General features: G+C 44.0%; 2 protein-coding genes across 4 annotated transcripts; both read left to right on the top strand.

Moving 5' to 3' along the window:
• Window positions 1–12797: 12797 nt before the first annotated feature.
• LOC138786524 (uncharacterized) lies at window positions 12798–20130 on the top strand. Its single transcript, XM_069963504.1, has 5 exons — window positions 12798–12924; window positions 13297–13326; window positions 14638–14879; window positions 15544–15719; window positions 16757–20130. The coding sequence occupies exons 1-5, from the start codon at window positions 12798–12800 to the stop codon at window positions 18345–18347; spliced, it is 2166 nt and encodes a 721-aa protein (XP_069819605.1). The 3' UTR covers window positions 18348–20130.
• A 6959-nt stretch (window positions 20131–27089) lies between these two features.
• On the top strand, window positions 27090–57216 carry CHERP (calcium homeostasis endoplasmic reticulum protein). Of its 3 annotated transcripts, none has more exons than XM_069962277.1 (18): window positions 27090–27215; window positions 29354–29527; window positions 36701–36885; window positions 40145–40282; window positions 40419–40570; window positions 42043–42154; window positions 42287–42376; window positions 42469–42712; window positions 42821–42999; window positions 43267–43666; window positions 44136–44374; window positions 44535–44668; window positions 48261–48347; window positions 50102–50251; window positions 50352–50462; window positions 50643–50737; window positions 53684–53869; window positions 56706–57216. In XM_069962277.1, exons 1-18 carry the CDS (start codon window positions 27191–27193, stop codon window positions 56741–56743), a joined length of 2739 nt encoding a protein of 912 aa, XP_069818378.1. In that variant the 5' UTR covers window positions 27090–27190; the 3' UTR covers window positions 56744–57216. The 3 variants fall into 3 exon arrangements, with proteins under 3 accessions (XP_069818378.1, XP_069818377.1, XP_069818376.1); XM_069962276.1 differs by having other exon boundaries at window positions 43234–43666; window positions 50646–50737; XM_069962275.1 differs by having other exon boundaries at window positions 43234–43666.
• The last annotated feature ends 14873 nt before the right edge of the window (window positions 57217–72089 follow it).

Below are 72089 nucleotides of genomic sequence, written 5' to 3'. Positions count from 1 at the left end.
TCATCATGGCGGCCTTGCTGCGGGTCCCGCCCTGATGATTCACATAAGCCACTGCAGTGGCGTTGTCTGTCTGCACCCGAACGGGTAGACCGCGGAGCTGTGTCTGCCAGTGCAGAAGGGAGAGACGAATCGCCCGCAGCTCGAGGATGTTGATGGGGAGGCAAGCTTCCTTGGACGACCAGGTTCCCTGAACCGTCAGATCGTTCCAAACCCTCCCCAGCCCTGCAGGCTGGCATCGGTGGTCAAGATCTGCCAATGAATGGGAAGAAAGGAGCGACCCAGAGAGAGGCTCGGAGACCGCAGCCACCACTGAAGGTCTCGACGGAGGCGAGCCGGTAGTGTCACCTCCGATCTAGAGAGGGGAGTGACCTGTCCCACCGTGACAGCAGGAAGAGCTGCAGGGGACGGGAGTGAAACTGGGCAAAAGGGATCGCCTCCATAGACGCCACCATCTTCCCAGAACCCTCATACAGGAGCGTATGGACACAGGGCGGAGGCTGCAAAGAGCTCTGATGTCGACCTGAAGGGACTGCAACTTTTCCTCTGGAAGGAAAACGCAGGCCTGTACTGAGTCCAAACGCATTCCCAGAAAAACAATGGACTGGGCAGGGATCAGGGAGGACTTGGGGCGGTTGAGCAGCCAACCGAAGCGTGAGAGCGTATCAGGGTGATATGGAGGCTCTCTAAATTCTGGTCCTCGGATGGGGCTTTGACGAGTATGTCGTCCAAGTAAGGGGTTACTGAGACACCTCGAGCCCGAAGAAGAGCCATGACAGCCGCCATGGTCTTCGTGAAAACCCGCGGAGCCGAAGCCAGGCCGAACGGGAGAGCTACGAACTGATAATGCTCTTCCCCCTACTGCAAAACGCAGGAAATGTAGATGAGGAAGAAAAATCGGCACGTGAAGATACGCGTCCTGAATATCCACTGAAGAGAGAAACTCGCCCGGCTCCAGAGAAGCGATCACAGAGCGCAGGGACTCCATCCGGAAATGAGATAGTCGGACATGGCGATTCAGACGCTTGAGGTCTAGAATCGGACGTACCGAACCGTCCTTCTTCGGAACCACGAATAGGTTCGAATAGAACCCGCGGAACCGTTGAAGAGGAGGGACGCGAACAATCACTCCCTTTGAGAGGAGCGAAAGGATGGCCTGGAAAAAAACGGCCGCCAGGACAGGGGACCTGGGGGGACGAGAAAGGAAAAAACGATTGCGGGGAACGGAAACAAACTCTATCTTGTAACCTTGTGAGATCAGTTCTCGCACCCAGGCGTCCTGAACATGCGCAAGCCAGACCTCCTGGAACAACAGGAGGCGGCCGCCCACCTGAGGAGATCCGGGTGGGGGAGAACCTTCAGGAGGAGGAGGGCTTGGAGGTGCCAGGCTTAAAGGGGGGGCGGGAGGCGGCAGATCGCGCCTGCCAGGAAGAACGGTTCTTGGAGAAACCGGACCTTTTGTTCTGAGGGGCCGCAGTTTTCCCGGAGTGAGATGGTGGGAGCGACCGAAAGGAACGAAAGTAGCCTGGCTTGCGACGGGAATCCTGACGCTTGGGGCGCTGCTGGGGAAGATTGGTACTCTTCCCCCCCGTGGCATCGGAAATTATGTCATCCAGACGCTTCCCGAAGAGATGAGAGCCCACAAAAGGAAGACTGGTGAGAGAACGCTTGGAAGCGTTGTCAGCCCGCCACTCACGAAGCCACAAAGACCGGCGAATGGCCACAATATTGGCCGACGCAAAAGCCGAGCAGGCTGCAGCGTCCAGAGAAGCCGAGCAGAGGTACTGAGCCGCGTCCTGAATCTGTTGGGCGAGGTCGGCTAAGTCCTCGGCCGATACGCCAGAGGTAAGGCCGTCCCTCAGTTGCTTGGCCCACACTGAAATGGACTTAGACACCCAAGTGGAAGCAAGTGTGGGTAGGAGAGAGGAGCCGGAGGCCTCAAAAGCTGACTTAGCTAAGGACTCGGTGCGTCTGTCAGTGGAATCCTTAAGGGACGACTCATTGTCCAGCGGAAGGGTCGTGACCTTGGTCAACCGAGAGATCGGGGGATCCACTGAAGGTGGACCTGACCAGCGAGACACAAGGTCTTCAGGGAAAGGATAAAGAACCGACAAGTGTTTAGGCTTTGAGAAACGCTTGTCTGGGGTCTTCCAAAATTTGGAAAACAGGTCATCAAATTCCTTGTGACTGGGGAAAGAGCTGCGGACACGGTGGCCGCTTTTATGGAAAAAGACCTCATCAGAGGGCGATGGGTCCGGTGAATCCTTCAACTGGAAGGTATCGCGGACTGCGGCCACAAGGCTGTCCACAGTGGAAGCCGCAGGGGAAACATCCTCAGGATCAGAGTTGGAAGCAGACTCAGAATCCGACAGATCTCCAGGCGAATGAGATTGTCTGTTAGGAGAGAGATGCGTAGGGGCCAGGCTAGTTCCAGGGGAGCCAGAGGAAGAGCGAGAAGAGGCACGGCGAGGACGCTTGTGGGAGCGGGATTGGGCAGGCGCTGAAGAAGAAGCAGACAGGCGATCAAGGGCGGCTGCCACAGACTGAGAGAACTGAGCCATCTGCGACACTGACTGGCAGAGGGAGCGCGCCCAGGCCGGGGCAGACTCCTCAGACTCCGGTGGGGGGTCCTGAGCAGGGGACAGAGACGAACAGGACTGCATGGAACAAGCAGTGCAGATAGGCTGAGAGTGGCCAGAAGCAGATTTAGTGTTACAAGACGTACAGAAATAGTAGTTAACAGAGGAAGGAGGAGGATGCTGGCGGCGTGAGGATTCAGATATTGAATCAGACATAATGAAAAAACTAAAATATATATATATATATATATATATATATATATATATATATATATATATATTAGTAAGAAAAAACCAGCCAGCTAGTGTATTCCTTCAGGCAGTCAGCTGAGAAGTAACCAAACCTAACAGAATACACACAGTGAGAAACTCAGAACAGTAACCAGAAAACAGGCATATAGTCCCAGAGAGACCTTACCAGGAAAACAAATCCGGAAAATGGCAGAGGTCCGGTCAGAGCACAGAACGGCTGCTGAGGGCAGGATGGGCAGAAGAAACTGGCCAGGAAAAAGCAGGCTGGGGGTAGTAGTCCCACGGACTGAGGACTCTTGCCGACCGTGGAGCTGCGCAGTCTGCAGGCTGCCGTACCGACCGGGCTGCACAGAAGCCGCGTCACGTGCGTGGTGACGTCAGGCGTTGGCCCGCGCGGGAGAAGAAGACCGCGCGCGGGAAATTCAAAAAAGGACCAGGAGGAAAGGAAGGAGCGGCGCGCGCATGAGAAGAGGCCTCGAACCGGACGTCACGGACCGGATCCCGGAAGTTGCGGTCCGTAAGAAAAAGGAGGCCCCGCGCCCGGCACCTGAAAGACCGGTATCCCGGTACCCGACCCCCCGCATGCTGTGACGGCAGGAGGACCGGAACGCAGCAGGGGAAGAAAAAACTCGGGGAACCCGGGAGCTGGGAGGTGCATGGGGAAGGGGGGCGGGCGGAAGATAGACAGGCCGCAGGAGGGGACCGGGGACCCGAAAAGCCCATGGGAGGGGGAGAGAGAGAGAGCAGGGGAGGCATATACTTACCCCTGATGCTGACTCCCACGGATCTTCTGCCGGCACTGTGCCGCGCTGCCGCGCGCAACTTTGGGAGGCTGGGCGGGCAGGGGCTGGCAGAACAAGTCCGCATTAAGGAGCAAACAGACAGCAGGGCTAGTCTGTGTCCTGGGCGCTGGGTCCGGCCGGTGGCAACCTAGGGTAAACAGCCCCTTTCCAGTTAGGTTCTGTGCCCTGGTTGCATAAGGGGGGGATCAGGGCGAGTCTTTAGTGACCCACCGTGCCCCGACCTGTTAGGAAGAAAAAGTAAACAATTCAAAGAAAAAAACAAGCAGAAACTGGTCTGGAGTAACCAGACCTGCGTCTGCCTCCTACTGACACTAAGCTAAACTGAATTAGCTCAGTGCCAGTGGGCGGGTATAGCCTGCTGGGAGGGGCCGACTTAGTTTGTTTTTTCTTAGTGTCAGCCTCCTAGTGGCAGCAGCCTATACCCATGGTGTCTGTGTCCCCCAATAAGACGCACGAGAAAATATACATGACATAAAAACTTCAATATTGTAAAGAACAATGGAGTTCTTTTACCCACGTATCGTGGCAGGCGCCTTAAGTTCAGGAAAAAGATGCTGTATCAGAGTTTAATTATAAGATACATTGCTCTCTTTATTGAATATAATCCGACAATGCATTTTGTGGTAAAACCACTTCATCAGGTCAGGTGGATTGTGTTCCATCCATTGTGCACATGACCGCTCTGCTTATCTATGGCCGGAATAACTAGGAATGATTTATATGACCTAATAATTACCAGCCTGACAGAAGCATCAGGAACCAGACAGTGCTGGAAACTGGAGGGGAAGATTTTTAATTATGTATTTTATTAATTGCTGTCTGACATTTAGTTTTTAGAGCCAAAAGTCTGTTAAAAAAATCATCTTGAATGCCATAAGCTAATGATATTCTCTACCTAACATATATCATTTTTATAACAATGTATTCTTAGGAATCGGCACATCAGTATGACACACATATGTTGCAAACATTTGACACCTTACAAAGTGCCATGCAAGCAGTCAGTGACTATGAAGAAAATACAATATCAAACTTTGTTGTGTTGGAGAAAAAGAAAAACTTTGGGAATGAAGGTAAATTGTCACTGCATAAACATTTTTTTTTTTTTCCCCCTGTGGCATACCTGTTTCCCTTTGTTAAAGGCTAACTGAATTCAGTTCCCTGTTCTTTCAATTATTGTTGAGACATTCTCTCCATGTTGGGAGGTTGCTGTTGTTATGGACCTGAGTTATACCCAAAGGGTGTGAGTCTGATGCACAGCAACCGCTCAATGTGGAGAGAATGTCTCAACGTTGGGTGTAAGAACAGGGAGCTGTTGGAATAATAGCTAACCTTTAAGGGTTGTCACATGAAAACAAGTTATCCACTAGGCTGTATCTTTGTTATTGTGCGGGGTAGGACTGCTGGGACACCAATTGATCTCAGAATGGATTATCTAAGCTATTTGCTTGAACAAAGCAGTAAACACATGTGTGCACAGCCGCCGGAAATGGCCAAAGCAGTACTGTATTAAAAATGTTATGAATGGCTAATATGCCAATTGGTATGTTACCTTTTTTCCTCCTGGGACATATTCAATGTACTTCTCAAATTATACTATTTTGAAATTAAAAAAAAATATATTATATATTTTAACTCATTAAAGGTTAAAGGGGTAGTGCGGCGCTAAGAAATTATTCACAGAATAACACACATCGCAAAGTTATACAACTTTGTAATGTGTTATGTCTGTGAATCGCCCCCTCCCCGTGTCCCCCCCACCCCCGCATGTGTACCCGGAAGTGTGTGGTGCATTATACATTACCTGATCCGTGTCGCGCCGGCCGCCATCTTGTGCCGCAACGTCATCTTCGGCCGGCCGGCGAAGCTCTCCGATCTTACCGAGTGCCGGCCACCCTCAGCCACGTCATCTGATGCTCAGACACGATTGGCTGAGCATAAGTGTGCTCAGCCAATCGCGGCTGAGCTGCTGATGTCGCGGTCGCGTCATCAGCCGCGATTGGCTGAGCACAGTTATGCTCAGCCAATCGCGGCTGAGCATCAGATGATGCGGCAGAGGGCGGCCAGCATTCGGGAGAGTGGCAGCTGTCCGCCGGCCGCCCCGAAGAAGACGTCACAGACTCAAGATCGGAGACGGTGGTCGGCACGTGACAGGTGAGTATAGCGCACCACACTTCCGGGTACACGGGTGGGGGTGGTGGGACATGGGGAAAGGGGGCCATTCACAGACATAACATACATTACAAAGTTGTATAACTTTGTAATGTGTGTTATTCTGTGAATAATTCTTTACCGCCGCACTACCCCTTTAAGTACACAATGTGAAAACTATTTTCTATTCTTTGCACTTATGCTTGAAAACACTTTCTCAATAAAACATTTACCTATTGTGTAATTGCTTCCTTTATCTCTAAAGTCAGAACTAGTTTACTTCAGGAGAGAACATAGTCTGCTAACATTTAAATGACTCCTGACCATGAAAATTTGACATTTAATCTGTTTATAAATCTGGTTAGATGTTAGGTAAGTAAATTAGCTCTGACCTTAGAGATAAGAGAAGCTGCTTCTTTGTGACCATAGCATAGTCATCTGATGAAATATTGCATACTAAATATGAAGCCATAGTGTAATGCTGTTTCTAATTGCTTCTTATTCCTAAAGTCAGAGCTAGTTAACTTCAGGAGAGAATTCAGATAACTCATGGCCAGCTGAAAATTGTCATTTAATCTACTTATAAATTTAGGTTAGAAGTTATGCTGCGTTTACACAGACAGATTTAGCTGACAGATCTTTGAAGCCAAACCAGGAACAGACTATAAACAGGGATCAGGTCATAAAGGAAAGACTGGGATCTATCCTCTTTTCAAATCCATTCCTGGCTTGGCTTCCAAAATCTGTCTGATAAATCTTTGTGTAAACGCACCCTTATGCTGGGTTTACACGGAACGATTATCGGGCGAATTTTCGCGATAACAATCGCATTGAGCGATAATCGTTCTGTGTAAACCCAGGAAACGATCAAGTGATGAGTAAAAATTGTTCATTTTGATCTTTCAACATGTTCTTAAATCATCGTTCGTCGTTCGCTAAAATTCGCAGATTTTCAAAGATTCAAGATTTTTCCCTATGTAAAAGATGGGCTTAAGCGATCTTTAAAAAACTATCGCAATAACGAATTTTCTTACGAATCTTCTAACGATTTTCTGTGTCTAAAACGCTGATCGTTATAAAACCAAATCGTTGCTTCAAAATCGTTAATCGTTCGATTGGGCGAATTATCGTTCTGTGTAAACCCAGCATTAGTCTGTTAAGTAAAACTAGCTCTGACTTTGGGGTTAGAGAAGCAAATCTTAAGACTTGCTGCTTCTTTATATCATAAGTGCAAAGCAGGACTAGTATGCGTTTCATGTGTGTCAATAGCATATTAAATGTTGCATCCGGGGGCTAGGTTCACACTATGTAACTGTGCGGCTGTATTTTTATGCGGCTGTAAATGTGCGGATGAAACTCCGGCCGTGGGAAAAAATAGACATGCGGCTGAAAACATACGGTCATTACTTGGAAATCTGGTTCAACTAAAAATAACAAATAAAATCTTAAGAAAGTGATGCAAACACCTCTGGATGCATCTGGGAAAGCAGGGAAACAGTTTACATGAATCGCTATTACCGGGGTTTGCGATCCTCTGCAGTAATGCCGATGTCTCTCATGGTTAATCTATTAAAATAATAAAACACATTTTCGTTGTAATAGAGTCCCTTTCGTTGTTCAATAATTAAATTTAAACTAATCCATCATTTTGCAATTAAATATACTGTTAAAATAAATAGATATATAAATAAATGTATATTTATATATATATTTTTTTTTTTTGGACAGTATATTTAATTGCACAATGATGGATTCGTTAGAATTAAATTATTGACCAACGAAAGGGACTTTATTACAAAGAGAATGTGTTTTATTAATTTAATATATTAACTATTAGAGGCATCGGCATTCGGCATCATTGCTGGCTATTTTTGAAGTACTCCGTACCGACCAGCTCTGTCAATCCTCGGCCGCATGTCCAGCCGCAAACAATGGTCTTGTTCATTTTTTACGGGTCCGTTTACGATCGGGCCGTAGATTCATACATAGTGTGCACTGTGCAGCCGTATATACTATACTTACCAGCGTACGCATGAACCACCAAAATACCGCCGCACAATTACAGCCGCAAATACAGCCGCACAGTTACATAGTCTGAACCTGGCCTAAATATGAAATCATAGTGTAACACTTTTTTTTTTAAAACTTATTTTTATAGCATGTCCCGTAAACTCTGCATTCAAAATACATTGGTATGGACCAGTTGTAAATAACATATCTATCGTTGACTTTACTGGGGTCCCTTACACGATCGTAGGAAGAAAAGTCCTAAATTGTCACCTCGGTAAAGATTTAGCTACCCTCCCAAAAGAGCCGATATGCTGAAAAGCAAGCTATAACCCAGGTAAGTTTCTAGAATTGTTTTCATACCATGGTGTGTTGTTTATTTTTATTTATTTATTTTCATTTATTTATAATAAATTAGTGTGCATATAATTTAATATGTAAATTATGTATGTGACATTTTGTTATTAACTGTTTTTGTTTTGTTTTTTTTCTCTCTTCTTTTTTGCCTTCCCCTTTCCACCCACCATTATAAATCACCATTATTTCAATTTCTGGAAAAGGGTATTGTTTAAGTAATAAGTACCTTTAGTACAGCTGTCATTTAAAAACATTAAGGCTATGTTCACACAACATCTTTTCATCTGTTTAAAATTACGTCCGTCATTTTGAGGCTAAAATAACGGACGTTATTTAGCAGCCTGACCTCCCCTTAGTGCACTGACTGGTGTTTGTACATTATACTAGTTTGGAATTACTAATTGGACTTTGGCAGTGGCTTAATTGAAAAGTCCATTGAATTTAATAGTAAAAACGGTGACAAAAGGAAAACTGTGCATGAACTACAAATAAAAAACGTCCACTGTTTGCAAAAGACGTCCTAAAATAATGATCATGTTCATTATTTTGACGCCCGCTGCAAAAACGTCCGTTATTGAATACGCTGTGTGCGTTGGATGTCCGTCTTCCCATTGACTTCAATGCATTGCATTGCAGTCAGTTAAATCTTGTCAAAAACTGACGTTATTTTAAATATGAAAATCGGACGGCCTTTTTAATATTTTTGACGTGTGAACATAGCCTAAGGCTATATTCACACTCCTAATTTACGGCCGTAATTGGCCAAGTAATGGCCGTTTTATGGCTGAAAAGGCTCAAACTGCAGTTTTTGGCCTTTTTTTTGAGCCATTTTCGGCCATAACTTATGAGTGTTAATGCTGTCTTAGTCCTAAATCTATTATCAACAGATCTAAATTCAATGTAACTATGCCAATCATAATTTTGTATTATGCAAATGCTGTTCCAGCATTAATGGTTATAGAAATTAGAACCTGTCCTTTATTATGCTTGTTGAATGTTTCCTCTTCAGAAATTCTTACTACTTTTAACAGCAATTATTTCCAAGAATCAATCCAGTTCACATCTATTCCTTTCCTCATTGTGATTGTGCCTAAAAAATTGGCTGATTATTGGCATACACAATCATTCTGTTTAATTTTCTGGCCCTGCAATAAGACTTTCGAACAAGTAATTTTTATATGATCACATCTTTTAACGCCAACAGAATCATTGGTTGGCAGCAATTCCCATGTGTGAGTGGCTGCTCAAGTGATCCAGTGCTTGTTCCAGGGCCGTGGAAGTCTGTAAGCCACAACTCTTAACTTCTCTATTTTATCAGACACTTTAGTCCGACACCTCTATGTTAATGGGGGCACAGACTCCTGCTCCGACTTGTCTATGTTGTTCAGGTACAGACTCCTCCCACTTCTATACAATCCTGACTTCACTATTTTATCCGACTCCAACTCTGACACCTCTATTTTATCAAACACCGAATTCTTTTTTTTTTTTGTCAGGTACTGACTTTGTCAGCCACCAACTCCTTTATTTTTCTATTAGAGTCCAACAGCTCTATATTATCAGACACCAACTACTCTATTTTATCAGGCACTGACTCCGACTTTATTTTGTCAGGCACCAACTCCTCTCTTTTTATGAGCCAGCGACTACAACTCCCTCCCCTATTTTCTCACGCTCTGACTCCTCTATTTTCTCAGGCACAGATGGCTTCATATAAGTAATCAGAGAACTTAGAGCATAAAACATCACTTTTATTACTGTACTCCATGACTTATATTTCACAACACTGGTTTGTTCCTTTTGCAGTGAAGAATGATCTGCTCTAATGCAAGTGCTGATCAACTTATAGATAAATGCACCTTAAATCACTATTTGTAAACCATAGAAGTGGATTTTGAGCATCAGTAGAGGGGGTAGGGAGAGAGCATTACAATATCAGCTGTCTGGTCCGGATGGTTGCTACCAACGTGATCATGTCTCTAATTGGTGCATTGGAAACTTTAATTTTATTACATTGCTGGTCCTGATCTTTTTCCCACTCACCTCCCTTCTCGTGTAGTTTCCTTTCCTCCCCCCTGCACTGTTCTTTACCATAACACCCCTACAACAGATTCTAATAAAACTTGGGAAGCACATCCACACATGAACTGAAGGCCACACATGAACTGAAGGCCACACATGAAACTGAAGGCCACACATGAAACTGAAGGCCACACATGAACTGAAGGCCACACATGAACTGAAGGCCACACTATGAACTGAAGGCACCTTTTATGGATTTGAAAGGTAATACATATTTTTTTTTCCTGTCAAGCTACATAAATTAAGTATGTTTTAGGCTATAAGGCAATTTTCATTCAGCAGTTTAGTTACATATTACCTCATTTGACTTGTAGCCTAATGGTGCGTTTACAGACATTTATCTGACAGATCTTTGAAGCCAAAGCTAGAAATGGATTTGAAAAGAGGAGACATCAGTCTTTATTTTATGAACTGTTTCCTGTTTATAGTCTGTTCCTGGCTTTGGCTTCAAAGATCTGTCAGATAAATCTGTCTGTAAACACAGCATAAGGCAGTTGTATGCATAGCTATAGCATTTATTTAAAAGGTTTTGCGCAAGAGTTTTGGATTTTTAAATATTGATAAAATATTTATTTATATCAATGTCTAATAATCAAATTGTAGTTTATAACTTTATTTGTTCTATAGTTAATGGCTTTCTTTCATGTCCTTACATTCTGTCTTGCTACATGGCCAGCCTTTTAGCAGGAGTAAACGCTTATATATTTTAGTGTATCTTGTTTGTGTAGTAAATATATTTACTTTCTTATAATTTAAGACTGAAGATCATCATTTTGTCAGACACAGACAACTTTACCAGTGTACAAAAAAGATGGACTGCGCCAGCAAAATTTATATTTATCATTTTCTTACTTTTCCGGATTTTCAGGTTTGTACGCATCCTTGTCTCCTTTTTAGTAGTAGTCATACTTTAAACAATAGAATAATTTCTAATGTTTAAATTTAAGGTCAAAGTTTGCATATTAAAGGGGTTTTCTAAAGGCCAGTTTTTGTGTGTAAATGTTCATTAATGTAGTAAAAATAATTTTTTGTTGACAGATAAAGAAAAAACAGTGAGTGGCATAGAAAAAATGCATCGAAGAAACTAAAAAATTGTGTCCAAAAGGAGAATGCAAAAGGAGTTCACAGCTATGTTGTTTTATTCCCAAAGATCTCTGATCACAGCAATCATCCCATAAACTGGAGAGGTATACTTAAATATATTTGTTTTATAGTTCTAGATATACCTGTCTTGGTGTTAACATGGGCTCAGAATCTGACCCCACACGATCAGTGGTGGTGGTATACGCAGCTAGGTGCCACCACTAGAGTTGGTCAGTTACGTGCTGCACAGTATAAATCTGCGATCTTCTCTGCTCTGGATCGCTCTGTCAGCCTTGCTTACACAGCGATCCAGGAAAAGTTCTGGATTCCTATGGGACACCGATCTAGAATTTTGCTGTATCGCAATGATTGCAGATTTATGCTCTGCAGCACGTACCGCTCCAACTCTGGACATCACTACTGCGCAGAGTTGTGTAACACATTAGGTGCTACAGCCAGTGAGACTGCAGCATCTAAAGGCCGCACTGGTTTGGGGGAGAAGTGCCCACTGTCAGTGATCAGTGACAGGACCCCAACTGTTGCATATTGCCCAACCTGCTGCCAACTCATCACACTGGAGCTGCAACTGCAGCATCTAAAAGGGTGGGTGAGGAGATCGGTCCCGTCTCCCCCAAAGGCTATCAGCGATGTCATACACAGCTGGACACAAACTGTAATTGGCAAGGCCCATTATGTGCACTTTTGCCAACAACCTGGTGATTAACAGCTGCCTGCCTACACACAATATAGGCTGAAAAATACCAATTATGAGTTTCCATGTAGGGGTTTTCTGTTTATGGATGTGTTTAATGGGTGATTACCCATATCACCCATTAAATGGAAGCACAGCCTCAGTGGTTTGTGATCAGAGTTAGCGTGCGTGATCTGAACAGGCTTATGGAGATCATATCATAAGTCCTTGTGTCCCTGCACCCCCCCCACCCCCACCCCCTCCCAACGGCCTGTACCGCTCCTCCCTGGGTCAAAATAACAAACAGCTGTTCTCACCCGGTCCGCTCCATGCGGTTTGTCTGTTCCGGTGACTTCTGGGACTCGGTATATTCCCCACATTCTGCACTTTCAGCTCTCGGCTGTTTTTTTTTTTTTAATCAGGTTCTTTGCTAGAATAACCAGAACTGCGTATATAAACACACAGCCTGACAGCGGAAGGGCCGAATGTGCATATACACTGGGGACTGGAAGTCCCCGAAACAGGCAAACGGCACGGAGTGTGCTGGGTGAGAACAGCTCTTTATTTTTACCTGGGGGTGGGGGAAGCGGTGCAGGTCGGGGGAGGTGTGGCAGTATGCTGTATGCAGAATGCAAAAATTATATATATTTACATACATACTATATTTATTTTGTCAGGCGGCTAACCTACGTGAAAAGATCGATCCTCGAGTACAGAAAAAAATCACAGAGTTGTATCGCGCTGGTATCCGAAAAAAGAGTGAACTTAGAAGACTGATTGAACATTTCGTAAACAATGAGATTATTTCTAGGATTGGATGTTCCTGAAGGCTCTCGAAGGAGATTCTTCCCAACTCGCAAAGATATTTCTAATGTAATTGGTCGATCTAAGCATCTTGGTCATGGATCTGTACTTGACCAAAGTATGCTTGTTCAGCTTGTGGACAAATGGAAAATGGATGACCCCTCCTGTAGCATATTTTGTAGGCCTCATTCCAGTGAGGAATCAAAGGAAGAAATACATTTTTATTCTTATACCAGGCTGAGTGGCAAAAAAAACTACTTGTTCGTTATGGAAACCAAATTACTTTGCTGGATGCCACGTACAGAACAACAAAGTACGCACTTCCCTTGTATTTTCTGTGTGTGAGGGCAAATGTTGGTTATGCTGTGGTAGCAGCATTTGTGACTCAGCATGAAAGAACCAATAGTATTCTGGAGGCATTGAAAATGATAAAAACTGTGGAATGAAGCTTGGAAACCATCATCCTTTATGCTTGACCTTTTGCCTTGAGGAATAAATGCAATTGAACAAGTATTTCCAGGTATGTATGTGTACAGATAAAAGGATGGTGATTAGGGATGAGTGGAATAGATGGGCGTTGCGACTTTTCATACCACATGCCTCGATCACTCCATAATTCTAACCCGACATGTATGTAGGAACGCATTCCTTGAATTTCCCTAGGAATGGCAGCTTTCCCTGCTATTTCCTGGGAGAATCTAGGGAAGGTGTTCCTACATACACATGTCAGGTTAGGATTATGAAGTGTGTGGTATGAAAGTTGCATGCCCAATGATGTATTCCGTTCATCCCTAGTGATAGTTCACGCTTAGGCAGCAGTTTAATTCCGTCTAACTTAGGATAGCATAACATTAGGTTACATAGGATAATAAAGCCGATCTTAAGCCAGGCAAACGTCCATTATCACAAGATTGATTTGGCCAATCTGCAGTGTTTTTTGTGAAACCAATTGTACTTTGCAATGACAGGCATTATTTTTCCAAATATATGCTGCGAAACCTGAAAAAAATCATTTGTTTTTGATTTCGGGGAGTTTTGCATTTACGCCGTTCGCCCCTGGGGTAAAACTGACTTGTTATGCATGTTCCTCAAGTCGTTACGATTACAACGATATGTTACGTGTATAACTTATTTTATTTGATGGCTTTTAAAAAAATTCTAACCATTGTTAACAAATATATGCTCCTTAAAATCGCCCTATTCCCAGGCTTATAGCGCTTTTATCCTTTGGTCTATGGGGCTGTGTCAGGTGTCATTTTTTGCGCCATGATATTTACTTTCAATGGGTACCTTGATTGCACATATACGACTTTTTGATCACTTTTTATGACATTTTTCCTGGATTTGATGCAGCCAAAAAATGCGCAATTGTGCACTTTTGATTTATTTTGCGTTTTATGCAGTTTACCGTGCAAGATCAGGAATGTGATAATTTAATAGTTCTGGCAATTACGTGCGCAGCGATACTAAATGTTTGTTTATTTATATTTATAAAATGGGAAAAGGGGTTTGATTTGGACTTTTATTAAGGAAGGGGATTTTTTATTAAATCCCCCTGGGGGACTTGTATATACACAGCATTGATCTCATAGATCACATCGCGGGGGGAGATATGAAGTATAAAGCACTTCAGTGCAGCTTTCATTTTGACAGCTGCATTGAAGTGCTTAATTAGCTGGCGCGGCATCGGGACCAGCATCGGCTAATAGAGGCGCTTCCCGGCTGCAGATGACAGCCGTGAGCGGTGCCGTTCAGTGTGAATGTACGTAATAGTTTTCAACTATAAATGTGTTTATATTCGGTATTTTTCCCTTTTTTTCTTTATTTGTAGATGCAGAAATTTTTCTCTGTGACTTTCACCGTGAAAAAGCCTGGACAGAGTGGCTTAATAAAAAAGATCATGGAGTTCATAAGCGTAAAAAAGAAATTCTTGCACTTATGCGGAATGTAGCCTTGACAACCAACAAAGAGGAACATGAGAGAGCCTTGAAAACGTTAACAAGCTCTCCAATCTGGAAGCAGTCCAAAATGTTGAGGCAGTGGTTTTCTCAAAAATGGTTATCAGATATAAAGGTATTTTTTTTTCTATATAATTTTTGCAATTTTGTTGTGATGTGTTTTAAATGTAATTACAACAAATAGATGTACTGCTTTATAAGGCCACATTCACACGTCCGTGTCAGTTTTTACTGTCAGGAAATCCTGATCAGGAGACCTCAAATGTCATCAGTAAAGTATCAGGATTTCCTGACAGTAATCCGTTTTTACCATCAGGAAAAACCTTCAGGAATTCCTGATGGGCGGCGTGGAGCTGATGTCCGGTCTGTTGTCCGGGGGGGAAGCTGATGTCTGTGGGGGAGGGGGTGCAGGGGTGCTAGTGGTTGCGGGGCTCTCAATCATCTGGAATCACGGGCACTTTCCTGATGTACATCAGGAAAGTGCCCGTGATTCCGGCGCTCCCATAGACTTCTATGGGGGCGTCTGGGCCGGAATTCCGGATAAAAATGGGACATGTCCTTTTTTTCCCGGATCTATTTTCCAGAACGGACACCGTTCCAGAAAAATCCGGAAGGGTGTCCGTGACTAAAGTCTATGGGTCCGGAAATCCATCCGGATCTCCTGATGGGGAAATCCGGATGGTTTTTCCGGACGTGTGAAGGGGGCCTAAGGGTAGAGAACAAAACTTTTCACTTTAAAACTGGGTGAAGGAATTTAAGTTTTTCAATGTTCTTTTCAGAAATGGGCTCACATTTACCGAAAAGGAACCCAAGTAATCATTATAAACACAAATAATGGTTTGGAACGCCAACATGAAACTCTAAAGTACTCCTATTTGGATGGCTACAAAAACTGCACATTAAGCGAAATGATCGGGGTCCTTCACCACAGATTCTTTCCAGATACCTTCAAAAAGTGAGTATTTTTTGATTGGGTGTGAATTTGTGAATGTTGTCAACTTTAGTGGGATGTTAGCCATTGTTGCCTTTAAACTATTTTATCAGACATTTATGGTGTACAGTTATGCTCAGCCAATCACGGTGTGTGGATTGTCCCATCATGCCTGCAGGCTCACTCAGGCTTAACGGCAGTGTTACTCAGTTTCCCTGTGAACATCTAACCATGATGTCACTGGGAATGTCGCCTTTCCCTGTGAAATCCTGTGCAGATGTTCGCAGGGAATCTGTGAGTAACACTGCCGTGCAGCCTGACAACCTGAGCCATCGCCGATGCCTGCAAATAGCGTATCACAGGCATCGCGGTAGGATCTCTAATTTGTAACTATTGGCAAAGTATTCAAAATAATTTGAAATCCACCACAGGGGGTTTGAAGAGTTACCAAAAACTGGACCTAAAATGCTGTAATTTAGTTTATGAATAATGTTTAAGGTGTATTGATTTGTGAAGCACAGGGCACACAGATCTTACAACTTGAGATGAGCGGAAAGTTCCGTTCTGCCTGTGACATCCATATTGCGGTATTTGCGTTTGCTCAGTAATCCTGGCCGTGAGTGTTCCTGGCAGCTTTACAGGGAACCTTCGGTCAGGATTTCACTGGGAATGTGCTGCCATTCCTAGTGAAGTCCTGACAGAGGTTACCTGGGGTGCTCCCGGGAACACTTGTGGCCAGGATTACTCGGTGAGTGCCGATGCAGAATAGTATGTTCTGATCATGTACTTACAACTGCAATGTGATGTATATAATATCTTTAATCTGTTGGGCCTCATTTATCAAGTGTATGATAGCCAGACAGTCTTTGTCCATAGCAAACAATCACTGCAGTTTTGATTTCTTAAACTGTTTTGTTAAATTGGAAGCGGAGTTCATTGGATGCTATGGTCAGTCTGTCATTTAGACATTCTCTTGATAACTCAAACCCATGGTGTTTTTTCTTTAAAACTCCTGAGATTTCCTGAAAATCTTTAAATATAACAGAGTACCTTTTTTTTAGGTATATGGAAAAGAATTTGAGAAGCTGTGGACATTATCGGAAATATGCAGTAAGTGTGCCACTGTTCTTGAGAAACCGTCCTCAGGAATTTATTAAACACACAATGCAACGCTACTTCTCTAGCTTGGATGAGACACACGTTTTGGAGAAAGATGAGCAGAATGGGGTTTTTAAAGTAAAAAGTGAATCTGAAAAAGACCTGATTTATACAGTTACATTGGGTGGTGAGATGCCAGCCTGCGAATGCAAGGACTGGCAGAGGTACCTGATGCCTTGCAAACACATGTGTGCCATTTTTCGACTCACTGAATACAAGTGGGAAAAATTGAACCCTACTTACAGCCTAAACCCACTCTTCCTCCTTGACTCGGAGTGCTTTAAAAACATTCTAGAACTAGATCTTGGAACAGACTTTGAGCTGCTGGACACTAGTAAATGTCCAAGTTTATATGCACTTTCTAATACATTAATAAAGAGCTTGCCTCCCCGTCGAAGAAAGAATCGAAATATTTTAATAAGGGTCTGCAGTCAGTATCTGAAACAGCTGCAGGATTTGGTCTTTGTTTCAGATGAGGAATATCTAACGGAGTTATCTGTTACTTTGAAAGACCTGGTTGCAAAATCATGGGAGAAGGCACCCAAGGATCATGGATTAATGCTGCAAGACATTACCCCAAAAATTGTAGTTCAGACAATTAAGGATCTACCACAAAGACAGTATGGTAAATCCAAGCAGCCAGACTTGAGGAGATTTGGTTTGCAGGCCGATAAAATGAAAGAGGATGTGTGGGAAACTCTGCCTGATTCAGATGAGGCAGAGGTGTTTACCACAGAAATAACACAATCAATTTGGGTTACTGTGAGCAAGTTTCGTTTGAGTATGAAAGATAGGGAGGTAATAACACAAAATGAATGGTTAGATGACCATTTAATAAATGCATGCCAGTTTTTGCTCTCCAAAAGGAGAGATGAGGTCTCTAGTTTCATTGACTCAGCTGTAATGTCCCACACAGAGGTACCATTGTTGGACTGTAATGAAATCATACAGATCCATCATGTTGGCGCTCACTGGCTGGTCTCTCATAGATTGAGAAAAGACGTCACAATCTATGATTCAATGGCAGTAACCACCTTTTCCGACAGTTTGAAAAAACAAATAATCAAACTGTATAAACCTTTATTTGATGGGGAGAACGAAGTTCTAAAAGTGAAGAGCATTTGCTGTCAGAAGCAAAAGGGTGCCAGTGATTGTGGACTCTTTGCGATAGCAAATGCCCTTGCCTTATTGGAAGGGATCAATTTGAAGAAGATACAGTTTATTCAGGCAGATATGCGCCCTCACTTAGTGTCCTGTCTAGAGAAGGGGCAACTTGTTATGTTCCCTTATGTGACCAGAGGAAGCAGAAAAATATATATACAACAAATAATACTGACAACATTGTGCACATGTCACATTTACCAACACGGAGAGCCCATGGTGGAATGTTCAAAATGCAAGTGTTGGTACCACTTCTCATGTGTCAGCCTTGATAAGGATGACAAAAGGGTAAAGACAAAGAGAAAATTTTATTGCGATCTCTGCACTAAGTAATGCAGTTGCTTTTTTAACTTTGTTAAAAAGTCTTCACTAGAAAATGAACCCAGCGCTGCCTGGGTATAAAGTGTCAGTGTGTTAATTAGATTTGTTCTAAGGGGCCCAGGAGGCCAATCTAAAGGTATTTGTTTCATTTGAGTTAATCAGTGGAATTAGTGTATACTTGTAGTGCATAGTTGGAGGGGTTATGTATACCTACAGTGTATAGTTTTTAGGGGTCCCGCATATCTGTAGTGCATAGTTAGGGGGTGGGGGGCTGTATACCTATAGTGTATAGTTGGTGAAGGTCCTGTATACCTGTACTGTATAGTACGGGGGTCCTGTATACCTGTAGTATACAGTTGGTGCTGTATACCTCTAACATATAGTTTGTGGAGGTCTTGTATGCTTGTAGTTTATAGTTTGAGGGTCCTGGATACCTGTAGTCTATAGTTGGTGGAGGTCTTGTATACCTGTAGTACATAGTTGGAGGGGGTGCTGTATACCTGTAGTGTATAGTATAGTTTGGGGTCCTATATACCTGTAGTATACAGTTGGTGGGGGTACTGTATGCCTGTAGTATAGACTTGGTTGAGGTCATGTATACCTGTAATGTATAGTTTTGGGGTCCTGTATACCGGTAGTGTATAGTTTGGGGTCCTGGTCAGGTCTGTTATGGCAGTGTTATCCAGTCACAGTATGGTGGTATTGAACAGGTCTGGTATGGCAGTGTTATCCAGTCACAGTATGGCGGTATTGGTCAGGCTTGGTATGGCTGTGTTATCCATTCACAGTATGGTGGTATTGGTCAGGTCTGGTATAGTGGTGTTATCCAGTCACAGTATGGCGCTATTGGTCAGGTGTGGTATGACATTGTTATCCAGTCAGTGTGGTGGTATTGGTCAGGTCTGGTATGACAGTGTGATCCAGTCACAGTATGGCGGTATTGGGCGGTGTTAAATGTGACGTCTGGAGCTATTATCTACCTATCCTGATGCTAATTAGTGAGTGAGGATGGGGCATCTCCAGGTTTAGTGCTTAGTGCAGCAGCAGCTGGTAATACTGCACTGTATACATGTACTGTATAGATGGAGTAGAGGGGGTCCTGTATATACATGTACTGTATAGATGGAGTAGGGGGTCCTGTATATACCTGTACTGTATAGATGGAGTAGTGGGTCCTGTATATACATGTACTGTATAGATGGAGTAGGGGGTCCTTTATATACATGTACTGTATAGATGGAGTAGGGGGTCCTGTATATACATGTACTGTATAGATGGAGTAGGGGGTCCTGTATATACATGTACTATATAGATGGAGTAGGGGGTCCTGTATACATGTACTGTATAGATGGAGTAGGGGGTCTACCAGTTATTTCTGTGGATCTGTTGTGAGGCAGCTGGCCCTAGCAACCATTCACATGGTTGCTAAGGCTCCCAACTGCCATTTTCTCTGGGCAGCTGCAGCTAATTATATCACCTGTGTGTGCAGTGTGGAGATTTTCCCATTAATTTCTATGGGGCGCTCTTTCCCCTCCCCTCCTGTACATCTGGCGGGGACGGGACCTTCGCAATAACCTTCCCGGGCACCTAATGTATTTGTGTGCTAAATTTGGGGTCAAACTGTTCAGGGGTTTGGAAGTCTATATGGGACAGACTGACTGACAGACCTTTCATTTTTTATGATATAGGTAAAAATGTCCAAAAAGCACTTTAAGGGTGCCTTCACACCTACCGTATCGCAGTAGAAAATCCGCTGCGGATTTAACTAAATGAATGAACACAGCATTAAATACGCACTGTCAAATGCGCTGCGGATCCGTAGCAGATTTGTAAGTGCGGATTTAGTGCTGTGTTCATTCATTTAGTTAAATCTGCTGCGGATCCGCAGCGGATTTTCTACTGCGATACGGTAGGTGTGAAGGCACCCTAAGGGTATATTCACACGAACTGACTCGCAGCGAGATTGTCGCTGCAAGTCCGGCAGGTCCTGGCAGTTCACACACACTACATACTTGCTGCGGTCTAAACGACCGCAGCGAGTATGTAATTCTGCCGCCCTGAACCCCTTCTGCTCCCGCCCGGCTCCCCTGCTCTGTATACATTACCTCTCCTCGCTGCACGGGTCTGGCATCCTGCTCTCCCATCCGGCCAATCAGCGGCTGGGCAACACACTGGCCGGACGGGAGAGCAGGACGCCGGACCCGTGCAGCGAGGACAGGTAATGTATACAGAGCGGGGGAGCAGAAGGGGTTAAGGGCGGCAGAATTACATACTCGCTGCGGTCGTTCAGACCGCAGCAAGTATGTAGTGTGTGGGAACTGCCAGGACCTGCGGGACTCGCAGCGACAATCTCGCTGCGAGTCCGTTCATCTGAATATACCCTTAGGGTAGCTTCAAACGTACCGTGTCACTGCATTTTTGCTGCTTTTTTTTTGTTTGTTTTTTTTTTTTACCTGCGCGTTTGATTTTCACATGAAAATCATGTGAAATCAAAATGCGCATGTAAAAAATGCAGCGTTAAAAACTCAGCGATACGGTATGTCTGAAGCTACCCTAAAAAGCAAACATTGTTGCACAGTTGAATGACAAGTTTGTTTTTTGTTTTTTTTTCTTTCAGTATTTATATTTAGAAATGCAAGTTTATTATCTGTAGACCCTTCATGGTCTGTTTACTGTTAATGTTTAAAACAAAAAAGTGTGTATGTATATATATATATATATATTAAAATTTGTATAATGACTGTCTCTCGACTAATTCTTTTTGCAGTTACAATTAGTGATGAGCAACTTGGCATAACAAATTGCCCTTATGAATTTGGTTGACAGGTGCTTCTTAACACCTTGTGCTTTCAGTATTCCAATCCTTGGTAAAGTCTGGTATGATAAATCAATTGGGCTCAATCCCTGGAGAAGTCATACCAGACTTTACCAAGGATTAGGAGAATGCTTATGATATATCCTCCCCTCTCTTAAGGTCCTCTGGCATCCAATGTCTGCACTGACTAAAAGGTTACAGCTCGGCTGTCAGGTATCACTGCTGTATTTCTATCAGACACTGAATGACAGAAATTGACTAAGGAACAAAGTTTCAATACATACAACATTGTCAGCGTGCAATGTTTGATGCTAGTAGACCAGAGGATGAGAAAATAGGAAGATTTCCATAGTAAATAAAAGTAACACGTTAAAGCTAGCAGGACAAAGGGAAAAAATTGGTCAAAATGTACAGAGATGTGACCAGGCTCGGACTGGGCCACCGGGCAGCCGGGGGTTTCCCTGGTGGGCCCCTCCCCCTTCGTGCTTGTTGGTGGGCCCCTGCAGAGCAGTGTTAGGCAGAGAAGCCTTAGGTGTGTGCTGGTACGAGGCTGAAGCTGGTTTCTTATTCAGCAGTTTCTTATTCAGAGTATTTTTCTTTTTCCTGTTTTTAGCCATTATTCTTACAGAAAATTGATAATATTCATAAACTACCGTAACTGAAGAGCCCTGAGGAGATTGGTGATAACAATGGCCAAAAAGACCCCACGGTTGGCATAAAAATGGGCATCAAAATAACACAGTTATGATTTAAAAATAAAATTGACTTCGGGCCACTGATCTCACACTGATAATACACAGAGAGGGATGCCCCGCATCACATCCAAGAGAGTACAGCCTGGCCCTGGGTATAAAAACTGGCATCAAAGTGCGCATATGGGCATTTTTTTTTCTTCCTTTTTTGAATATTTCCTATTCTGATCGGCATTACCGGCCGCGTAAGCCCTCCCTCACCCCGCAGGGAGGCTGTAGACACCAGGAAGCACCGGGACGCCGTGCTCCCTGCGGGGTAGTGGAGGGCTGACACGGTCATTATGCAGATCAGACCTGGAGCCGGTGTATGCAGGAGCAGAGCGGCGGGATAGTGTGAGGGCCGGGGCGGCGAGGAGTCAGCGGCAGGATTGTGTGAGAGACGGCGGTGGCGGGAGAGTTAGAAAGTGGAAGCTGGGAGGAGGGGGGGGGGGAGCGGCGGAGGGGGCATGCTGAAGCCCCTGTGATGAACGGCTGTGCGGCGGCGGCATAGTAGTAATGGGGATAACACAGGTACGACACTCCCATCTTCTGCTCATACCATGAGCAGATAATGGGAGTAGTAGTACTGTGTATATATGCCCAGCACCGAGCCCTCCAAACGTACAGGTTAAATACATTTATGGATTACTTTGGTGAGCAAGGACACTTGCTCCCCAAAGTATTATATAAATGTATTCAATAAAAAAATACTGTTTAGTACATTCCCATACACATCCATTGTAATTCCAATGGAGTGTCCAGCAGGGGCGCACTACATATAGAAGTCAATGGTACTCATTGACTTCTATATATACTGCGCCCCCTGCTGGACACTCCATTGGAATTACACCCCCGGTTCGTAACTTCATCTCTTTTTAGAGAATCTGAAGTCTTCCTGATCTACTAAATTAAGTGAAATAGCCCTATATTGGCATTCCCCACAATTAATCTACATTAGAAATTTGTCTAATTTTCCATGGACAATAACATTAAAAAATAGTTTTGGCTGGAGTTGTCCTTTTTAAGACCTCTCCAATTCTATGCAACCTTGATTGGAGATGCATCCATATGTTGCCAGCTTATAACTGCTGCTTATGGTTGATCTGTCAGATCTCTGATCTATTTTACTGCACAAACATTTCTGTAGGATACAGTATACTTGCAGTTGGGCAGCAACTCATAACAAAGATCAGAGGTATTTATCTAAATTGCTTTAACGGCAATCTTTCGCTAGGTTTATGTTGCCCTATGGATGGCAATATAATGTGCCGGCAGCTGTCTGCTGTAATGAAGATCTGGCATTAGCAATGATAGAGGAGAGGCTAGGCTCACACAGCTTTGGAAATGTACCAGCAAAACATATGAAAATCCAAATGTGAAGGAGAAAAAAAAAAAAAAAAAAAGATAGGCACTCACCCGAGTAACACTGAAGACTTCTATCGTGTGCAGGTAAAAATCATAAAAGGTGGTACAGGGAAAATGCCAGACATCAAAGGTGGCTGGATGACTGTGTTTCACGCTCCTGGCTGAGGGCTTCTGCTGATCCTGGAGGATATAGCTGAACTGACTAGTAGTGCTTGGGTTGGCAGAGACCATGTGTGCTGAAGAATTCTAAGCTTACAGCACTTTCATTAATATCTTGGGAACAGCTTCAGAACAATGTAAGTAATCATTCTGATCAGTGACTGTCACTAGGTTATGCTGCCATGTGATAGAATAGCATAAACCAGGCATGTCCAAAGTCCGGCCGGAGGGCCATTTGCGGCCCGCGTTCCGAACTTTTACTGCCCCCCAGGTATCCAGCTTGCTATTATCTGCCTGTGTTATAAAGCATGTAGCATGTAAAATGGTCGGCCCTCGCACATGTTCACTTCATCAAATTTGGCACTCTTCGAAAAAAGTTTGGACATGCCTGGCATAAACCTACTGACAGTCTCTTAAAAAGTCACATGGACGATATTAATCAGATCATATACACCCTATGTCTCAGTCTAGATTCTATCTTTACACTAAACATATGTTGTCTTGCCCATACAAACATAAACTCTTATTTTTGTAAGAGGAAAGCTGAGCTCTGGTTGTGAGACTTAATTAAAATATATTATTGGACGTCCATGAATGGGGACAAACAAGTCTATACTTAGCAACTATAGAGACTATAAAGGTGCCTTTCTTCAACTTAATCTTAATATAAAAGAAAGGCTATGTTTACATTACCCCAAGGTCAGGTAAATGAGCACCAATCTATTGGACCGGCGCTTGTTTACTCGAGGCTTCATACTGCTTGATTAATTGAGCAGGTGGACAACATGATCGATTTGCTGTTTCGTTACTGCAGCCTGTCATCATTAGTGTCGGCAGCACATCCTGTATCTACACCCGGAGATGCCAACTTAAAAAAATTATTTTATGGCTGGAGCAAAAGATGCAATCAGCTGACAAACGACCACTTGTCCATTTGTGGGCTAATCATCCGGATCATTCTGATAAACTAACGTTTGGCTGATAATCGGCTAGTGTAAATGGCCCTTAAAGGGGTATTGCTATCTAAGCCACTTCTCCCCTCCCAAAAGGAAATGGGATAACTTGCTGAATAGTCTTTGACCGACTGCTGGTTCCCCAGTGTTCAGGAGATACCAGCTTCCGTATCAAGCAGCTGTGAGTGCACTTTAATGCAGCCATAAGCCAGAGCACTGATATCTCTTTTTTCCCACTCCATTCTAGCCTGCTCTATACAAAATAGACTAGAATACGGACTCCTGAGGGAGGTCCTCCTTCTATCAACTGGGCAGGTCAGAGCACTGATACCTCCTTTTACCCACTCCATTCTAGCCTGCTCTATACAGAATAGACTAGATTAGGGACTGCAGAAGGAGGACCTCCTTCTATCAACTGGGCAGGTCAGAGCACTGATACCTCCTTTTACCCACTCCATTCTAGCCTGCTCTATACAGAATAGACTAGAATACAGACTGCAGAAGGAGGTCCTCCTTCTATCAACTGGGCAGGTCAGAGCACTGATACCTCCTTTTACCCACTCCATTCTAGCCTGCTCTATACAGAATAGACTAGAATACGGACTGCAGAAGGAGGACCTCCTTCTATCAACTGGGCAGGTCAGAGCACTGATACCTCCTTTTACCCACTCCATTCTAGCCTGCTCTATACAGAATAGACTAGAATACGGACTGCAGAAGGAGGACCTCCTTCTATCAACTGGGCAGGTCAGAGCACTGATACCTCCTTTTACCCACTCCATTCTAGCCTGCTCTGTACAGAATAGACTAGAATACGGACTCCTGAGGGAGGTCCTCCTTCTATCAACTGGGCAGGTCAGAGCACTGATACCTCCTTTTACCCACTCCATTCTAGCCTGCTCTATACAGAATAGACTAGAATACGGACTGCAGAAGGAGGTCCTCCTTCTATCAACTGGGCAGGTCAGAGCACTGATACCTCCTTTTACCCACTCCATTCTAGCCTGCTCTATACAGGATAGACTAGAATACGGACTCCTGAGGGAGGACCTCCTTCTATCAACTGGGCAGGTCAGAGCACTAATACCTCCTTTTACCCACTCCATTCTAGCCTGCTCTATACAGAATAGACTAGATTAGGGACTCCTGAGGGAGGTCCTCCTTCTATCAACTGGGCAGGTCAGAGCACTGATACCTCCTTTTACCCACTCCATTCTAGCCTGCTCTATACAGAATAGACTAGAATACGGACTGCAGAAGGAGGACCTCCTTCTATCAACTGGGCAGGTCAGAGCACTGATACCTCCTTTTACCCACTCCATTCTAGCCTGCTCTATACAGAATAGACTAGAATACGGACTCCTGAGGGAGGTCCTCCTTCTATCAACTGGGCAGGTCAGAGCACTGATACCTCCTTTTACCCACTCCATTCTAGCCTGCTCTATACAGAATAGACTAGATTAGGGACTCCTGAGGGAGGTCCTCCTTCTATCAACTGGGCAGGCCAGAGCACTGATACCTCCTTTTACCCACTCCATTCTAGCCTGCTCTATACAGAATAGACTAGATTAGGGACTGCAGAAGGAGGACCTCCTTGTATCAACTGGGAAGGTCAGAGCACTGATACCTCCTTTTACCCACTCCATTCTAGCCTGCTCTATACAGAATAGACTAGAATACGGACTCCTGAGGGAGGTCCTCCTTCTATCAACTGGGCAGGTCAGAGCACTGATACCTCTTTTTACTTATACTTCAAATATTGTTTGTATGACAGTGTTTTTAATAAAAAATTAAAAGCTTAAGCTTAAAAATACCATGATTTTAACGTTATTAAAAAAAAAAAAAAAAAAAAAAAAAAAGGATCACCATCTACCATCTACAGGTACCTCCTTTTACCCACTCCATTCTAGCCTATTCTTCCTAGAACAGGCTAGAATACGGACTCCAGCGGGAGGACCTCCTTGTATCAACTGGGCAGGCCAGAGCACTAATACCTCCTTTTAATTATACTTCAAATATTGTATTTTATGAGAGTGTTTTTAATAAAAAAATTTAAAATAAAAGTTTTCATGCTTAAAAATAACATGATTTTAATGTCATTTAAAAAAAATAAGGACCACCATCTACCAACTCCATTCTAGCCTGCTCTACATAGAACAGACTAGATCATGGACTCCAGAAGGAGGTACCTCCTTTTACCCACTCCATTCTAAAATACTCTACCTAAAATAGGCTAGATTGCAGACTCCAGGAGGAGGACCTCCTTTTACCCACTCTATTCTAGCCTATTCTCCTAGAAGAGGCTAGAATTCTGACTCCAGAGGGAGGTACCTCCTTTTACCCACTCCATTCTAGCCTGCTCTATACAGAACAGGCTAGAATACGGACTCCACAGGGAGGACCTCCTTTTACCCACTCCATTCTAGCCTGCTCTATACAGAACAGGCTAGAATACGGACTCCACAGGGAGGACCTCCTTTTACCCACTCCATTCTAGTCTCAACCGTGTTGCCACTCAGCATTCCGTAAAGCACACAACTACAGCAATGTCCCCCGACCTATGCCTCTCCAGCTGCCGCAAAACTGAAGATCCCGCTGTAGCTGGACATACACAGGAAGGGAAACGCCGGTATTCAGGGAGCACTGCAGCGGCGTCTCCCGAGCTTCCGGCGCCTTGTCCTCGTCACCTGCCGTAAACCGATCCTGAGCGGCTGCTGCCATGGTTACGGCTCGTAGGGCGAAGACTAGTTTTGCGACGCTTCCGGCTGCAGTGAACGAGCGGCGGTGCTGAGTGAACAGAGACCGGGCAGGCTGCAGGACTCAGTGGTCGTCATGGAGGTCCCGCTGCCCCCAGAAGGTGAGAGGCGGGAGATGTGGGGGCCGGCATATCACGACTTCCCCATAGGCTGGCAGTATCGTGTGCTGCTCCTCACATGGCCCGTGCAGTGCTCCGACCTCCTCAGCTAGTAATCCTGGCAGATATCAGCCGTGTATTCAGGGCTCTAGTGTGGAGCAGTAGTCCATGGAGCCAGCCATTAGTGTTCCCGGTAAGGTGGCTGGCCTCATAGGCAGCACACACCACCCGCCAGCCACTTGCTGTGAGTGTATATAGTGCTGTGAGTGTATATAGTGCTGTGAGCGTATGTATATAGTGCTGTGAGCGTATGTATATAGTGCTGTGAGCGCGTGTATGTAGTGCTGTGAGCGCATGTATATAGTGCTGTGAGCGTATGTATATAGTGCTGTGAGCGCGTGTATATAGTGCTGTGAGCCCGTGTATGTAGTGCTGTGAGCCCGTGTATGTAGTGCTGTGAGCCCGTGTATGTAGTGCTGTGAGCCCGTGTATGTAGTGCTGTGAGCCCGTGTATGTAGTGCTGTGAGCCCGTGTATGTAGTGCTGTGAGCCCGTGTATGTAGTGCTGTGAGCCCGTGTATGTAGTGCTGTGAGCCCGTGTATGTAGTGCTGTGAGCGCGTGTATGTAGTGCTGTGAGCGCGTGTATGTAGTGCTGTGAGCGCGTGTATGTAGTGCTGTGAGCGCGTGTATGTAGTGCTGTGAGCCCGTGTATGTAGTGCTGTGAGCGCGTGTATGTAGTGCTGTGAGCGCGTGTATGTAGTGCTGTGAGCGCGTGTATGTAGTGCTGTGAGCGCGTGTATGTAGTGCTGTGAGCGCGTGTATGTAGTGCTGTGAGCGCGTGTATGTAGTGCTGTGAGCGCGTGTATGTAGTGCTGTGAGCGCGTGTGTGTAGTGCTGTGAGTGGAGTGACCCACATGTGGCTTCTGCTGTGTGGCACAGGCTTCCCATGCACCATTTGGGTTCCACACTTCTGAGATTTATGAGCTGAATGCTTCAGACTGTGGTGCATATATCTGACACACAATATATCTATTTGGAAATGATAGACAAGCAGCATGTAAGGAAGATGAGAAACATACTACCATATGTGCCACAATAGTAAATACACTACATACGCTACTGAATGGAAGACAGGCTTAAAGGCGTACTCCAGTGAATTTTTATTTATTTATTTTTTTCAAATTAACTGGTTATAAACGTTATACAAATTTGTAAATTACTTCTATTTAAAAATCTCTAGTCTTCCAGTACTTATCAGCTGCAGTATGTCCTGCAGGAAGTGGTATATTCGTCCCAGTCTGACAGTGCTCTTTGCTGCCACCTCTGTCGCAGACAGGAACTGTCCAGAACAGCAGCAAATCCCCATAGAAAACCTCTCCTGCTCTGAACAGTTGCTGTCTCAGACAGAGGTGACAGCCGAGAGCAATGTGCGGGACTGAAGGGAATGCACCACTTCTTGCAGGACATACAGCAGCTGATAATTACTGGAAGACTTGAGATTTTAAAGTAGAGGTAAATTTCAAATCTATAACTTTCTCAAACCAGTTGATTTAAAGCGACTCTGTACACACAATCTGCAAAAACAACTTTTCCCCTATCCACAGGATAAGGGATAAGTTGTCCGTACCCCCCTGCTCATCTCCGTATCGGGCCCCGGCTTCTCTGTTATGAATGGAGATGCAGGCATGGCACGTGACCTGCGGCTCTATTCATTCCTATGGAGCCACTGGAAAGAGCTGAGTATGACGGAAGAGCGCTGTACTCTGCTCTCTCTGGCACCTTCATAGAAATGAATACAACCAAGGGTCACATGCCGTATTCACAGGTTTATTTATAGCACAGAAGGCGGGGCCCAATACGGAGATCGACAGGGGGTACGGGGGTCTGATCACCCGCACTCTTACTTTTTCCCTATCCTGTGAATAGGGAAAAAGTTGATTTTGCCCTGGCAACTTCTTTAAGCAAGATCTATTTACTAAGCAGCACGCAGCAGAAAAGTGGTTAGAATTTAAAAAAAAAAAAAGATATTCATATTTTTTTTCTTTCATGCTGTGGAGGCTGCCACACACTGCTAAGGCAGATGAGCTGAGTCACATTTTACTTGAATGCGCACATAAATTTATTTTTTCATATTTTTATAGACCAAGAACTACGCAATGTAATTGACAAGCTTGCGCAGTTTGTGGCCCGAAATGGACCGGAATTTGAAAACATGACTATGGAAAAGCAGAAAGAGAACCCAAAGTTTTCATTCCTGTTTGGGGGAGAGTTCTACAGCTACTATAAGTGTAAACTCGCTATGGAACAACAACAGTGTATGTATACATTCTGCGCAGAAACTTTATTTTGTATATAACTTTTTTTGTGTGTAATTTGCCTCTTATGTTTTAGACTATGTACACTACTTAGGGTCCATTTACACAAAAAGATTATCTGACAGTTTATCTGCCAAAGATTTGAAGCCAAAGCCAGGAATGGCTCTGAAAAGAGGAGAAATCTCAAATCTTTGGCAGATAATCTGGCAGATAATCTTTCTGTGTAAATGGACCCTAGGGCTATGTGATAAATTAAATTAATTTGATTAACTGACCCTTTATTTGTAAATCCATTAGATTTTTTTTTTCTTTTTGAAAATTGTAATTTGAGTTGTGCACTCCCCCTGTAGGGGGAGCAGGGCAGCTCAGGACCCAAGCGATGTGGTTACTCTGGAAGCCTCCAGCTGACAGTAGGTGAGGCACAGGGCCGAGATCCGAGTACCGAGTCTATCCTGAGCACGCTCAGGATGTGCCAGACCTGGATGTCTCCATGCAGGGCCTCGTAGCCGACTACAAGCCACTGCTGCTGTTACCTGCACGGTCATCACAAGCTTGCACCCCATTTGCAGCTCCCCGCCACAGGGAACACTGCTGCTGTCCTGTCTAAGCTTTGCTGCTGTATAGCCTTCATTGTCTGCCGCTGCCCACTGATTGGCTGGCGCCAAATTAAAAAGCCCATCGTTCCTGCCTCTCTTCCGGCCGCCAGGGTCACCTCTGCCAGCCTGCCAGGACTCAGGACAAAGCTCCAGGTACCACCATGAACAGCCAGCCGCCACACCTGCTCAGGGTATAACATTTCATGCAAGAGTCTAGCAGGTCTATATAAAGCACCAGGTTTGGCACAGACTAAATGGAGTCAAAACTGCCGCAGTATATACAGAGACTGTAAATACTGTGGTAGTGCAGTGTCTGTATACACTGTTCCTACTCTGGTGCTGTTTATAGCCCTGCTGCACTTGCCACAGTATATATAGAGTCTGTATATACTGTGGCAGTGTCCTTCATGTACGCTGTGACAGCCTTGGTGCCCTGGAGGCCTCCAGTGTTATAGCTAGTCTGATCTGCTATGCCTGTGACAGGCATAATGCAGTGCATTGTGCTTGTCATCAGACATTCAGATAGTAAAGTCCCCTAGGTTGGACAGTAAAATTAAGTGTAAATGTAAAACACAAAAAAAATGAAAAACACAGTCTTCATATCCCCTAAAATAAATAATAAATGTTTGTTAAGGACGCTGGCAGTAACAGCTTTAATCCCATGATCAAACCCACATGGTGACCACAGTAAATTGAAAGTTAGAAAAAAAAAACTTACTTTTGCTAATTTACCACTAACCTAAACTACAATATGTCACAGAAAAACGCTCAAAGTCGCTTGTATAAGTTAAAGCATCACAAAGCTATAACCACATAAAGTGAGACAAGTCAGATTTTAAAAAATGGCCTGTAGTCTTTAAATGGGCAATGTCGTTATAACTTTATTAAAAATAAAGCCAAAAAACAGGGGATGTGAAATAAAGTATGTATGCAGTTTACATTAACTATTACAATTTTTTATTTTACCATTCTTTAAGCCCTAGACGACTAAGGACGTTTCGGTACGTCCTGGAAGTCTGTCCCCAGACGACCCTGGGCGCACCGGTACGTCCTGAGCTATGAAGCGCACTTCATAGAAGGTGGGGGGGCGGCTGCAGTGAGCAGCCCGGCCCTCACCGTTAATGGCAGGCTGCAGCGATCGCGCTGCAGCGTGTCATTAATTCCTTAAAGCGACTTTGTACCCCGGGTCTGTTCGGCAGGGGATGTAGTTATTGTCATAAAAATAACTTTTAATCCTGCAGCGCTGTGTCTAACGGCCGGGGCTTACATTTGTATATGCATTAGGCTGGCACACCCTCTCTGTCCTTCCTTTCCACCCTTTTCAACATTTACTGCTGTTTGAGCTTTGCACAGGTGTATTAACGATCCAGCTCATGTTCATTATACAAACAGGTGGGGAATAGGGAGCAATCTGCCTGGAGCATTCCTAATGCTGAGGAGGGTGGGGAGGAAGGACAGAGAGGGTGTGCCAGCCTAATGCATATACAGATGTAAGCCCCGGCCGTTAGACACCGCGCTGCTGGATTAAAAGTTATTTTTATGACAATAACTGCATCCCCTGCTGAACAGACCCCAGGACAGATCTTGGATTAAAAGCAGCTATCTGAAGGTACAAATGGTTTTGGGGGGGGGGGGGGGTGAGATTGTGGGTACAGAGTCGCTTTAAACGCATCGATGATGCGACTGCAGCATTTAAGTGTAAGTGACAGAGGGAGTCCCCTGTTACTTACCGATTGGGACCCTCACAGTGTGACTGCGGGGGTCCTGATCCCTCTATCGGACCGCCAGAGGTCTCTTACCTTCCCCATGCGTTTCGATCGCTTTCTGCTCACTGAGCCTGCACAGGTAGGCTCAATAAGCAGATCGCCTTTCACAATGATCAATGCTATGCCTATGGCATAGCAGTGATCAATGTCTGCAATCAAAGTACTGTATGTAGGAGTCCCCCAGGGGGACTTAAAATGTGTTTTAAAAAAAAAAAGTGAAAATCATTATTACACTACCCCAAAGCCCCTCCCCCAATAAAAGTTAATCACCCCCAATCATTTCCCATTATATTGTGCGTAATTGTCCAATCTATTAAAATATAACAAGCGTCATTGAACAAATCCCACGCAAAGCAAGTTACAAATTTTCAACACTCGCCAATAAAGTTGCTGAAGTCCAGGTCCAGTCTCCTGAAGGCATCTTTTTAGTCTTGTGCCGATTGAAAAAAAAAAAGACCAAACGCAAGAAATCCTGGTCATCTGCAGGCTCAGAGCAGTCATTTGATTGCTGATCACATTGAGCCATTACGCTCTGTACTTGCTGGGACTTCCTGAATTTAGTCTTTTTTTTTTTTTTTTTTTTTCCCAACCAGCTCAACACTAAAAAGCTGCCTTCCTGATGCTGGATCTGGATACAAGTTAGCATAGCATTTTTTTTTACAACCAAAAAGACTAAAAAATAGAATGTAGGTTGCAAACTTGCTTTATTTTACATCCCCTGCTGATTTAGATGGTGCCCTTAAAGGGTTATCCAGCACTTCAAAAACATGGCCACTTTCTTCCAGAGACAGCCCCACTCTTGTCTCCAACTTGATCGGGGTTTTGCTGCTCAGTTCCATTGAAGTTAAAGGAGCTTAATTGCAAACCGCACCTGAACTGGAGACAAGATTTGTGTTGTCTCTGAAAGAAAGTGGCCATGTTTTTGTAGCACTGGATAACCCCGTTAAATGGCAGTTTTTGGCCCGGTCCTGAAAGGGTTAACAAGAAACCAGGTGGTACATGGTGGTGGGGCACAATGTGGGCAACAGTGTCTAGTTAATACAGAACTGCTCTACACTTAGTAAATGGTACAGTGATAAGCCTAAACTACTTGAATAACATCTTTAGTCCAGTCATTGTGTCTCTGCATGAACAACAAGGCCGCCTAATTTTATCTTCACAAAGTAAGCGCTGGGGAGAAAAAGGCTTTACCCATCTTTTGCTCCCCAGACAACACCTTTTAACTTTTTGTGAGTAGTATGTGTGTATATGTATGTATACTTCCAAAAAAGTTGAGACCCCATGTTAAATGTAAATCAAAACATAATGCAATGATTTGTAAATCTCATAGATCCATATTTTGTTCTCAATAGAACAAATATCAGGTTGAAAGTTGACATCTTGCTGTGCCATAAAAAGTTAACTTAATGGCAGTAATGCATTTCAAAAATGTTGGGCAACAAAAGATTGGAAAAGTAAGAAATACTGAAAAAAGTAAAAACTGGAGGAGCAATTTGCAAGTGATATGACTGGACTTAAAAAGAGCATGTTATCTCTACCAACGTGACAAAGAGAAGACGCTTTTATTTTTTCTGTTTTGTGACCAAAAACTTCAATTTTGCTATTTGACATTTTTATATATACACTGATCACCGTATGGGATCACTGACGATATGTTTTAATAATGTGGACAATTCCACACATGGACAGCAATATTTACTTATACTTAATATATTTACTTTTTTTTTGTTTACATTTTTTAAAATAGTTTAACCCTTTCCGCATATGGGTGTAACTGTACAAATAGGCATACAGTTACATCCACAGGAGGACAAGGCCACAGAAGCAGTGCCCCATGTTGTCATTGGTGGGACCTGGCTGTCACATATTGCCTGCCTCTCGCTGCAGCTGTCAGGACGGGGCCACACTCCCATCCTTAAGTTTAACCCTTTAGAGGCTGTGGTCGGTGCAACAGCAGCATCTAGCAGGGTTACAGAGGGAGAAATCTCCCTTGGTCCCTTATCAGCGCTTTGCAAAGCAATCACAGAATGTTGATGGTGGCCATTGAGACCAGAGATGTCAGAGATGTATGAAGACCAGGGTATGGAAACCAGTCAAGCTCTGCCCTCATGCAGAATCTGATCTTTTTATGCCTGTTGGTGTAACACTGACAGACACAATACATATTAGGTATTGAAGTGTTTAATGCAAGCCATAAAATAATTACATGATTTAAAGGGGTATTCCAGGGAAAATTGATAAATTGGTAATGGAAAGGGTTAACCAAGGTTAACCCTTTCCTAATATACTTACCTGTCCTTTATTGCTCCCCCAAGGAGATCTGCGGTCAGGCCACGTGATCTTCCAGCTTACGACTCGTGGATCCTCTTCTTCTTCCGGTTCGGTGACGTCACCATACCCGGCCGGCGTGTGGCTCTCTGTCTTATTAGCGGCAGAGCACTGAACCCTGACTGGCTTGGTAGCGTGTAGGCAATCAGGGTTTAGTGTTCTGCGTCTCCACACACACCAGTTACATCTGCAGGGCCGGCGTCAGCACGTCATTGTGAGGGGTCCCTGCGGGGTGCCATCCGACATCACTCTTCAGGACACCCCCCCCCCCCTGTCAGCGATGCCGACCTGAGTCCCGGGAGGGGAAGGGATACGGCGGGCGGCATCGCTGACACGGGAGGGGGGGGAGGTCCTGCAGAGTGATGTCGGATGTCACACAACAGCACCCTGCAGGGAGCCCTCACAGTGACCTGCTGTACAGTTAGCTGATTCCCCCCGGCCCCCCTCCCTGTGTAATCATTGCGATCCCCCTGGCCCCCTCCCTGGATAATCATTGCGATCCTCCCCCGGCCCCCCTCCCTGTGTAATCATTGTGATCCCCCCGGCCCACCTCCCTGTGTAATCATTGTGATCCCCCCGGCCCACCTCCCTGTGTAATCATTCAGATACACAGATCACTCACCCCCGGTGTAAGCATGCTGCAGCGGCGCTGGACCCAATCTCGGCGCCTTTTTCAAACAGCTATCCTCAGCTGACAGGCGCTGTGTGTGAGGCAGGAGAGATTTCTTCCTTGCTCTGTACACAGCGCCTGTCAGCTGAGGATAGTTGTTTGAAAAAGGCGCCGAGATCGGGTCCAGCGCCGCTGCAGCATGCTTACACCGGGGGTGAGTGATCTGTGTATCTGAATGATTACACAGGGAGGGGGGCCGGGGGAGGATCGCAATGATTACACAGGGAGGGGGCCGGGAGGATCACAATGATTACACAGGGAGGGGGAGGGGGGCCGGGGGGAATCAGCTAACTGTACAGCAGGTCACTGTGAGGGGTCCCTGCAGGGTGCTGTTGTGTGACATCCGACATCACTCTGCAGGACCTCCCCCCCTCCCGTGTCAGTGATGCCGCCCGCTGTATCCCTTCCCCTCCCGGGACTCAGGTCGGCATCGCTGACAGGGGGGCGGGGTGTCCTGAAGAGTGATGTCGGATGGCACCCCGCAGGGACCCCTCACAATGACGTGCTGACGTCGGCCCTGCAGATGTAACTGGTGTGTGTGGAGACGCAGAACACTAAACCCTGATTGGCTACACGCTACCAAGCCAGTCAGGGTTCAGTGCTCTGCCGCTAATAAGACAGAGAGCCACACGCCGGCCGGGTATGGTGACGTCACCGAACCGGAAGAAGAAGAGGATCCACGAGTCGTAAGCTGGAAGATCACGTGGCCGGACCGCAGATCTCCTTGGGGGAGCAATAAAGGACAGGTAAGTATATTAGGAAAGGGTTAACCTTGGTTAACCCTTTCCATCACCAATTTATCAATTTTCCCTGGAATACCCCTTTAACTTGCACTATAAATCCTGTGAAGAATTTAAAAAAGTTGCTAAAATTATTTATTTTTGTTACTGTCTGTTTCTTAAAATAACATAAAAGGGTATCAAAATGTTGCACCACTAAAAATGTAACCTCATTCTGCAAAAAAAAAAAAAAGCCCCACTCACTGCTCTATGTGTTATAAAATAATATAGTAAACAGATAACTGAGCTCATCAAGACTAGCCAAAGAAAACACTCATGGCTTCTGGTTAAAGCGCTCAATACAGTGAAATTCTAGGTGCATTGACCCCCTGGGAACTACAAATATGCAAAAAAAGAGTCTATGGAGCCTCATTTAAGAGTCTTGAAACACAGGACTAGCCAGATATCCCTCCAGGGAAGGGCCCAGCCAAGATGTGGCCTTTTTAGTCAATGTTCTACTAAAATTATGAGCACAAGGATATGACAAAGGAAAAACCAAAGGCGGGTATCCATCCACATACAGCTGTTTCAGGGTTTTGCCCTTCATCAGTGTGGAGCAGGATTCTGGCTAGATGGGAGCAATGCCTAGTAAATTCTAGTTAAAAAAATAAAGGCTTTCAAAATATTGCAACATACAAACTTAAAAGATCAAAACTTTTCATATGCCTGTGTGACAGATGAAAAGTTTTTTAAATAACAATAATGAAACAAAAGCGGTTTCAAGCTGATTTCATGTCCCCTATTTAAAAAATGTATCTACTCATTTTAAAGTTGCTCAGAATTCTATGTTTTTAGGATGGACAATTTTCTGTTTATCTTTATTTCCTGGTCAAAGTAGAGAACCATTACAAATGGGATCCTCTCCATCTGGTGGTTGTTTTTTTCCCCTAATAAGCACCTAAAATCAAATATTTTCCCCAGTTTATTACTATTAATGTAGGTCGCATACATGAGTTTGTCAACTTGGAGAAATGGCCTTTTTTTTTTTTTAGCTGGATTTGTCCCTTTAACATTTTTTCCCCCCATTGATACAGTGATTTGTAAGCAAGCTCAGGACCTGGAACCCAAGCCCCAGATCGCCACAATTCCACCTCCAGCTCTGCCTCTGCCCCCTACTTTAGTGCCACCACCACAGGGTGCACCTGCTATAGAGGATCTTATTCAGCAAAGCCAGTGGAACCTTCAGCAACAAGAACAGCAGCTCCTCAGTATAAGACAGGTATCATTCAATGTTTTTTTTTCTGTTAAACTGCTTGGGTCATCCAGTAGTGATGAATTTCATAAAAAACAAAGGGAAGCGCTTCATCTGCTCAGCAGTCAGTTTATACGCCGGCTGCCTTCGATCTCTGCTCTGCTCCCTGCTGCTGCATCCCGGGGGTCTGGAAAAGCTGGACCCAGTCATGGGAAGCTGGGAGAAATTTCCCAGGAATTGGAATATAATGGCATATAAGCCAACTGCTGAGCAAACGAAGCCCTTCACTTTGTTTTCAATGTCAATTCGTTCATCTCTCGTATCCAGGATTAAGAAAAGCACTGCTACTTTTTGCAAAAACTGTCCTACCCTTATCTGACAGATTATTAAAGCTAAACCAGGAACAGACTATAAACAGAGAACGGGTCATAAAGGAAAGATTGAGATTTTTCCTCTTTTCAAATCCGTTACTGGCTTTGGCTTCAATAATCAGATAAATCCCTCTGTCTATATATTTTATGTATATATTCCCTAAAAAAAACGTAATGTCATGAATCAAATGTAATTCCTATGGAGTGTCCAGCAGGGGGCGCTTTTGCCCCGGCACAGCAGTTCACATCCCCTGCCCGGCGGCCTGCCAAGCTCGCCACTCCTGCCGACTCGTTCCCTGATGTCCCCCCGGCAGCTCTCATCATCCGCTGCCGGGGGGACATAAGGGAACGAGTCGGCTGTGCAGCAGCGGGATGCTGGTGATGGCCCTGGTACTACTCCCCTATCATCTGCTCATACTATGATCACATGATGGGTGGAGTATTACAGTGTATGTGGCGGCAGCGGTGGGGCTGGGGGGAGGGGATGCTGGTGATGGGGATTGGCCCTGGTACTACTCCCCCATCATGTGTCTATAATATGAGCACATGATGGGAGGAGTAGTACAGTGTGTATGTGGCAGCAGCACCGAGCAGAGAGGGAGGGGGGAGGTAGTTAGATACACGGGCACCTCTCTCCCTCCCTGCTCAGTGCCATCCACGTTTATGGAATACTTTGGGGAGCAAGGACACTTGCTCCCCAAAGTATTCCATAAACATAATCAATAAAGCATAGTGTACAGTAACCTAACACTCCATTACTTACATACAGCTTCATAGACACAATACAGTCCATAGGCTTCTATATATAGTGTGCCTTCTGCTGAACAGTCCAGAGGAATTACTTGATTTGTGACGTCACGGTTTTCTAGGGAATCTGAAGCTCCATGATCTACTAAATTAAGGGAAATAGCAGTATATGTGCATTTCCCATAATTAATGTACATTAGGAATTTGTATAACTATCCATAAGTAATAACATATTAAAAAATACTTTTGGTCAAATCAAATTTGGAAAAATTGTAATTAAAAGCTATCAAAAAGTTGCGCATAAGCAAGCAAGCTACTGATAGAAAGTACATATTATAGCACAAAATTACACCCTAAATAGCCCCATAGACCAAAAAATAAAAATGTTATAAGCAGGGCAGTGGAGTTGGAATCTGAGCTAGTTTTGGCTGGAGTTGGAAAAAATGTACCACCTTTAAAAAAAAAAAAAAAATCAAAATTTTTATAATATTGAACTTTTCATATCAGTTTTATAAATGTTTCATAAATGTTCCTCATTAATGTGTATGTGTGTGTAAAATATATATATATATATATATATATATATATATATATATATATATATATATATATTACACACACATACACACAGTAGCGCTTTGGATTACAAGCATAATTCTTCCGGGGCAGTGCTTGTAATCCAAATCCACTCTTAAACCAAAGCAAATTTTCCCATGACAAATTATTGAAATGCAAAAAATTGGTTTCACACCAATAACATATAAAACAAATGAAACAAACATTTAGAAACTGAATATGTGATATTATAGAATATGTGATAGCAATCAGCATGTGGAGAATAATGTATAGTAAGGAAATAAACCTGAAAACACAGCAGCAGTTTGTAGATACAGGATGGAACTGCAGATCCCCATAATGCAGTAACATAGTACAACAGGCTAGAATAGAGAAACAGGGCTGCTGTCAGAGGTCTGTGTGGTCACATCTAGGGATGCACGATGCACCGAAAAATGTATTTTCGGTTCAATACCAGAATTTCCTGGTATTCAATACTTTATGATAAGCAGCGCAGCAGTGCGACTTATCATAGAGTATACAGCAGAAGACATGGCGGACATCAAGCTGAGTGCCTGCCATGTTCTCTGCGTGTCCCCTGTACTGTCTTCCTCCGCAGCCCGTCCTCCCTCCCTCCACTACAGCAGCGCTAACTTCAAATAGCCAGTACACAGCGATTGCTTGTGCCGGCTATGTAACGGTATAGATGCCGCTGTCACAACTGACAGCGGCATTTAACCCTCTCCTGAGCCCACTTCATATGCAGCAGGGGTCGGCTACTGTGTGTAGCAGACCCCGGCTTCTAATGACGGGCCCGCGATCCCGCTGGCAGCAGTCATTTAACCCTTGGCAGGTGACTGTGAAGTGTCCGATCAGCAACCCTGCAATGTGACTGCAGGGGGCCGAATGGTCACCTCACAGCCCGAGGTCCAAACTCACCCTCCCGGTGTCTGTTTGCTAATAGTCTGGCTCAGCCAGATTCTATTAGCAGAGCACTGATTTTACTGATCTATGCAATGCTATACTAATAATATACTATAGCATTACATAGCTCGGTGCAAAAAAGGGTAGAGCAGGGTAGAGCGGCATGTTCCAAGAGAGTAGACCAGAGGAGAAGGCTGGAGGTAAGAGAGGCAGGAGGAGATGCGCCCACTACATCTAGACGGGGCTGTGAGGTAGGGGCAGCAGGACTGTATGGAGGGGGCGGCAGGCCGGGGCCGTCAGGAAACTCCCGATGCAAACATTAACAATTTGGGGGGTGAACAGTCGGCCTGGCTCTGACTGGGAAGGGGGTCGGCCTGGCTCTGACTGGGAAGGGGAGGGGGGGCTGCAGCCTGCAGATTACCCTGCCGCCCAAATCCTGGTCACCCTGCTGAGTCAGTGGTCAGCATGCCCTGACAGCAGGAATAGTGAAACTACAACCCCTATCATCTCCCTGATAACTGGTGTGTGTTACATGGCTACAATCTCTGCTCTGGAGTAGAGGAAGAAAAAGTTCAAAAGATCTTCATACCCCACTCCCTCCAGCACAGTTGAGCATGATAAATGTGTTTGGCTTTTTTAACCCTACTGTGTGACAGACTATGATGGTATGTACTTGTTTTTCATGTCAGGAGCAGATTACAGCTGCAGTGGAGCATGCCACTGAACAGCAAATGCAGAAGCTGCGTGAAGAAACCCAGTTGGATATGAATGAGTTTGATAGCTTGCTCCAGCCCATCATTGACACTTGTACAAAGGATGCCATATCAGTAAGTCAATACTTTTTTTTTATATGTAGCATACTGTTTTGATGACTCTTCCTGTGAGGACGATCATGTTAAAAGCAAAAGAAAATGGAACATATATGAAAAGCCACTGAAATGTAGATGGATCTTATGTCTTTAGGCTGGTAAAAACTGGATGTTCAGCAATGCAAAATCTCCTCAGCACTGTGAGCTCATGGCTGGTCACCTTCGCAATCGTATTACAGCAGACGGAGCACACTTTGAATTGCGCTTGCATCTCATATATTTGACAAATGACGTGTTACATCATTGGTAAGTAATACATGTGTTGTAGGTTTAGACAAAGCAGTTGTCATTTAAACTAGACTCTTGTAAGGGGTGTAACAGTGGAGAGAACTGTGTAGAGCTCAGAAAATGTAGTGCTCTTTATGGCCCTACTGTATATTTGCCTTCTGTAATTTAAAATGGATTTTATTAACTGTAAAAGCTATTGTCCATTTTCTGTGTCTGGTCTTACATCTCTGCCCTATTCAAGTCTGTTGGTAAAAGTCATTTTACTAAGTGGCATGTGCTGTGGAGTTGATTCCCCATCCCTAAGTTAAATGTAAAATTTGAATTATTCAGTTTTATGTAAATAAATTTTATTGAATAACTAAAAGTTCAGAAGTTTTCTAGAATGCTTTCTGTCATTTGCCTACAATTTTCAGAATCTGTTTGCTGTCAAGTTAGGGTTTAAATGGGCACTGTCGTGAAAAACATTCTTTAGATGGCAAAGAGACATATCAAAAGAATTTATGGATGGTGGTCCGAGTGTTCAGACTTAGACTAATCAGGAGAATGATCTGGCAGAAGTCCATGCTTAGGGCAGTATTTGATGGCCCAAACAATATAGTAAACGAGTGCTGATCTGCTAGATTACTAAGCCTATTTGATTATCTTGCAGCAAGGGCTGCACGGACATTGTTGGGGATGTCCGTGCAGCCCTTGCTTTTTTTTTTTAAACTCCTTTTATTAAAGGATAAAGAACAGACACAAGCAATATCACATATCATAACATAACATGTACATGAGCAGAAAGAAATATACTTGTGTCTACTAAGTAATCATACATAAAACAGATACGGCAGTCCAGAAAAAGGAAGGTAGTACAATGTAACTAATATCGCACAGATCACATTATAACTGTGTGCAGCCCTTGCTTTAAAAGTGTAACAAAGTATATGCATTACCTCGCCATGTGTCTTCCTGTCTTCTCCACACTCACTGCAGCCTCCGGTGGAACTTCAGAGCCGGTGTCTGAAGTGACAGGCCACTCAGCAAATCACTGGCCGGGATGGGTCCCCCGTGGCCAGTGATTGGTTGAGCGGTTTGTGGCTTCAGAGACCGCTCTGAATTTGCATCGGCGGCTGTGGAGAGAAGACAGGAAGACACCGGGGAGTGTGGAGAGGCAACACACGTAGCAATGCACGACCAGCGGCTGATGATTTTAGGTCAGGACCTAAAGACCCAATTAGGCTGATCGTTGTCTTCATTACATGGAGCGATCAATTGTATTATGAAATGAAGTGTATTAGGGCCCTGCGTGAATTTGACCCCTTTTCTCTCACTTCACATGGATAGCCTCATAATGTAAGTCTATGGTACCCTCAAGGTCTCGTAGACATATAGGGAGTAGAGGAGCATGCATTTTTACCTGCTTGTTCTAGTCTGAAAAATATTCTAAGCCTAACATAAGGATTTCACAAAATTGTATATATGTTCTATAATATTTGTTTCCTTCACAGTCAGCGGAAGCAAGCGAGAGACCTTCTGGCAGCCCTTCAGAAGGTAGTTGTTCCAATTTACTGTACCAGCTTTTTAGCAGTAGAAGAAGACAAACAGCAGAAGATTGCACGTGTAAGTAGTACTGTGAAATCCTGCACCCATATATCTTTTCATGCATGATGGTGTCACATTAATTACTGTAAAAGCAGTGTTTGGGTGAAAAAAACGTAGTGTACTTCAACATGTTCCTTTTTCCATTTGTAGCTTCTTCAGTTGTGGGAAAAGAATGGCTACTTTGATGAAGCTACTATTCAGCAGCTTCAGAGTCCTGCCCTTGGCTTGGGACAGCACCAGGTAATTTCTGTTACAGCAGCATTGAACTATTAAAATATTTATTGAATTATATATTGAAATATTGAATTAACCTATGTTGGCTTTGTCTTCAGGCTGCTTTACTGAGTGAGTACTCAACCGTAGTCCAGCCAATCCTTGTGGCATTTCAGCAACAAATCCAGAACTTAAAAACCCAACATGAGGAATTTGTGGCTGGTCTTAAACAACAACAACAGCAGCAGCAGCAACAACAACAACAACAGCAACAGCAGCAGATTCAGATACCAGTGATGGAACCAATTCCTGAGCCTCCTGCTCCAGCCCCAGCTCCCGCACCAGCTCAAGTACCCCCACCAGGTAATCGTTGCTTATTCACTGCCTTGTCTAGCTCATGTCCATTTTTTTAAATAAAATATCTCTGCGCTTCATTATCTTGCATTACTTTTCTACTTTATTTTTACTCAGAGGATGTAAAACCTGCGCTTGCTATCCCTACTACTACCGAATTTGAGCCGCCTCCTGGCAGCTTACCAGATCCTGGCAGTGCAGGAACCAGAGGTCCAGTGCCTCATGAAACAATGCCTCCTAATAAGCCACCTTGGTTTGACCAGCCACAGCCCATGGCACCCTGGGGCCAACAGCAGGTATTAAATGTTTGTAAACTTATGTTAAAAAATAACCATGAAAGTCATAGTTTGGGAAAAATGTTACCATAAATTCCATATTAGTCATTGTAGAACAACCATACTGTTCTGGATTAGTAACCAGGACATCTAAGGTATATGTGTATTTTTTTTATTTTTTTTTGGATTAAACACATTATAACTTTGAGCAAAATGATCATCTTTAAATTCTTGTCATTTTAACTTTATCTATAGCCCTGTGATCAGCCCCCTTTTCCTCATCATCAGGGCCCCCCTCATTGCCCTCCATGGAATAATAGCCACGAAGGCATGTGGAGTGACAGAGATCCAAACTGGAACAATGAACCTGAACCAGCGTGGAACAATCAGAGAGAACCTCCATGGAATAACCAGTTTGATGCTCCTTGGAGTAACCAGCATGAACAACCACCATGGGGCGGTGGTGCTCAGAGAGACCCTCATTTTCGCATGCAACATCCTCCACATTTTCGGGGGCCATTTCCACCTCACCAACAGCACCCTCCACAGTTCAATCAGCCACCTCATCCTCATAATTTCAACAGATTTCCACCACGTTTTATGCAGGATGATTTCCCCCCACGACACCCTTTTGAGAGACCACCTTTCCCTCATCGTTTTGATTACCCTCAAGGAGACTTTCCTTCAGGTAGTGTTGACTGTATACTATATTGTTTATGGTCTTAGTAGACAGATGGTCATTAGAGGCTTTAAAGAGGTGCACTTCTTGACAACAAGAATAATACATCAAGAACTTTATATTTGTAAATGCAATCATGATATATGTAAGTTATTACAATATTAGAGAAAAGGATAGGATTTTAGGTGAAAACTGTACATTTGAAAGGAGGCTCCAGTACCCTGTTGGGCTGCCTCTAGCCTAGATACAAGATAACATTTGAACACTTAATCCCCAGTCAATTAAAACTTTTGACCTGTCAACAATATTTTTTTAATGATAGGGACACTTTTAACTGAATAGTAATCTGGCATGATTTTTTTTTACTCTATTAAAGTAAGTTAAGACACTTACCAGTACTTTTACTAACATGTTTTTCCACAAAGCTGCACAGAAATTAATTTCTGATTATTTAATTCTTTATTGTGAACATCTTTAGAAATGGGACCTCCACACCATCACCAAGGCCACAGGATGCCACATCCGGGCATGAACGAACATCCTCCATGGGGAGGTCCCCAACACCAAGATTTTGGCCCTCCTCCACATGGTTTTAATGGGCAACCACCTCACATGCGTAGACAAGGACCTCCACATGTTAACCATGATGATCCAAGCCTTGTTCCAAATGTTCCCTATTTTGATCTCCCAGCAGGACTTATGGCTCCATTGGTCAAGGTACGTCACTTTTGGTTGTTATAGTCACCAACTGCCTCAAGATTTGTGTATGTAAAGTGGACATATTCTAGTTATTCGGTGGAATACATTACATTTACAGGACACTTTTAGGAAAGTTTTTCTTATCTCTTCTACCCTGTTTATATCTTTTTTTCTGCAGCTGGAAGATCACGAATACAAACCTCTTGACCCCAAGGATATCCGTCTCCCTCCTCCAATGCCTCCCAGTGAAAGACTTTTGGCTGCTGTTGAGGCCTTTTACAGCCCTCCATCACATGACAGACCTCGTAACAGGTTTGTTTTACTACTTTAGTTTAGTTTATCTGGGACCTTAAGACTACATTAGAAAGATGGGTATGTTAGGGCAACACTAATATGAACAAAAATAGGGTGCTATTGATGCTAAACAATGTGGAAAAAAGGAGAGCAAGACAGCATCAAAATGAAGTAAATTAACTTTTTTTAACACCTTCATGTCATTAGCTCTGTAACCGGTCACACTGATGTGTGTGGGATCGCCCGCATTGGAGCTGTCCCGCACACATTTAAAGCCCCTTCAGTCTAGGAACGTTTATATACATATTATAGACGTAAAGGGGTTAACCAGGGCTAGAAAATTAAAACCAATACAAACAACAGTTATCCACCTTAACTATATTCAAAGGTGGAGCACACTGTTGAATTGCAAAATATGCTACATTGTAACCCAGGTTAAGAGAACCCAGGAGCTGATTTATTATGATGCCGGGAGTTCTGAAACAGTTAAAGCGTAACTATAATTTAGGTACCCCAAAAACGAAATTACTCAAATAAAAAGCCCACACATTGTTCTTTAACCAAAGATATCTTGTGTGCTTACAGAGCTATCTCCAGTTTTTCTTCTGGCTGTCTGAAAGTGGGTGTAGCCTCCCCCTCATCATTTTTCCTTGCTGAGTCACTCCATCCACTGACTGCTGACCAGTGCCTTAGCAGATGGTATCATGTACAGTGGGACTAGGTACTGCCCCCTTTCAGATGTCTTCACACACAGTGAGATTAGATATAGTGCCCCTGCAGTTGGTATCGCACACAGTGGGATTAGATACAGTGCCTCAGCATATGATATCACATACAGTGGGATTAGATACAGCACCTTAGCATATGGTATCACACACAGTGGGATTAGATACAGAGCTCCAGTAGATGTTATGGTAACCTGCTCTCACAACATTGCAGGATGCTGGCAGCCATGGAGGAAGGGGGGAACCTATGTGCACAGTGAGTGTGTTATGCTGGGAGTTTTAGTCCTCCTCTCAGGTGACAAAAATGCAGTGACAGTGACCTGCTCACACAACAACTAGTGTGCTGTCAGACATGGAGGGGGGCAACTGCTGCAAACATCTGATGGTGAGTGCTATGGTGTACTATGGAATTACTACAGCTGTGTGCTGTGAGTTGCCTCCCCTGAGTGACACGCACCAGCTCTCCCTCATAACACTGCACTCAGCACATTGCCTGACAGAAGTCCTCAAACTTGTCCCCTCCAGCCAGCAGCGACCCCTGCAATAGTCAAGCACCTTCCCCACCAGCTGCTCAGCACATGACACCCAGGACATCAGCTATTGCTGTGAGAGCTTTAAGTGAAGTCAGTGGGGTGGGGAGTAGGAGGGGTGCTTGTAAAGTTAAAGGACAACTCCCGCGGGACCCCCCAAAAAAAAAACAACACAGACACACACAGACACCATACTCACCATCTCTCCGGTGACGATCGCCACTCGATTCGCCCGCCGTCCGCCTCTCCGTCGCCGCCGTCCGCCATCCAGCGATGTCTCCGACTTCCGGGTCCAGGGGATGGAAAAGGCTGCCAGTGCGCTTGCGCACCGGCAGCCTTATCATTGGCTGGAGCGCATCACATGGCTTCCAGCAAGCTCAGCCAATCAGGGCTGAGCAAGCTGGAAGCCATGTGATGCGCTCCAGCCAATGAAAAGGCTGCTGGTGCGCATGTGCACCAGCAGCCTTTTCATCCCCATTCACTTTGCATGAAGACGCCGAGGAGGAAGAAGACCCGGACCGCCCCTCGGCTCTGACGTCGTCGTCACCAGATGCCGCCCCGGAGAAGAGGACCGTGACGATCGTAATAGGTAATTTATACATTCTTTAACTTCCGGGGTGGGGGGTCGGGGGTCCGAAAGTGGGGGAAGGGGGCCAGGCCGGGTATTTAACCACATTACAAAGTTATATAACTTTGTAATGTGTGTTAAATGAGCAAAAAAATTTTTTTGTGGGAGTTGTCCTTTAAGTCTGTGAAGAGTGGGGAGAGGATGTGCTGCTGATTACTTAGTAAAGTCTGTGAGGAGGGAGGGGGATGTGCTGTGGGCTTACATACAGTGTGAGGGCTGCCTGTTATCTGTAGCTGTTTTGAGATTCAGTCCCAAGCTCAGCCACAGTACAGATTTCCAGGCAGGCACAGGTTTGAGCAAAATGTTTTGAAAAAAACTGTTCAGTTCAGCTTATAAATCTATATTGCAAAAAATCTTCTCATGCCCTAAGATAACTAAAACTAAATTGACATAATATTTTATACTTACGCTTTAAAGTTCCGTGCTCCTATTAAAGCTGTGTCAGTTCAGCAGCATAGAATTTTATCTGTTTCAAAGCTCCTGGCATCATAATAAAGGTCAAGAGTGCAGTCCGATTTATACAGTCTGCAGGCAGACCGTATATCACGGACACATGCATGCTGCCTCTGATCGTGACAAAAAGAAAAGAAGCTTTTTTATAATGCTACCAGGGATTTGAGAGGGGAGTGAATTTTGTAGAAGGGGTAAGGGGTGGGGGATCAGAATAATAGTAATAATAATAATAATGCTGTGCACCCCTCCCTTAGTAGCACTGTTTGGTCACGATGCAGAGGGGCGAGAAAGACATATTTACAATAAAAAGATATATCAACAACATTATAAATAAGTATTGTGACCATGACCTAAAGTTATACAACTTTGTAATGTACGTGTATTTCAAGTTTGGTATCCGTACCCACTTTTTTGTGTGCACCTCCCCCACCAGAAGTCCTGTTGTCCAGAAGAAATCATTATTGAGATGCCTCATTCCTTTGCAGAAGGTGCCATCTTGAGATGTGACGTGACGTCACAGTGTGGAGTTATTGGATGTGGGTCGTAATTGCGCACTTAAAAAGGGGGCGGGGCTGGTTCAGATGGACCTACCTATGGCAGGGAATCTATAGAGAGCATGAGTGATAATGGCATTCGCTGCGTTTGAAAGGGATGGGGCTTCTCAGAACAAGCTCCGTCCTCTCAAACTCCACAACTGCTTTATGGGGATTTGCTCATTCTCTCTATAGTCTCACGTCACAAGATTTTTACCTTCTTATCTCCAATAATGATTTCTTCTGGACTACAGGACTTCAGGTGGAGGAGGCGCACAGAAAAAAGTGTGTAAGGATACCAAACTTGAAATGCACGTACATTATAAAGTTTTACAACTTAAGGTATGGTCACAATACGTACTTATAGTGTTTGGCTGGAGTACCCCTTTAAGAATAGTTAGCAGTAGGAGACTTATTGTCAGAAAATGAGCCATGAGACAACATTTATAAACAGTGTAGCAGTATCTAAGTCCTGGGATACATATGGGCTAGGAGGGATTGTCTTTATCTATTGAGCTAGAAGTCCAGTCACACAATATATGGGCATGCAGTGTTGTGGACTTCAGCTATTGGCTATTGAGTGTGAAACACTTTCCCAAAACCATCAGCTTAAAATGATCTAATGCTTTTTGAAAATCCAAGGTGTGAGAGTATGTTTTCTTTTTTGTTTTTTAACATTTATATTACACAACTTTTTTATACCTCTCCAACATATCTGTTTAATATCATGTCTTTTCTTAGTGAAGGATGGGAGCAAAATGGACTTTATGAGTTCTTTAGAGCAAAAATGAGAGCACGTCGACGGAAAGGCCAGGATAAAAGGAGCAGGTAACAACAATTGCTGATGTTATTAATGTGCAAAAAACAAGCCATCTTAATACTAATGCTTTGAACAACAATATTACAGAGTCATCAGCTCTTCTGATGGCAAATGGACTTCCCTATATCCCTTACTACACAGCCCAATAGGGCCAGCGATTGCTCACTTCTGATGTTTAAAAATAGACAGTCACCCAGACATTTCCCTGTGTGATAGTGGAAGTACAGCTAATCAAAGCAAAGCGCTGCACTATTAATTTGTCATCTTTATCTGTCATGCCTATTTTTATATAAAGATTACTGATAACAGTGACCTAATAGGCTGATTACCATTTGTGTATTTTCCATGTCCCCTTAAAGGGGTTGTCCGGCGATAAAAAATTATTCACAGAATAACATACATTACAAAGTTATACAACTTTGTAATGTATGTTATGTCTGTGAATGGCCCCCTTCCCCGTGTCCCACCACCCCCACCCGTGTACCCGGAAGTGTGGTGCGCTATACATACCTGTCACGTGCCGACCACGGTCTCCGATCCTCAGCAGTGACGTCTTCTTCGGGCGGCCAGCGGATCTTCCCGAGTGCTGGCCGCCCTCTGCAGCGTCATCCGAAGCTCAGCCGCGATTGGCTGAGCATAACTGTGCTCAGCCAATCGCGGCTGATGACGCGGCCACGTCATCAGCTGCTCAGCTGCGATTGGCTGAGCACAGTTATGCTCAGCCAATCGCGGCTGAGCTTCGGATGACGCTGCAGAGGGCGGCCAGCACTCGGGAAGATCCGCTGGCCGCCCAAAGAAGACGTCACTGCTGAGGATCGGAGACCGTGGTCGGCACGTGAAAGGTATGTATAGCGCACCACACTTCCGGGTACACGGGTGGGGGTGGGGGGACACGGGGAAGGGGGCCATTCACAGACATAACATACATTACAAAGTTATACAACGTTATTATTATTATATACAATGTTATTCTGTGAATAATTTTTTTATCCCCGGACAACCCCTTTAAGCCTCATTAGTATATAAATGTGAGAAAATACATTAGCAATTTGGGGGGTGTTGAAAATAAAAACACACATCTCTGTATCCATACTTACCAGTATTAGATATTGTACATGACACAAACACATTTTGAGTGCTTGCTAGGTGCTCATGCATATTTTCATTTCATGTAGTATGCTTCCATTGCATTCAGTCATGTGTGAAAAGTGGAACACAGCAACTGAACAAGAAACTAGTCCAGTTGCAGAGCTCTATCATGCACCTCTATTAGGGATGCAACTAAACATATGATATGGAGTACTAGGTAAAGCTTTGCTGACAATAAAATTAGTACTCACGATCCATTCATGTGTTTCAAACTTCAGTTTCTTTTGTTGTTCCAAGTTTTCAATGAAGCAAAAGTATGATACATATCCAGACTGTGTTTCAAATACCCCAAGCTATATTCCTTTCTGACACATTTTGAGACCATGCCCCCTAATCATGATCAATCATTATATCACTGTATCAGGAGGTTGTAGAGCTTTGAAACACAGTCTGGCGATGTATTGTACCTTTGTTTTATCAGAAACTTTGAATAAAGAAAGAAATTGAAGTTTAAAGCACATTAAGGTGTTGTGAATCCTAATATGCCCAGTAAAGTGTTACCATGTTCCCCATATTATATGTTAAGTTGCATTGCAAACAGTGACAATAATTCTGTGTTAAAAAAAATGCTGTTAAATTTCTCAGTAAATAAAATTACTGTTGCTGTGTTTAGGCCATCGAGATCCAACAGTCGATCAAAAAGTCGTGGGCGGTCCTCTTCACGTTCCAACTCTAGATCCGATTCAAAGTCCTCCCGCTCATACTCTAGGTCTCGGTCAAGATCTCGATCAAGATCACGATCTTATTCTCGATCAAGATCAAGGTTAGACATGAAACTCCTGTTCAGCTTTTATACTTTTCCCATGTTTTGCATTCATACACATTAATTTATGAAATAAAACTATATTCATTTTTTTTTTAAGGAGCAGAAGCCATTCTAGGTCATCCCGAAGTCACTCAAGGTCTCGATCTAGGTCAAAATCATTCTCACCTGGAAGGAAAAGGAGGTCTCGGTCTCGCAGTGCAACTCCACCGTAAGTTTAAAATTAAAAAAAGTGCAAAAATAGTAAAGTGCTGTGAGACCAACAACCTTACCTTATGCTTTTTAACCCCAAAGGGTCAACAGATAATGTATTGTCAGTTTATTTGCCTTGATTATGTAGATGGCAGCCTACTGCCAAAACTAATAGGTGGTGATCATGTGTTTTTTTTAGTAGTTCTTCAGGCTTGGGTTCAGGGCCTGGAGGAAGTGTGCCCAATGTGCGCCTAGGAGAGGAGAACAAGGGGCATCAGATGCTAGTGAAAATGGGTAAGATGTTTAACTGCTTGTTATGGCATATTTATATGTGTTATATACATTTCTGCAGCCAAATTTATTATTCTCTTTGTGAGTCTGTCATTGTAACACATAGTCCTTCTCACTGCTCATTTCCATTGTGAACCCACAGCATAATGGCATGACTCCAGCAGAATCTGAAAATGGTATAGAGACATACAGCTCTTCCCACAAATCTTTACAAATAGCTTGAAACAATGGATACTAGCTGAAGATATAGTACATAACCTTCTATTATATTACAGTGAATGGATGACACAAGGATTAAATGAATATCTGTAGGCATTCTTAATTAAAGGAGAAGTCCAGCGAACATCTTTATTAAAGTATTGTATTGCCCCCCAAAAACTATACAAATCACCAATATACACTTATAATGGGAAATGCTTATAAAGGGCTTTTTTCCCTGCACTTACATGACATAATATGTTGTTGCAGGCATTATCTTGTGTATGCGCTTGTATGCAGCTGTGGATGTTTCTATAAAGGGAAAACTATCAGACCCCTAAATAGATGATTTAGCGACCATGTTAGGTCCCTAGTTATAGGTAAGGGGACACCTAAATTAATTAAAGGAGAAGTCCAGCGAAAATTTTTATTAAAGTATTGTATTGCCCCCCAAAATTTATACAAATTACCAATATACACTTACTATAGGAAATGCACATAAAGTCACTTCCTGGATAAAATGGTGATGTCACGACTCCCAGAGCTGTGCGGTTTGTGGCTGCTGGAGAGGATGATGGCAGAAAGACACTGAGGGACACAGGGCACTGGAGGGACACTGAGCATCCCCCTGCCATCATCCTCTCCAGCAGCCAAAGTCTGCACAGCTCTGGGAGTCGGGTCTTTATTTTACTCATAAGATTACATACTCCTTGTGCAGGCATCTCCTGCCCTAACCGTCATGCAGATGCTGCTATATACAAAACTGGTATTGTAGGTGTTAAGGAAGTTTTCTGTTTTTTATTTTTTATTTTTTTTCTGTTATAATAGCCAGTCATCAGGATCAGTGAGGAGCAGTCATATTAATACAAGCTGAAGTAATACCGCTTTATTGTTTCAGCAACCTAAAGATGGTTGCTAAAACAGCCAGAGGTCAAATCATGGCTTCTTGCCCTGCCATGTATAGAAGCTTGTGGCTTCTGTGCCACAAGCAGGGTCTTGCAGCCTAGTAAGCCAGTGTAACCCTGACAGTTATACAATGCTGCAGTACAAAAGTACTGCAATATAGTATGCAGTAATGAGATCTGCTTTAGGCTGGTTTCACACTGGGTAAAACTTCAGCAAAAACGCCATGACATTTTTTCCCCCAAAGAGTTCAATAGAATTTCTACTGTTTGTCTCAAAAGTGCAGAAGGCAAAAAAAGCCATTCATGCTGAAGGCTATGTTCACACTACGTTTTTGCAATCCGTTTTTGTTTTTTTGTTTTTTCAAAAAACCAATGGAAAAACATGCATTTGTGTGCATCCGTTTTGATCTGTTTTTCAATTAACTTTTATTATAAAAAAAAAAAGGATCAAAACGCATCCATTTACACAAAAATGTAGCTGACCTTACTTTTGTGTACGTTAAAAAAAAAATGGATCTGTTTTGATCCTTTTTTTTTTTTTTTTATAATGGAAGTCAATGGGAAAACGGATGCACACAAATGCATCTTTTTTTTTCCATCTGTTTTCTTTGCAAAACATAGTGTGGACCCAGCCTTACCTGAAAAAAAAAAAACCCAAGATTTTTTTTTAATAGAGGCAAGAAGTCTTCAAAAAAGCTATGTCTAGGGTAACCCTAGACACAATAAATGGAATAAAAATTATTAAGGGGACATATACTCATTAAGCGGAAAAAAAACACCTCAAACTACAGCTGGTCCTGCAAAAACAAGCCCAACAACTTGGCTGTGAAAAAACATTTACAGCTTTTAGAATATGGCTTTTATTCTCTGGTGCAAACTGGTAGGGTATATGCACAAGGAGTAATTGTCACGGAAATCCACTGCTCGTCCCCGCTTCTCTCTCCGCCAGCTCTATAGGCATATAATTGACGTGTCATTTCTTTGGGCGAACAATGGAATCCGCCCGAGCATATAATAGAGCCTATGTGACGGGCAGAACTTAAAGTGGGAGCACAGGGGAGTTTTCCATGAGAATTACTCTGTGTGCATATACCCTTAAAAAGGCTTTCCCGAGCTCCTGCAGTGCTGAGGATTGTAATCCCTCTTCCTATCCCTGTTTCTGCTTGGTTGACAGTCAGCAGGAAGCCTAGCCCCATTTCCAAATCTGATTTCTGTGCTGTGCATGTAAATTGTATGCAGGTGTAAGATTTATGGTGCGTTTACACAGAGAGATTTATCTGACAGATTTTTGAAGCCAAAGCCAGGAACAGACTATAAACAGGGTGCAGTTCATAAAGGAAAGACTGAGATTCCCTGTTTTTTCAAGTCCATTCCTGACTTTGGCTTCCAAAATTGGTCAGATAAATCTGCCTGTGTAAACGCACCATTAGAAGCAGGCCTCAGCTTCCCAATGGCTGTCAATTAAGCAGGGATAGGGATACAAAGGGCTTAACAGCTCACAGCACTTGGACTTGAAAGGACTTAAAATTCTCTTTGACACTTTGCATAGGAGAATACAAGCATTTTTTTATGTTCTAAAATCACAGATAGATTTATAAAAAGTACCATGTGTCTTGTTGCCCTAACAGTAATATCAGTGTTAGCAGTTTGGAATTAAAATTGTAGGTGACATTTTTTTTGTTATATATCTGCTCTTAGGAATGGTACAATCTGACAGTGTGGCAGGAAGTCTTTATTAAAGATGCAGATATCAGCTTTTCATCCCTGCTCATACTTAAAGGCTTCACATTGGTCTGTCATACTTAAGTCATGAAACATGCATGTTGACTTTTTTTTTTTTTTTTAGGATGGAGTGGTGCTGGTGGTCTAGGAGCTAATGAACAGGGCATTCAAGACCCAATTAAAGGAGGAGATGTACGTGACAAGTGGGACCAGTATAAGGGTGTTGGAGTTTCCCTTGATGACCCTTATGAAAATTATCGTAGGAACAAAAGCTATTCCTTCATTGCCCGCATGAAAGCCAGAGATGAAAGTAAGGAGTGGGAGCATTACATTTGCAATAGTTCAAAAAAGTTGTTTATGCAATAAGCTTCACACTCCTGCCGGGGATATGTTTATGGAGCTCAGTCAGAAGTTCCATGCAAGCAGTAATTTTATGGTAAATCGTTTTTATTAAAGCAGAAAAAAACGGTTAAGAAATACAGCAGGACTAAGTGACGTCCAAAACACGAACATGTACTTAGGTTAAAGTGAGCCCCTGTAACACAGCATGAAAATAAACATAATCGGATGCTACATAAGCGTAGTTCTAATCTCACAGGAAGACAGTCCCGGAAATGTGATCCAATAGGGAAGAATAATATCAGTTGTCCATAGAAAAGGCAAGTCTTCCAACAGAGTTCTGAGACTTTGACTCCAAGGCGTGGAGTAACTGAATGATAAGCCCTTGCAGAGAGTGAGGAGGGGTCTATCTACATATCGGAATACTGACAAGTGAAGCACCACTGAACATCATATAGGGCATCACATAGAAGAAAGACAGAAAGAAAAGAAGGCCATAGAGCCCATCAGATATGTAAGAAAAAAAGAGGGGAGAGGAGAGAGGAGAGAAAAGAAATAGGGGCAGAAGAGGGAAGGGGAGAGGTAGGAGGGACATGAAGGGGGGAGGGAGGGAATAGAGAAAGGAATGAGGGACCATACCAACTGGAACCTACCCCAGCCAGGCTTGCAGATCAGAAGAAGCTCTAAAAGTATCCCAGGCAAACCAGGTCTTATCGAAAAGAGCAGGTTTGTCTGAGTCATCAGCCACCAGTTCCTCCATGCGCCTGATCTTGTTGAGAGTTTCCACCAACTCCACTCTAGAGGGGGGACAGGACTGTTTCCAATATCTTGGGATGACCGCCCTGGCCGCCCCTAGAAAGTGCCTGAGCAGGCCTTTCCTGACCAGGGGCAGGGAGCCCGGAATAAGAGACAGTAGGGCGATCTCAGGAGAAGCCGGCACTGCTGTAGAGCATACCTTGTTATAGAGTTGGAAGACCGATGTCCAGAAAGGCTGTATAATAGGGCAAGTCCACCAAATGTGAATATAAGTACCCAGGGCGCCACTACACCTCCAACACAAGGGGGAGGCAGAGGGAAATACAGCGTGAAGCCAGTCTGGACAGCGGTACCACCGACTAAGAATTTTATAATTGCGTTCCTGTATCCTGCTGGAAATAGATGTCTTATGAGTAAGAAGGAAAATCTTAGAGAGATCATCCTCCGAAAACGTCTTATTCAAATCAGTTTCCCATTGCAGGATAAAGGAGGGTTTCAGGTCTGTCTCCAAATTGCCCCTCAGCGCTCCATAGATCAAAGAAATTGTGTGGGTAGGTGGAGTCGACTGGATGCAAAGGCGTTCAAAGGGTGTGAGGTCTCTGTGAATCTGGGATGCAGGGGCAAGTGTGCTGAAATAATGTTGTAGCCTATTATGAAAGAGCCAAGCTCCAGGGGAGGGTGCCGGGTCAGTTATGGGGGGGCGTAAGCGTGCGCCCACTAGGACTTGATGAAGACGGGGCTTATCATGCAAGGGGATCCCCAGTATAGAGCGAGTGTCTTGGTCCCAAGCAAGTTGAGGATTACTATATAAAGGAGTCAGTGGTCCAGGTCTAGATGACAGCCCCTGTTTGTGAAATATGCGGTCCCATACGGGCAGCAGCACCCGGGTCACATATGGAATCAACGTGGAAGAGGGCCTATCCCTTGGGGGTAGCCAGGGTAGTGCAGAAGGGCATGCAGGGGACAGGGCCGATTCAAACGAGACCCAACGCTTCGTGGTATGGTGATGGCAGAGGTCCAAAACCCTCTTAACTACAGTAGAGTAATAATAGAACAGGATATGTGGGAGACCCGTTCCTCCCCTGTCCTTTGCCCTTGCTAGATTCCGGTACCTGATGCGGGGCCCCAAGCAGTAATTTTTTCTTTGCTCAAATCCTGCAAAATAACCGGACACCAGACGGAAACTTTACAGACTCCATTGAAGTCAATGGGATCTCTTGGGGATCCATCTGTATTAATATCTGTTACTGGACGGACCATCTGGCTCTGTTCTGTGGCACTGAACAGAGCCCTGACAGAAATGTGAACCTAGGCTAAGAAAAGTTTAAGGTCTAGATGATTTGTATGTGTTGGGGAAAAAAATATTTATTTAGCAACATTTCCTCTTGAATGATTTTCATTGGAATTTTTCATAGAAGCGGTTCATGCCAGAAGACTTAAAAGTAATGACAGCTGTAATTAAGGTTCCAAGCTGCTGACACTGATAAATAGCTGTTAGGTGAGGGAGACGCCTGGTACCTTTCATATAGCTATCAGTGGTTCCAGAACATAGAAAAAAAGGCTTTTCTTATAAGGTCCAAGAGGCTTTCCTGAGCTCCTGAAGTGCAGCAAGCTATTAGGTTGAAGAGGAAATTTTCCTGAGACATTCCAGCTTGCAGCTATTCAGGAGACTGAAAATTCCTCTTTGACTCCTTGTACCAGAGAATAAAAACATTTCTCTACATCCTGGAAGCACAGATGGATATATGTAAGGTAATGTGTGCTGTCGAAGGGCCCTAATAAACCAACAGATTATCTGACAGACTTTTTTTTTTAAGCCAAAGCCAGGAATGGATTTGAAAAGAGGAGAGATCTCAGTCTTTCCTTTATTACCTGTTCCTTGTTTATAGTCCTTTCCAGATAATCTGTTGGTGTAATAGGACCCTAACAATGTCAGCTGTTCGGAACATAAATTAGAGCTAAAAAATCAAGTTCTAGATTATTTGTATATGTTTTGCATTTTAAATATGTGAATTATACTGTAGGTTAATTTTCTTTTTTTTAAATTCCAGTAAAGCGTGAAGGTCAGGATCCTCCAGCACAAGAGTGATGTAGCGGATATTGAGGGGCATCTCAACATCAAACATTCAACATTCAATCAACATTGAAATGGATACTTGGAAATTCTGACTGGGCAGACCATCCATCTAAAATAACTTTCAAGATAGTATTTGTGCAGATCAGTAGACTCCAATTATATTGTTACCATTCCTCTGGCCAGGAGATATTTCTCATACTTAGTTCAAGGTTGCTTACCTGTAAAGATTACCAAAATGGAAGAGTAAATTGGTAGCTATTAGCTGGTTTCCTTACATACAAGTCCTGGTTTCATGTAGGATATCTTAGGTGGGCATCATACAATAACCATGGCTAGTTTCTTCAGGATGCTCACAATTTTTGTTCACAAGCAGTAAACTTCATAAGCCACATTTTTAACTTTAACACTAGAGATGAGCGAACCTTGAGCATGCTCGAGTCCATCCAAACCCGAACTTTCGGCATTTGATTAGCGGTGGCTGCTGAACTTGGATAAAGCCCTAAGGCTATGTGGAAAACATGGATATAGTCATTGGCTGTATCCATGTTTTCCAGACAACCTTAGAGCTTTATCCAAGTTCAGCAGCCCCAGCTAATCAAATGCCGAACGATTGGGTTCAGATGGACTCGAGCATGCTCAAGGTTCGCTCATCTCTATTTAACACCCATATAAGTGGCACAGTGTAAAGATATGCCTCTGGCATATTTCCACACAATGTTTTAGTTAAATTTTTTACTGTTGTCCTTTAGGATTTAACAGGGGGTCTTACTCTGTGGCGATATTTGTTAGGAGAAAGGTTATCTGTGCTTCAAGTAATTATTACTGTGCAGTTTTTTTATTTGTATGAACATACCTTCTCTTCCAAAGTATTTTGTAAAATAAACTATTGATTTGGACACTACATTTGTGTTTAGGAAAATTTCAGATGTCAGATTGTGCCCTACAGGACAATGTATGTAAATGCCATTTTTTTCTCTCCTCACCTTCACAACGGCACCACAGGAATTAACTCGTATACTAGGGACAAGAAAAGCACTCAGACGGAAAAAGTTCCTTACCCTTCCAGCCATCACCAGTGCTTTTCCCGTCCCTAAAGGGCAGGCACAAGAGGTGGGTGAGGAGATCCCCCTCCAGAAGAATTTGCTCTCTTTACCAGTGGGATTGTTTGAATTAGCTCCCCTTCCTTCCCTTTAAGACGGCTTGTGGATCCTTGGATTGGGGTGGAAGAGGGCCCGTGGTCTGCGTGCCATCTTCAATGAGACAGGACATGCAGGGATGTTCTGTGCCTGTGGCCTCAAGATCTCCCTTACGGCTGTGTGTCCAGAGGGCTGGGCTTCTCCCTTCGGTGTGCGGCCTAGTCGGTGGTACGCTGAGGACTATTTCCAGTTCGTGATTCCTGCATCCACCAGAAGCGTTTACGCTACACACGGGAAGCATCGCAGCTGGTGACACTGGGCGGCATATTCAAAAGGTCTCTCTCCCGTGGGTCGGCCATCCTGAGGTCTGTTCCTGGGATGGAGACTTCTACTGCAGACAAGCCTTCACAGCCGCCGCCAGTGGTAAGTGTGCAAACCTTGCTACAATAGGGGAACCTTCATGTTGTTCTCCTGTTTTCTTCTCTCTGGGATTCAGCCACTCTGTGTGTGGATTATGTTACAAAGGTTCTGGGGCAGCTGCCTTCTTTAAAATATCCTCCAGGCCATGACACTAATATTGTATATGTGCATACTTAAGAGAAAGAGCCCACCCAGAAAGAGAAACCCAGACCTCCTCCTTCTCCTATAATAAAATGTATAAATTGTAATATATGGCTATCCTCTTCATAAAAGAGAAACATGTTCATCCTGTGTTAATGACTTTACAAAGGAGGACAGATCATCTTTATCTGTAATCAGACAGCTAGTTAAAAATTAAATTGATGCCTTCAGACCTGCGGTGGCTCCAGTGGTTACCCCTCCCCTTATACCACCTCCACCTAGTGATCCTCCTCAAGCTACAGTTCTGCCTCCTGCAGTTTCTATCACTTTGGCTTATGTAGCACTTAGTTGCTCTGGTACTTTTGTAAGATCTAAAAGGCACAGGTCTCCTAGCTCAGAATTTGAGTTCTGTCAAGTGTCAGATTCTGTTGTGGTTAGAATCCTGTGGGTCCTGGAGGAAAGATCAATCCATATTCATTCAGTTTCAGGGAAGAAGGTGTCCAAAAGTGTCTTGGCATGCAGGATTAGAGATGCTATTTCAGAGACTTACAAATTACAGGACTTACCACCGCCTCTGTTGATCAAAGCCCATTCTACAAGAGCCATCCCCATGACTTTGCAGATCTGTTCAATTGAGGCACATGCTCTTTTAGCCAGAGCGGCCCCTTGGTCTACTTCACATACCTTCACGAGGCATTATCAACTGCAGCTTCAGCATAATGAAGACCTTGCGTTTGGTCAAGCTGTGGTCCAGCCCTAAGGTAATTGTTGGTATTACTCCTGTGGTGCTGTTGTGAAGGTGAGGAGAGAGAATTTTATTAGTCTAACCAGTAAGACTGCGAAAACCTCTCTATATTGTACTTTTGAATATAACTCCTGTGGTGCCGTCGTAAAGGTTTTGGTGACCGTCTTACCGGTAAGACTAATACGTCTTTTGGGACTGAAAGACAGCCCCTCCCTCCTGTTACTAATTATACTTTCCTAGAGGTTGTGTAAGGAAAGTCTGTTAGCTTAGCATCAGCATCTTTTGACCAACGCATTCCCTTTACCTGTCTGTTAGGCTGGATTCATACAGGAATATTAGAAGTGCATTTCTGAGCCTTTATTATGCCTTAAGGCTTACTTTGGCTCTGATCACTGAAACTGACACTGGGTTATAATTGTAAGAAGTTGGCTTTACAGTGTTATTTAAAATCTGTTAGGATCTGGGCGCTGAGACCCTTGCCAGGGAAAGGTGCTCAGCGTAGGATCAATACCTGTCATTATGTGGTCTTGCGTTGGGAGATAATTGTCGTCTTTTTTAGAGCTTGTGTGCTGCATACTGTCATCGGGTCGCCTGGCAGGAACCTACTCGGGCAACTCTGACATCACACAGGAGATTCCTCATGTGGCAAGGATACCGAAAGTCAGGGGCGTAACTAGAAGTGACTGGGCCCCATAGCAAACTTTTGATTGGGCCCCCCCCCCTCGACCGACCACTATGCTATTGTTAAGGTTAAATTTATATGTTGACCTCTCTCTATGGAGAGAAGCCAAAAACCCAGGTAAAGGATGTTTTTTTAGAGTTGTAATCTGCAGTATTACCACTCGTCACTTATACGTCATGGACACAGATAAGACATTGTATCATGATTATAAGCCTGGAGAAAATGGCCCAAGTTTTATTATGGTTATCACATTTTATAGACAGATAAAATATAGGGTGGTAACAAATGCTAATAAGGCATAGATGAGGCGGTGCTAGTGATTTAGATATTCAGTCATGCGCAATGGCATCTATATTAGTATTCATTATTATTATTCAAAAAGGTCAAAAAGGTTAGAACAATACATTCTTTGCAATGATACTTTCACATTATTCCCACTGTAACAGACAGGCAGCTTTCCTCTGAGAATGGCCTTGAACGCTGATAAACATGTCTCTGAGGGAAATAGTTCTTTAGACAAAACATTCTTTCTAGTGTCCATATCAGCAGTTTTCCAAGGTAAGAAATGTTCCAACTATACGTTAACCCTATCAGGGACTCTCTAATGTGCTGGAGCTTCTGAGCAAGAGGCCTATATATATGTGTAGTCATATAGGTACGGTGCAGGTAGGTAAAATCGCATATCCTGGCCTTATCACTATCAACACACCCAGCTCTACACAGGCTCTGTACACCATATAAATTACATTGCAGTTATATTAAAGGGAACCATTCACCCCGTGGCCCCCGGCAGAAACTGACAAACAGTGACATAAAGGTCAATATACTTACCACATCGCTCCCGGTCCCGTCCCGGATCTCGTTGTTGACACGGATAAATCGCCGATTCTTCTTCTCGCGCCCATTATGGTAATGAGCTGAGATAAGTCCAAAGTCCATAGGAAACGACCGACGAGTCCAACTTATTTATGAGGTCCTCTTCTTGTCGCCGCCCATTCACGCCTCCTGGAACTTGATTGACGTCTTCAGTCTTCTCACGAATTCCCGCGCAGGCGCCGTTGCAATGGTCTCATCACCTCTTCTGCGCCTGCGCGGTAAACAGGATACGTGCTCGTGACGTTCCTGTGTACCGCGCACGCGAGAAGTCCAACACGTCACTTCATCTGCGACGAAGATTCCAGACGGCACGGAGCGGACTACGGCGGACTGCGGTGAAGAGATCCTTCGCCTGAGGCGGCGGTAATGTATAAATCTTTTTTCCAGCAGCAGCCGCCGGAGCACTGCTACCACTGTACCACCAACGATTTATTTATTTATGTGCTATAGTTTCACCTCTAATGCACATCCTGGGCCACCAATGAACCCCCCCCCCCCCACACTGGGCCACCAATGATTCCCCCCACTGGGCCACCAATGAACCCCCCTGGGCCACAGCTGAGCCACTAATCCCACCCCTCATCCTACTACACCCCTCATCCTTGCCTGTACTACTACTACTACACCCCTCATCCTTGCCTGTACTACTACAACACCCCTCATCCTTGCCTGTATTACTACTACACCCCTCATCCTTGCCTGTACTACTACTACACCCCTCATCCTTGCCTGTACTACTACTACACCCCTAATCCTTGCCTGTACTACTACTACACCCCTAATCCTTGCCTGTACTACTACACCCCTCATCCTTGCCTGTACTACTACTACACCCCTCATCCTTGCCTGTACTACTACTACTACACCCCTAATCCTTGCCTGTACTACTACTACACCCCTAATCCTTGCCTGTACTACTACACACCTCATCCTTGCCTGTAGTACTACTACTACTACACCCCTCATCCTTGCCTGTACTACTACACCCCTCATCCTTGCCTGTACTACTACTACACCCCTCATCCTTGCCTGTACTACTACTACACCCCTCATCCTTGCCTGTACTACTACTACACCCCTCATCCTTGCCTGTACTACTACTACACCCCTCATCCTTGCCTGTAGTACTACTACTACTACACCCCTCATCCTTGCCTGTACTACTACTACTACACCCCTCATCCTTGCCTCCTCTACTACTACACCCCTCATTCTTGCCTGTACTACTACTACACCCCTCATCCTTGCCTGTACTACTACTACTACACCCCTCATCCTTGCCTGTACTACTACTACTACACCCCTCATCCTTCCCTGTACTACTACACCCCTCATCCTTGCCTGTACTACTACTACACCCCTCATCCTTGCCTGTACTACTACTACACCCCTCATCCTTGCCTGTACTACTACTACTACACCCCTCATCCTTGCCTGTACTACACCCCTCATCCTTGCCTGTACTACTACTACACCCCTCATCCTTGCCTGTACTACTACTACTACACCCCTCATCCTTGCCTGTACTACTACTAATACTACTACACCCCTCATCCTTGCCTGTACTACTACTACTACAACCCTCACCCCCTGTTCCACCACTGAGCCACCAATGAACCCTCTGGGCCCCAAATGCTATGCTGGGCCACCACTGAGCCAACAATGAACCCTCTGGGCCACCAATGCTCTGCTGGGCCACCGCTGAGCCACCAATGCCTGTGCTACTACACCCCTCATCATTGCCTGTACTACTACTACACCCCTCATCCTTGCCTGCTCTACTACTACACCCCTCATCATTGCCTGTACTACTACTACACCTCTCATCCTTGCCTGCTCTACTACTATACCCCTCATCCCCTGTTCCACCACTGAGCCACCAATGAACCCTCTGGGCCACCACTGAGCCATCAACGCACCCTCTGGGCCCCAAATGCTATGCTGGGCCACCACTGAGCCACCAATGAACCCTCTGGGCCACCAATGCTCTGCTGGGCCACCGCTGAGCCACCAATGCCTGTGCTACTACACCCCTCATCATTGCCTGTACTACTACTACACCCCTCATCCTTGCCTGCTCTACTACACCCCTCATCATTGCCTGTACTACTACTACACCCCTCATCCTTGCCTGCTCTACTACTACACCCCTCATCATTGCCTGTACTACTACTACTACTACACCTCTCATCCTTGCCTGCTCTACTACTACACCCCTCATCCCCTGTTCCACCACTGAGCCACCAATGAACCCTCTGGGCCACCAATGCTCAGCTGGGTCACTACTGGGACACCAATGCTATGCTGGGCCACCACTGAGCCACCAATGCACCTTCTGGGCCTCCAATGCTCTGCTGGCCCAACGCTGAGCCACCAATGCCTGTGCTACTACACCCCTCCTCTTTACCTGTACTACTACACTACACAGTTAAATGATGCCCAAAATTGTATGTGGTTGCGGATCTGCGACCATGGACAATTTTACAGGACATGTGAATGCACCCTAACACACACCTCATGTGAAGTAAATCAGTCAAACCCCCCCCCCCCCCCACACACACACACACACACACCCTTTCAAAAAAAAAAAAAAAAAAAAAGCTGTGGTGGTGTGTTTATTTCAATAAAAATGGCTTTAAAAAAAATGTTGTCTCTTTATTTAGTTTATATGCTTCGGAGTGGTAGCTGTCTATCAGACGACACCATTCCCAAGCTTTTGCTTAGGGTTAGCCTGCGGGCTAATGCTAACCTATATATAATTACCTCAGTACCCACAGCCACAGGGGTGCTGGGAAGAGCCAGGTACCATCAGGCGGGAGTGTTAAAGTAGCGCTCCTAGCCTGGGGCGGTTGCAGGCTGGTATTATTTAGGCTGGGAGTGGCCGGAAAAAAAGGCTTTTCCCACCCTGGTAATATTAGGCTGCTGCTGCTTGGTTTTCACCTGGCTGGTTGTGAAAAAGGGGGGAACCCTATGCGTTTTTCTTTTAATTATGTATTTATTTAACGCATAGGGTCCCCTTCTAGTTCATAACCAGCCATTTTTACCTGGCTGGTTATGAAATAGAGGGGAACCCTATGTGTTTTGCATTTATGTAATAAATATCAATGAAATAAGCAGTGGGTTCCCCCCTCTGTATCCAACCGGCCAGGTAAAAATCAAGCAGCGGCAGCATAATAGTTCCAGGTTTGGAAAATTCTTTTTTTCTGGCCCCTCCTAGTCTAATAATACTAGTTTCCGCAGGCTAATAGCGCTAATTTAACGCTCCCACCTGATTGTACCTGGCTCTTTCCAGCACCGCAGTGGCGATGGGTACAGGGGTAACTATAGACAGGTTAGCATTAGCCCACACGCTAACCCTAAGGCTACATTCACACTTCCTTTTTTCTGTCCGCAATTCAATAGCCACATGAACACATCCGGACGTGTATACGGGGGCCTGCGGTCTTCCTAAAAATAGGACTGGATGTAATGCGGTCCACTTTTCGTGTCATGGATTGCTGTTGGCAAATTTCAGCCGTGGACTACACTATGGCTGTGTAAATTTCGCCTAAGTAAAAGCTTGGTAATGTGTGTCGTCTGATAGACAGCGTCCATTATGGAGTGTATAAACCAAATAGAGAGGCGGCTACTTTTACATTTTTATTGCATTAATCACACCCCTACATAACTATTTTAAAATTTTATTCGGTGGGATTTGAAGTAATCACTATGGTTCTCTTCACATAGCTGAAAGAGAACATAAAAAAAAAATGTTATCTCTTCCACAGCGATTATATTTTGAACATTATTTTAATTACAACTTTATTTTACACCAAAAGAAATTCAAAAAATTTCACATCACTATACTGTAAATTACATCTTAAAATTTCTCACGCCCCAGCTGATTAGAAAGTAAGCTAAAATTATTATGTTAATTTGTTTTCCCTAAGACCCATTGGCATCACAACATATGGGGGTAAATTCGCCCCCTGCGAGCCCCTGGGACGAAGGAATATTTAATGAAAAAATAACAATTACATTTTAATCCCCTCCTCCATGAGGTATAAATAGGCTCCACCTCCCCCTAGACCTCAGTCTAATTATAAAGAAACATAAAACACAGGGAGGGAGTCTTGTGATGCCAATGGGTCTTAGGGAAAACAAATTAACATAATAATTTTAGCTTCCCTTACGTCCCATTGGCATCACAACATATGGGGAATTAGCAAGCATTATCCCCAATGGGCGGGTTATTTATTACGTCCGCATTAAGAACAGATCTTGCAAAAGTTGTTCTTGACAAGAAAGAAGTATCCAGCCTGAAATATCTCACAAAGGTAGTCAAAGACGACCAGGTAGCTGCCTGGCATATGTCCTCAAGTGGCACAGCGGCAAACTCTGCCCAAGTGGAGGCCACAGCTCTAGTAGAGTGAGCCCTGGTAAATTCTGGTGGATCCAGATCAGCAGAGGAGTAACATAAGGCAATGGAGTCACAGATCCATCTGAATATTGAAGGTTTTGAAGCCTTTCTCCCCTTGTTCTTTCCTGCGAAAGGGATAAAGAAATTCTCGTCTTTACGAAAATCACCTACTTTATGTAGATAGATCTTGATAGCTCTGGATACGTCCAATAAAGAAAGATCCAAGTCTTCTTTAGATGATCCAGTAGGAGAAAATACAGGCAATACTATTGGCTGGTTGATGTTGGCAAATGAAGCCACCATAGGCAGGAATCCTGGAAGGAACCCAAGGATAACCTTGTCTTGGGAAAAAAATCACGTATGGAGGTGCGGAGTCAAGGGCTTGAAGTTCTCTAACTCTCTTAGCAGAGGTAATGGCTAGTAAAAGAGAAACTTTCAATGTTAACTTAAAGTCTACTTCCTCCCAAGGCTTAAAGGGAGGAAGACACAGGCGTCTTAACACAAAGGATAAGTCCCATGGGTCTACCTGCTTTACCAGGTTAGGCCTAATCTAGCCTTAACAAATTTCTTTACCTCCAAGATCTGAAAGAAACGTGAGTTTAGGTGTGCAGAGAGGGCTGCTATCTGCACCTTGATGGAACTAGGTTTTAATCCTTTATAGAAGCCTTCATGTAAAAACTCCAATGTCTGGAGTAGAAGGTTTAAGTCCATCAATACTCCTGCTTGCACACCAATCTTGAAAATCTTCCAAATACGTGCATAAGATTTATTTGTAGTGCTACTACGAGCGTGAGAAAGGGTATACTATACCTTCTCAGAAAAACTAGAGTCTAATACGGTCCTCTCAGTCTCCAAGCTGTCAGGCTGAGGCTGGAAAGATTCCTGCACAGGTGCTGACCCTGGAATATTAGATCCGGATGCAGAGGTAATCTCCAAAATTCCCCTCTGCTCATATTCATGGGCAGGGTGAACCATGACCCCTTCGGCCAGAAGGGAGTTATTATTATTACTGACAACTGATCTTCGTCAAACTCTGGGAATCATGGCTATGGGAGGAAAGATATACGCCAGCTGGTATGTCCATGGTATTGTCATTGAGTCCACTACCGTGGGATTGTCTGCCCTGTAAAGGGAACAGAAATTCCTCAGTTTGGCATTGCTTGCTGATGCCATGAGGTCTCTCTGAGGAAGCCCCCACCTCTGGGTTAACTGAATGAACACTCTCCTTGAGAGAGACCATTCCCCCGGTAATGTCAGGCCTCAACTCAGTCAATCCGCCAATATATTGTCGACACCCCTGATATGAATCGCAGAGAGTCTGGTTATTCTGATTTCTGCCTAACAGAAAAATCTTCTCTACTTCCCTAAAGGAGAGAAGGGGATCTGGTACCTCCCTGTTTAGGTACGCCACACAGGTCATGTCGTTCATCCGGATTCTGACTGCTCTCTGTAAAATAGGAGGAGAAAAATGAAGAAGAGCTAGGTAAATCGCTCTGAGCTCCCTCACGTTGGAGGGCAGAGCGGATTCCTGTTGTCTCCAAGATCCTGCAGTGTTGATGACTGTCAGATGAGCTCCCCAACCTGTTCCTGAAGCATCTGTCGTGATGGTTATCCAGTGTGGTTCTGAAAATAAAACTCCATGTTTGACTTGTCTCCACCACATTAGAGAATGTCTTGTTTGAGTCGATAGAACATGCATCGCATCCAAGTCCTTCAGTCCTCGGTTCCATACTGTTAGTGCTTCTCTCTGAAGAAATCTCATGTGCCATAACGCACATGGCACCGCGTCCGCAGCTGAGGCAAGGAGCCCTAGAAAGCGCATTTATGTTTTTATGGATACCTGACGAGGAGGAATTAGGAATTAAGTCTGATTTCTCTATGTTGATAAGCCAACCTAATTGTTGAAGTATGTCCTGGACATAGTTCAACTGAACTCTCAGAAGATCCTGAGTCTGAGTCATAATCAACCAATCGTCCAGGTAAGGGATAACTTTATCCCCTGTAAACGGAAGCGAACCATCATGGTGACACTACCTTTGTGAAAACAAAGGGTGCGGAGGTATTCCGGATGGAAGGACTTTGAATTGTAAGTGTCTTACCTTCCCCTGGATTTGGATGGCGAAGGCTCTCCTGTGAGCCTTCAGAATCGGTACATGAAGATATGCATCCGGTAGATCTATGGTGACCATAAAATCTCCCTCCTGGAGGATAGATTTTACCGATCTTATGTTCTCCATGTGGAACGTCTTCTTTACGATGCACCTGTTGAGATATCGCAAATCTATAATAAGCCTCCAATTTCCGGATGGCTTCAGCACTAGTAACACTGGGGAGTAAACGCCCTGACCGATCTCGGTTAAAGGAACATCCTCTAGAGCCTCAATGGAAAGGAGGTAAAGAATTTCTGTCTCTAGGACTAAGTGTCTTTCTGGCTTAAGATTTCTTGACAGAAGAAATCTTGGAGGAGGAAGAGATGATAAATGAAGGACATAACCATTTTGAATAATATTTAACACCCAGTGATCTTTTCTTAATTCTTCCCAGGCAGGGAGAAACAAACTCAGACGTGTTCCCACTGGACAGCTTCTGCATCAGAAGTCTGGTTTCTTGTTGGTGTCCTTATTCTGCTGCTTCCCGGAACTTCTTCTGGAATAGTTTCTTTCTCAACCTCTGTACTGGTATCTCCCTTTGCCTCGCTGAGGAGATTTTGCTCTGCGAAAGGAATCACGGCTCTTATAGGACAATGGTAGGGACTTCCCCTCCTTGTCAGACAATTCCTCCATTAATTTATCCAGCTCAGAGCCAAACAGCCTACCTGGCTGGAACTCCATATTACAGAGCTGAATTTTGGAGTTAGCATCTCCAACCCAGGGTTTTAACCATAGCGCCTTTCGGCAGCGGTCGAGAGCGTACTAGTTTTTTTACGCTAACCTGGTTCCCTGAGATGCATCATCGCAGAGGAAGTCAATGGCCATAATGACCTTTTTTAAGGAGCGAAGGACCTTGTCCCTGCTAGCTCTACCTTCCAAATTTTCCTGGACCTTGGCCAGCCATCTTCTTAGGCTTCTAGAAACCTCAAAGAAGAAATGGAGACTGCCCCTTGGGCTGCCGCTGCCGTATATGATCTCTTGAGGGCTACCCCCACCCTTCTATCCATCGGATCCTTCAGATTGGATCCGTCCTCTGCAGGCAGCACAGTACATTTCAACAGTTTGGCTATGGCCGGGTCCACCTTTGGAGGCTCAATCCAGTCCTTACATTGTTCTTCCTTGAGAACCTATAAGGTTTTAAACCTCTTGCTCAAACCCGGAGCCTTTTCCGGTTCCTTCCATTCCGCCTGTAACATAGACAATGAAGTCTTACCCACAGAAAAAGCCCTAGGCTTTTTTGAGGAGGACCAATCCTATCCTCTTCTATTTCCTCAGGGTGTATTTCAGCTTGCACAGCTTAGCAGAGCTTGTGAATTCTATCAGCTGTGAAATACCCCCTGAATAATTCTTTCTCATCTTCAAAAGTAGAAGAGGTTTCAGAAGAAGATGATGACTTAACTTCATCAATCACAGTAAAACTGAAAATGACCATAATCCTACAGCCATAAAGTAATATACTCAAAGGCTGGGAGTAGAGAGAGAAATACTCCATTTGGTCTTTCACTTAGGACACGGGCGGCGATTCTCATTAGCCGCTAAAGTCTTTTGCACATAGTCCTTGACCCATACAACTACATCCTGAACATCAGGCTCCTCATAGGTTTAGGTCTGCATGAAGGACAGCGTACTTAGGCATTATAAAAATTTTTAGGCATTCATAAATATTTTTATGAAAGAAAGGATGAATCTTATCTGGAAAAAATGATCCTCCAACGGTATCCATAGCCGTCAGGTAGAGGAGTCTCACACTCGGCACATGAAGTGCTTCCTTAGAAGGTCTTTTGCCAGCAGCAGGACTGGTCTCCATTTCAGACATCTGCAAAAAATCAATGTATTACAATACATATAAACCACTAGCCTGGCTAGAGTGATATCGGAAAGAGACACTAGGTGGCAGCAACACTTACTTTTAAGTATATAGAAGAGAGATCACAGCACTTTGCACTCAGATGTTTTCTATTAGATCCAAATGAGCCACAGAAAATCCTTCCAGAGGAAGACAGCCAGATCTAGAGGTAGCAACAGCTTACCTTCTGCCTTGAACACACAGCTAATCCGGCGTGCAGAGAGCGCACGCCGCTGCCGGCCCCCGGAAGTGACATGACGCCGACGCCGCAGTGCTGAGACGCACGCAGCGCTGATGCGTTCCACAGTCGAACGCGACTGGAAGAAAAGCCAGCGGCTCGGGTGACATGCAGAGTGCGTTCCAAGACGCACTAGGTAAGAAAAACTTAAAAGCTAAGACCTGCAGAAGCAAATATCAGGATACTACCTGGACACCGGCTCCAGCGGCATCCCAGCAATCATTACCTGGAGAGAAAACCTGAATGCAACAGGTTAACAAAGCATAAAAACAGAGGAGGGACAAAGTCCCCTAGGGCTAACAGCAACGAAGTAAAAAAAGACTGAGGTCTAGGGGGAGGTGGAGCCTATTTATACCTCATGGAGGAGGGGATTAAAATTTAATTGTTATTTTTTCATTAAATATTCCTTCGTCCCAGGGGCTCGCAGGGGCGAATTTACCCCCATATGTTGTGATGCCAATGGGATGTAAGGAAAGCTTTGTTGGAGGACCTCTTTAAGGGTGCCTTCTCACGTAATGCATCCAGTGCCAATCATCCCTATGATAGCACACTCGCAGCGGGATTGACATGCCGCTGTGAGTATGTGAGTTAACCCCACGGTGCCCGCTGCCGAGAGCATACATCAACGGTTCGTCAATGCGGTTGCATGTCAGTCTCCCGACTCCGGTTACGCTCAGCCAATCAGTGCACGGCAGCTTTGATTGGCTGAGCGGGAAGGGAGCCGGGAGCCTGACATGCAACCACATTGACGAACCGTTGATGTATGCTCTCGGCAGCGGGCACCGTGGGGTTAACTCACATACTCACAGCGGCATGTCAATCCCGCTGCGAGTGTGCTATCATAGGGATGAATGGCACTGGATGCGTTACGTGAGAAGGCACCCTAAATGGATTATTTTAAATTCATTTAATCTATGCTTTACAATAATATATATTTTAAATCTTAGGTTGAAGATCTGTTATACGGAGGAGACCTTTCTCTACTGGAGACTTTTCTTCTTAAAGGTGAACATTTATCTTACAACGATAGTGTTTTCCTTGTAATCTAATGTTGTAATTTTGTTTTAGGTTTTATTATCATCTGAACACATATTACATGCAAGTCTGTGTTGAGGTAATAAATATACAATATATAATTTCTTAAAATCAATTTTACTGAAAATGTATAATTTTTTTTCCATTTTAGGCCCCGTTCCCACTGAGCAAAGCTAGCGGAATTCCGCGACGGAATTGTCCGCCGCGGAATGCCGTTAGCCTCCCGCTCATAATGGGAGTCTATGGGAGGCGCGCACTGCTGCTCTATACGCGCTGAAGAATGAACATGTTCATTCTTCAGCGCGGACAGGGCAGGAGCGCGCCTCCCATAGAGTCCCATTATGAGCGGGAGGCTAACGGCATTCCGCGGTGGACAATTCCGTCACGCAATTCCGCTACCTTTGCTCAGTGGGAACGGAGCCTTATTCTTGTAGGTGTTTATTGATTCCTAACAGCGGAATTTTCAGTGCTTATACACTTTACTGGCGTGAAAGGTAATTAGTCATTTACTTTGTTTACTTTTTATTTAAACTTTCATGGTCATTGCCTCAATGGTCCTGTTCCCTACCCCCTCTACCCAGTTTATGTTACAAGCTTGTACCGGCGCCATGTAGATTGTAGCAGTACTCTCTTCCAACCATTCCACTCCATTCTCTCCACGTCAGCTTCCATGAGGCCAGTGACATCACAGAGCCCCGATGTTGAATACAGGGAGTTTTTTTTTCATCTGTATATAGATCTCTCCATAGATGCTGCTGTCATGCTGACTGCATGATCCATAGGGATAACTGTTTTTGTAGTGGGTGCCCTGCTACCAGTGACAGCCGTGACCCGCCGCGCATGACACAGGCTCAGGTTCTGTGACAGGTGTCATCCGTTGAATGTTGCATAACAGTGCAGCGGCAGGACATATATATTGAAATTGTATTTATGTATATATATTTTTTTAATAGGTATTGAAACCTTGTTTAGCTTCAACACTTCTTGATTTTACAGTTAGTAAGTATGATAACCTTTTAAAATTTTGATTTAGTTTACTAAAAAGTGATTACTTTTGAATTTATTCATGTGAGCCTTTATGTCCTTTGTTTTGTTTTGTTTTTTTGTTTTTGTTTTTTTTTTTATAAATGTGATCCCTGTGCTCCAAGCTTTCTTCTTTGTAGAGGTGAAGCATAATACCGCGCTTGATTTATTGATTTACGCCTGCTATCAGACATAAATTAATTATAAAATGTTCAACTGCTCAAGAGCAAGTTTATATTTGGGCACCTGTCATGTGACAGGCTAAGGCTAGGTTCACACTGCGTTTTCAGCATCCGTTTAACGGATCCGTTTTTTTTTTTACGTCCAGAAAAATAGGGTCAGCAACGTTTTTTTGTCCGTTTTGGTCCGTCAAAAAAAACGCATCCGTTTTTTTTTATAATGGAAGTCAATGGAAAAACGGATGCACACAAATGAATCCGTTTTTTGCAATCCGTTTTTCATGCGTTTTTTGCAAAAAACGGATGCGTTAAACGGATGCTGAAAACACAGTATGAACCTAGCCTAAGGTACATAGACATTTAATGAAATGCGTGCGTCTCTTGGTGTATTTCACAGGGGTAGGGCTTTATTTTACAATGTTGTACATGTACACTGGTCTTGATAGATAGCACCCTATATCTTTGTTATAAATTACTTTTTCAAACCA

This window comes from Dendropsophus ebraccatus, chromosome 3 (genome assembly GCF_027789765.1).
Source record: "Dendropsophus ebraccatus isolate aDenEbr1 chromosome 3, aDenEbr1.pat, whole genome shotgun sequence".
Lineage (NCBI taxonomy): Eukaryota > Metazoa > Chordata > Amphibia > Anura > Hylidae > Dendropsophus > Dendropsophus ebraccatus.
This window is presented reverse-complemented; position numbering and strand designations above follow the sequence as displayed.

Coding starts and splice junctions, on each gene's coding strand:
- LOC138786524 (XM_069963504.1), top strand. CDS start 12,798: ATGAGATTATTTCTAGGATTGGATGTTCCTGAAGGCTCTCGAAGGAGA. Junction 12,925..13,296: donor TGGATCTGTACTTGACCAAA/GTATGCTTGTTC, acceptor TTTTGCCTTGAG/GAATAAATGCAATTGAACAA. Junction 14,880..15,543: donor AATGGTTATCAGATATAAAG/GTATTTTTTTTT, acceptor TGTTCTTTTCAG/AAATGGGCTCACATTTACCG.
- CHERP (XM_069962275.1), top strand. CDS start 27,191: ATGGAGGTCCCGCTGCCCCCAGAAG. Junction 29,528..36,700: donor CGCTATGGAACAACAACAGT/GTATGTATACAT, acceptor CCATTGATACAG/TGATTTGTAAGCAAGCTCAG. Junction 50,252..50,351: donor TATTCTCGATCAAGATCAAG/GTTAGACATGAA, acceptor TTTTTTTTTAAG/GAGCAGAAGCCATTCTAGGT.